At 38.4% G+C, this 72,089-nt stretch overlaps 1 protein-coding gene across 4 annotated transcripts; it reads right to left on the bottom strand.

The window, feature by feature from the left end:
- Positions 1 to 36,108: 36,108 nt before the first annotated feature.
- On the bottom strand, positions 36,109 to 48,330 carry LOC104216169 (methylcrotonoyl-CoA carboxylase subunit alpha, mitochondrial). 4 transcript variants are annotated; one of them, XM_009766171.2, is made up of 16 exons: positions 47,923 to 48,329; positions 46,314 to 46,435; positions 45,115 to 45,262; positions 44,746 to 44,883; positions 44,467 to 44,562; positions 44,335 to 44,394; positions 43,214 to 43,306; positions 43,032 to 43,143; positions 41,699 to 41,803; positions 40,761 to 40,897; positions 40,409 to 40,643; positions 40,163 to 40,320; positions 39,945 to 40,061; positions 37,557 to 37,799; positions 37,352 to 37,447; positions 36,109 to 36,411 (listed from the first exon to the last, which is right to left on the bottom strand). In XM_009766171.2, the coding sequence occupies exons 1-16, from the start codon at positions 48,259 to 48,261 to the stop codon at positions 36,406 to 36,408; spliced, it is 2,205 nt and encodes a 734-aa protein (XP_009764473.1). In that variant the 5' UTR covers positions 48,262 to 48,329; the 3' UTR covers positions 36,109 to 36,405. The 4 variants fall into 4 exon arrangements, 3 of the variants coding, with proteins under 3 accessions (XP_009764473.1, XP_070012699.1, XP_070012701.1); XM_070156598.1 differs by lacking the exon at positions 36,109 to 36,411 and having other exon boundaries at positions 37,199 to 37,447; XM_070156600.1 differs by lacking the exon at positions 36,109 to 36,411 and having other exon boundaries at positions 37,199 to 37,447; positions 46,314 to 46,422; positions 47,923 to 48,060.
- Between the last annotated feature and the right edge of the window lie 23,759 nt (positions 48,331 to 72,089).

Genomic DNA, 72,089 nt, shown 5'->3' with positions numbered 1-72,089 from the left:
ATACAGATGTCTCCATACCAATCCGTGAGACTCTACTAAACCTGCTCATGACTCGTGAGACCTATATAACCTAGGCTCTGATACCAACTTGTCACGACCCTAAACCCAGACACGGTTGTGATGGCGCCTCTCGTGAAAATACAGGCGACACAACATCCAATTCATTTTAAAAATTTAAAATAGCACAATTTAAGTCATTAACATGATTAAATCCCAAAAATAATAGTGAAATAGTACAACATGCAAAACTAACACAGCCCGACATCAGGGTGTCACCAGTCATGAGCATCTAATACAAGTCTAAGAGTATGAAAGAGTTTATACAATCTATTACATAACTAGAACAAGGGAAGTAAAATAGGAGGGAGAAACACTAGGCTACGAACGCCGAGCGGTTACCTAGTGGACTCCAAATGGCCTGCTGGGAGCAATCAACCCTCAGTGGCAGGACCTGAAGCTCCTGAATCTGCACACAGGATGTAAGGAGTAAAGTGTGTACTCCAACTCAGTGAGTAATAACAATAAATGAAGACTGAGCGATAAGAAATCACGTAAAACATAACAACAGGCTATAAGAAGTAATGTAAAACCAACAAAACGCAATAAAACAGTGAAATCTCGTAAAACCCCTTAGTTCAGTATAAGTTTCTTTAAAACACATTTTTAATAGTTAAACAAGTAAATGAAAAGCAGCTAGAAAAGATAAACACATAAAATCTGCCACTCGGGCACAATGTCAATAGAATCAGCCCCTCGGGCAATAACATGGAACAACCTCAGTCTCTCGGGCTATATCACATATCTCACTGGGTACTTACTGGGGGTGTACAGACACGAGAAGGGGCCCCTTATGGCCCAAGCGCAATATCAAGCCCCCTCGTGGCATAATCAATAGGCTCTCGGCCTCATATCAAGCCACCTTGTGGCGTACAACTCAGGCCCTCAGCCTTATAATCATAATCAGTACAACACTACTGCGGCGTGCAGCCCGATGCCATAATAATCCTCACAACACAAGCCCTCGGCCCTACTCAGTTAGAAATCTCTAAAAGCCACTCGGGCACAGTAAAATATGATGTTCAGCCCAAAATATCATTTAAAGTATTAAAACAGAGTAAACATGGTTGAGTTATGATAACAGTATAATATAGCATGAGTTAGTACAGATATAAAATCAAAACAGTAAGGAAATAGTAGTAAAAATCACCTAAGGGTCCAAATAGTTGGCACGAGGCCCGAATATGGCATTCAGCCCAAGACATGATGATAGCAAATAGTTTTCAATCAAATACGCAGTAAAACGGTCATTCGAGATGGACTAAGTCACAATCCCCAATGGTGCACGACCCCACGCTCGTCATCTAGCGTGTGTGTCACATTAATATAGCACAACGATGTGAAATCCGGGATTTCATACCCTCAGGACAATATTTACAATCATTACTCACCTCTATCCGGTCCAAACTCTAGTCTGCGATGCCTTTGCCTCTCGAATCGGCCTTCGGATGCTCCAAATCTAACCAAAATCAGTGCGAAACCATCCAAATATGCAAAGGGAACAAAGCCCACTGGAAAGAAAAAAATTACAACACCAATCCCGAAATCGACCGAACCCGACCCCCAAGCCCACGTCTCGGATTCCAATAAGAATTACATTAATAGACTATTTATCTCTCTGCGAGTTCATTCATATCAAAATCACAAAAATCTAACCACAAATGATATCCCTAATTTTAGGTCTCCAATTACAAGCCCTAGTTCTTCAATATTTAGGCTTAAATTCAACAACTTCCATGATTAATTAGGTAGAAATCACACTAGGATCGAGTATTAAGTCCATAAATCTTACCTCCAAGTGTTCCCCCTTGATTCCCTCTTCAATCCCCTTCAAAAAGCTTCAAAATCACCCAAAAATTGAGGAACTTAGGTTCCAAATCGCAGAAATAGCTCTTTTAAACATTTTTCCCAGACATTTCAATCCTTCTTCACGAACACGGTCGAAGCCTCGCGTTCGCGAAGCACAACCTGACGTTGACCACATTTTCCTTCTTAGTGAACGCGTCTTCCCTCTTGCGAACGCGGAGGTCGGCTCCCCTCTCGTGAACGCGTAGCTCAATGACCCCAGCCCTTCGCGAACGTGGGACCTCCCTCGCGAACGCGAAGGCTAAATCTTCAGCCTCACATGCTAACCCTTCGCGAACGCGAAGGCCAACTGGTCTGCCAACATATCCCATAATGATTCGTTTAACCACCCAAAACTCACCCTCGGCCCTCGGGACCTCAACAAAATATGCCAACATATCCCATAACATCATTCAAACTTGTTCCAACCTTCGGGACGCTCAAAACAACATCAAAATACCAAATTTGCATCGGATTCAAGCCTAAGAATTCCAAAATCATCTAAATTCCGCTTTCAATCAAAAAGTCTATCAAACCACGTCTGAATGACCTAAAATTTTGCACATACATCCCAAATGACACAGCAGACCTACTGCAACTCCCGGAATTCCACTTCGACCCCTATATCAAAATCTCACCTATCAACAGGAAAATGCCAAAATTCCAATTTCGCCAATTCAAGCCTAAATCTACTCCGGACCTCCAAAACACATTCTGATCACGCTCCTAAGTCCCAAATCACCTCCTGAAGCTATCCGAACCATAAGAACCCACATCCGAGCCCTTTAACACATAAGTCAATATCCGGTTGACTTTTCCAACTTAAGCTTACTCAAAAGAGACTAAGTATCTCAAACCTTACCAAAACTTTTCCGAACCCGAGCCAACCAACCCGATAACACAGAATACCGTTGAACAAGGCAATAAGAAGTAGAAATGGGGGAAACAGAGCGGTAACATATGAAACGACCGGCCGAGTCATTATAGGGGAAGTGGCCATAGGTTCTTCTTTAGGCTCCCAAGCTGAAGAGGGTTCAGCTTTACGGTCATCCCCCTCCGGTACTGCCAGCTCTTGGGTACCGTCGGCCAGCTCGTGGGAGAAAAACTCCATGTAATCATCCTCAGGGCAGTCCCGGAGTTGGTAGAGAAAATTAGGGCCCGGGGCCCTTCCACGAGTGCTTTTCTTAGTACTCTTTCTGACCCAGACCACGATCCTCTTCTTCTTGGCATCGGCGGGAGTATTTGAGGAGTCAAAGGACCTTTTCTTCTATCTTGTTTTCTCCTCCTTATTTGCATCAACCTCGGTAGTAGGTTGTATCGAAGCAGAGGGCTTTTCAGATGGGGACGAGAGCACAACCTCGACAATTTCCTAAAGTTCGGTGGTCTTGGGCAAATGTGTAAAAAAAGGGACTTAGTCAAAATGATGATAAAATAAAGATGACTTAGAGGAAAATTCAACTAGGAGAAAAAGGACACTCACCATGGGAATGAGCTTCCCATTTGCCACCGAAATGTTTGCGCCACTTGTGTTCGGAATATGTAAGTTGCTTGCAGATGCCCTCGACCCATTCCTTAAAGCAAGGAACTACATTAGGGACTCGGGCGACAATTGAATATCAGAAAAAGTGAGCATTGGGAAAAGAGAGATAGATTCAAAGGAATGGTAATTTAAAAGGAAAAGAACTTGCGTTTTGAGTTCCACTATAGACAGGTAATTTTTAACCCGCCACGTCTTCAAGCTATATTAGCAGTTTCGCATATTTTATATATTTATTTGAGTTATTTGAATTTTTCTAGGATTTTAATATACTATTTTTATTGTTATTTAGTATTTAAAAAAAATTGAAAACCCAACAATAGTTTCATGTCTATTTAATTTAAGGTTAATTAGTACTTAATGTAGTAATAGTATTTTCACCTATTTTTATTTTTATATAATCTTGAAAAATATCAACAAATAGTTTTACAATATGATATTATTTATTTTAATTAATTAGAGTTAGTTATGTATTTTTATAATATAAATTTTACATTATTTATAGAAAAAGAATTAAGATTTTGGCCAAAATTTGGCCCAATTCGGACCTTAGCCCATAATCCGAAGCCCAATAACCTTAGACCCATCAGATTAGAAGAAACCCTAATAACACTCATCTCCTCCACACCTTAAGCGCACACAGCAGACCCTCACCAAAGAAGACCCCTCTTCTTCTTCTTCACATCCCTATACCATCAGCCGTTTCCTTCCCCTCTTTTAAGGAGCCATTTTTTAGCTCCACCAAGAAGAGCAGCCGAAGACTCCTTGAACTCGAATTCCAGCAGCACCCATCCTTTCTACTCCCCTTCTCCATTTCCTAACAACAGTAATGATCAAATTGGGGGTGGGAAATCTGACTTGAAAAAACAGAAAGCAAAAAAGGAAAAAGATGAGAAATCTGGAAAGGAAGAAGGGACGACCTAGAGCAAAAAAGAAGCAGCAATGCCTCCTCCATCTTCAATAGCAGCACCCCGAGAACGACTCGAAAACCACCCATAAAGAACCTTTAAACCTCCATATAACAGTCTTTTTAATACTAGAAGTTACCACCCAAACCTAGTCCAAGCAACGGGTTTTTTAGTCGAGGTCGCCGGTGAGTTTCGATGCTCCGTCTAACGTCTTGTACCTGGTCAGAAATAAAGGCTCATTTTTCTGTTTTGGAAAACTAAGTCGGTGTGAAGGTTCCCTTTCTTCCTCTTGTCATTATTTAATTTATATTACTTTGGAATATTTGATTTTTCCATAATATGTTGTTGTTGCCATTTGTTTTGGTTAATTTAAATATCCATTTGGATCATACTGTTTTAATGAATATTGTAGATATGATTAATTATTATAATGCGGAGTGGGTATGGCATGTTTGGATTCAGTGAAAATAGTACGCCAAATGGCTTACTATTAACTATAAATGCAAATTCCAGATTCATTTGAATGTAGAGTGTTTAGAATAGATCTAATTTTGTTCTAGATTGCGGGCATATAATTGTAAGCAAGAAAATATATTGAAAACTTTATTAGGTAGTCTAAGCCATAAAATAATGGGATTGCGTTACCCTTAAATTAAACAAAAGACTTATAGAAGATTTGGAGTACGTAATCTTGATTATATTTTGGCTTTCATTCTACTAAATCTAAAATATGTTATCCAAGAATTTCCTCTTCTTTTAAAAGATATATTAGAATTGTTCACACCTTTTCTTCCATCTCTAGATTACATAATTTCCCCCACAGTCATTCTATCCATAATCTGTAGCTTCATATTGATTACTAAATTAGGGAAAGAATAATTCTTAATTCGTTAAATGCTTTAAGCGCACTCCTAAGCAAATCAAATCATCGTAATTATGTACATGTCCACGTGACACGATTACGACTTCTAAAATGAATATTTGTAGAAATGCTCTTAGGCGCGCATTTAATGCATTATCGTGATTGTGTACACGTTCGCGTGACATAATTATGATTTTTTCAAAATAAATCAAGGTATGGGTTCGCGCAACTTTGGCCAAACTTTCTTAATATTAACAAAGCGTGATTAATTGTGTACACGTACACGTGACATGATTCTTGATGTGCCGAACGAAATGAGTACACGTACTCGTGACTCGTTTCAGGTTAGTTTATTAATTTAAAGCGGTAAAAAGAAAAATGTGCATAGGTTCTGAAATACGAAATACAAATAATTTAATAAGCCATTTATATGATTAAAGCGACCGTGCTAAAATCACAAAATCCGAGAATGTCTAACACCTTCTCCCGGGTTAGCAAAATTCCTTACCCGGTCTTCTGTGTTCGCAGACCATAAATAAGAGTCAAACTTTGCTCGATTTGGGATTTGAAATAACCCGGTAACTTGGGACACCATAAATTATCCCAAGTGGTGACTCAAAATTTAAATAAATAATCTCATTTCGATTATTATCACTTTAATTGAAAAAACCCCCTTATGTCCCCTTTCGGGAAAAAGGAGGTGTGACAGCTCTGGCGACTCTGCTGGGGATAAGAACCCAGAATCTCTGGTTTAGAGTTCAAGAATTCGAGCTTGTTATTGTGATTCTTATTTGGCTTTATTAATTATTGATATTATTGTGTTTTGTGGGCCTAATGTGCTAATTGCCGCTTATTTACCACTTTGATATTATTTGAACTGTATTAAAGTGTTTTCTTACGCCCCCTTCTAAGTCTTCTAAAAACATGGTGCACACGTTCACGTGGCCCGCTTTTCTGTTAGAGGTCATACCAAATAGAACGAGGATAGATCAGCCACTAGGCCGGGTAGACTTTCATGTTCCCGTCGCTCCCACCTCGGCTCAAATTATCCGCTTGGTAAGTCAGGTCTAGAACACATCCTCAGGTTTAAAACAAGAATAACATAGCCTCATGCTGGATCCCTAGTAGCAATATTTGTTTGTATCACGTGCATTTGACTTTGGGGACTCAACACATGGGTTGGGTCAGTCTAGGACAGGTGTGCCCGAAATAAAAGACCATCCTGATGCATCTTACATGCTATTTATACATTTATTTGCATCGGCTTGTATGTTGACCGGCTAAGGAAAGAAAAACGACAAAAAAACCAAGAGTAAGGTAGGATAGAGAATTCACCCAATTCTGAAAACCCTGGTATTTAAAAAATGCCTCGAAACTCTGCCAAAATTTTTGAAAAAAAAAAGAGATAGGAAGAGAAAATTTATTTCAAAATGAAAATGAGTCAATGTCATTTTTTTCCAATTATGTCAAAACTGACCAAACTATGTAGGTCTAAGTCTCACCGGATGTGAGATACATAGGCAAACCACATCGGTTCTGGCCCATAATTTTCAAAAAAATTCAAAAATATTTTTCTTTACCTCCTTCCTTATAGAAGTCTTTCTTTGAGACCCCAATTTTAAAATCTAAAAATATTTTCTTTCTACTTTAAAAGCCTTTCTTTTGAAAATTTTCAAAAATAAAAGTCCAAAAATCCAAAAAAATATTTTCTTTCTTCTATAGAAATTTTTCTTTCGAAATTCCAAAAAAAAAGTCAAAATTCAAAAAAATATTTTCTTTCTTCTTTAGAAGTCTTTCTTTTCAAAAATTCTAAAAAAAAATAAAATCAAAATTCAAAAATATTTTCTTTCTTCTTTCTTCTTTATAAGTCTTTATTTTGGGAATTAAAAAATAATTTAAAATAAAAAAAAGAATAGTTTATTTACTTTATCCTGATCTTCCTGAACTACGAAAGATCTGGTTCATGTGGCGTCATGATACATAGGCAACCCACATCAAGTTCGATCGACCGTTTAAAAAATAAAAAAATGAAAAATGGAAAACGAATAAAAAATAATGATGATAGCAATAAGGACCGACTGAGTCCATTCTAACGTGTCTCTTGTTTCGAATTGTGAAGAATGTTTAAGGTGGTTGGTTTATGGTAAGCTGGTAACACAAGATCCAAGGGAAAAATGTCATTGACAACTGACATCGAAGCTAATGCAAATGCTCCAAAGACTCGGGGTTGGAGGGTTCAACAAGAGTCTACTGTGGTTGAGGAAATTATAATACTAAAATAGCAAATGACCGAAATGTGTCAAGTATGGGCCAATGGTCAAGGGCCGCCCTTTTCTATTCATGGTTTCCCAGAGTTCACACCCAACTCGACTACTACCACTCAGGTCTCATTGTCTAATCAATCCTATCCACTTGGGTTCAGTCTTTATCCTAATTGTACGACCACAGCTGGAACTTCTATTGTGCACTCCCAAAGTGCGCCATTGACAATCAATCAGACAACCACTACTGTTATGCCTGTCTTTATCATCCCATAGCTGACAGTGGTGCAGAGGAAAACTCATGAGTCACAAGAGCAGTACCACTCTCCAGAAGACCATTCGTATCTATTTGATCTTCCTGCAAAGGTTGAGAAGCATGTTCAAAAGACGGCATAGGAAGAAATAACTCAAAGAATGAAAAGCTTAGAACAACAATTGAAAAACATGCAAGGGTTGGCATGTCAGAAGAGCATTGCCTTCAAGGATCTATATATGTTCCCCGATATTCGTTTGCCACTTGGTTTCAAGACTCTGAAATTTGAAAAGAATGATGGACATGGAGACCCCATATCCCACCTAAAAAGGTATTGCAATCAACTAAGAGGTGCGGGAGGAAAGGAAGAATTATTGATGGCTTATTTTGGGGAAAGCCTTACGGGTGTAGCCTCTGAATGGTTTATGGATCAAGACACCTCTCACTGTCATGTTTGGGATGACATGGCCCAGGACTTTCTCAGATAGTTCCAATACAGCATCGATATCGCCCCAGACCGCAATTACCTTTCAAACCTGAAGAAGAAACCAACTGAAAGTTTCAGGGAATATGCCATTAAATGGAGAGAGCAAGCTGCTAGAGTTAAGCCACCCATGGATGATCACGAGCTAATCACTGTCTTCTTTCAGGTTCAAGAGCCAAATTATTTTCAAAACATGATGTCTGCAGTTGGCAAATCCTTTTTGGAGGCAATCAAAATGGGAGAAATAGTAGAAAATGGCCATAAGATAGGCAGAATTATAAGTCAAGCAGCTCTCAAAGCTGCAACGCAGGCTGTTCAAATTGAATCAGGTAATTTCAGTGACACGAATGAGAAGGATGAAGAAACTATAATGACAACAGGGCCGAGAAGAGGTCCCAGGAGAACATCTCGAATGTATGAGCAACCTCATCAAGTTTCCCATGACTTCCCTATGCACTGCTATCCACCTCAGAACCTACAATACTCTGTTGCTCCACCTCAGTATGTTGTCCAGCCACCAAGACACCCCAGAAGGCGAGCGCCAGCACCGCAAAATCACCACCAGCCTCCACAAAATTTTCAAGTGCCCTATAACCCACATCCAAGCCAGGGGTATGGAGGGGAACAAAAGTTTAAAGATAATTTTACACCAATAGGAGAGTCTTATGCAAGCTTGTTTGAGAAATTAAAGCATTATGACATGATTGCACCTATTCATCCAAATCATGTGGACCCACGTGCAAGAAGCTTTGACCCTTCTAAAAGATATGAGTACCATTCCAATGCCCAGGGGCATAATGTTGAAAGTTGCCAGGATTTGAAAAGAGAAATAGAAAGGATGATCTAGGAAAACCTGATTGTGATCCAAGACAGTGACACCCAAAATATCGCATAGAATCCTTTACCTGCACATGATGATGCACACTTTGTGGGGATGATGTGTGGTGACGTGGAGTATGAGAATCCTCTCGGGAACTTGTAGACTGAAGTTAATGAGTTTGGAATCGAAAAAGGCCATGGTGATTCTGATGAGCAAATTGGTAGCTAAATGTAAAGCTTTGCAATTGAAAAGTTATTCCCTCCTCACTAGGAAGGAATCTTGGTAGCTTATTTTGATGTTTTTTCTACTATCTGGGTTATTTCAGGGTTGTGATCCAAATTTTATTTGTTTTATTGAGTCAAACCCTTCTATCCATGTATTCTGTTTGTTTGGGTCTTATCCGTTTGTTCTGTTGTTATTTTCATTATTCGGGTTATTTTAGGGTTGTAACTCAGATTTTAGGGTTGTTTGTCTTGTTGTTTACTCAATGAAATATAGTTTGTCTTTTTGTGTCCTTCCATGCTTAGTTCTTTTACCGCTAGTTCTAGTGACATGGCATGCATGCGGAATTTTTGGCCAGATCTTAGAAAATTGATTTAATCTTGAATTAGATAACCGAGGAAAAGACATTTTTAAAGAAGAATCAATTGAAGTTTGTTGGAAGTTTGACATTAAGGGATGTAAGGTGTCTTTCATCCACGACACACCAAGAAGATAGGCATGTTCATTAATGTTGTGATCACAAAAAGATACTATGTTTGGTAATCTCGAGGCCGGGAGGCCCTTTTTTTGTTATCCAAACACTTTATACCCTTCTATCCTTTTTGAGCTTGTATTAGTTTCTTCGACCACCCTCTTTTGAAATCATGTTAAGAGTCAAAAGTCCAAAAAAAATGAAAATAAAAAGAAAAAAAAAGTCCATGCGAGTAAAAACTGGGGCGACTTTTAGAAAGTTCAAATGAAAAAAGAGAGAAGAAAATAGTAGTGGAAGGTCCATGCCCTTAAAAAATAGAAGCTGGGGCAACTTGTTTTGAAAACAAAAGAAGAAGAAGAAGAAGAAGAAGAAGAAGAAGAAGAAGAAGAAGAAGAAGAAGAAGAAGAAGAAGAAGAAGAAGAAGAAGAAGAAGAAGAAGAAGAAGAAGAAGAAGAAGAAGAAGAAAAGAAAAAGACAAAGAAAAAGAAAGAAAGATGAAAAAATAGTTAAGTCAAATGTTTGAACTACGTTTGACCTGATTCCTTTAAAAAAGGATACGTAGGCAGCCTTACACGGTTCGGTCCAACCAAATAAGAATAAAAAAACAAAATCCAAAAATTCCCCAGTATCTGAAACTTGGGCAAAGATTTTATTTTATTTTTGAAAGAGTTGATTCCAAGAGTTGTAAGTATACAACCCATCATTTTGAGTCTAATTTGAGCCTTCATGTCGTCTATTCTTTCCAACCCTCTCCAAAAACCTTCCAAATAAAGACCTCCCGATATGCCTTCAAGAATATCAAGAGAAGCATGCAATGAGCAATGGTTGTCACGCAACATAGAACATTGATAAATTGTTCACACAAGAAAGCAAAAGAAAAAGAAAAAGAAAAAAGAAAAATGAGAGTGTCTTACTAGTGAAAACCCTCACGAGCATTGTAAGACGATGGTAAGTAGAGATAAATAAATAAGAGAGACTCGTTTGTGAAAATCCCTCGGGGCACCACTAGTCGAAAGTGAGTCGTGAAGCTGATGCAAAGGATTGGCACGAACAAGCCCGACTTCAAAGGTCATACAAATGGTAAAAGGAAAGATTGGATTATTTTGATAGATTAGGTCGTTAAGTCCAAAATACATGTCATGATCATTAAGGATAGTTAGCGCAAAATGAAAAACAAATTGTTCCCTCTTTCCTTCCCGACAGGGGCATTTCTTGTTGATATTGTTTCTTTGCATCATTGTGTCCCTTCACTCTGAGTTTGTCCTTGTAAAAACAAGGAAGAAAAGATTTCAAAATCTGCTACCAGTTTTTCAGTTGTACAAAGTAAAATTGGCCAGTACACTCAGTTGTTATTATCAACATGTTGCCCCAAAAGACTCTTGTCAGCCTGCTTGGCGCAAGCAAAGATAACTTGTGATTCTCTCTGATAGATAAATAGCTCAAAAAGCAGAAAGTCATTCAAGATATCAGAAAAAGTCACCTAAGGAAAGATCTCCAGTTGGGATAAGGCTGATTGAGCCACAAATACAAATGGTAATGAGTGTGAAACAATCAGGGTTGATGCAGGGCAAAAGTCTCTTGAGACTGACTCAAGCTGATTGAGCACAAAACCAAGCTGCCAAAGACTCAAGACCACAAACTGACCACCACATTTTAAAACTAACAAAAATTTTCTTTGTTTGAAACAGGAACAAAGCAGTGCAAGGAAAGTGGTTCAAAAAAAAGAAGAAAAAAGAGAAAAGAAAAGAAACGAAGAGAAGAGCCGACAAAGGGAAGTTTCTCAAATCTTTGCCTTTATTTGTCTTGCTAGTGTGATCATGCCATCGCTATTTACATTTTTTCCTCCTAGGATAAACTTAGTCTGATGAATCTTTCTCCTAAGATAACAAAAAAACCTAGTCTGATGAATCTTTCTCCTAGGATAAAACATCTTAGTTTGATGAATCTTTCTCCTAGGATAAGAAAACCTAGTCTGATGAATTTTCTCCTAGGATAAACGTCTTAGTCTGGTGAATCTTTCTCCTAAGATAGTAAATAAAGCCCTAGTCTGATGAATCTTTCTCTTAGGATAAACGTCTTAGTCTGATGAATCTTTCTCCTAGGATAAACGTCTTAGTCTGATAAATTTTTCTCCTAAGATAGAAGACCTAGTCTGATGAACTTTCTCCTAGGATAGAAATCTTAGTCTGATGAATCTTTCTCCTAAGATACCAAAATAAAAGACCTAGTCTGATGAACTTTCTCCTAGGATAAAAATCTTAGTCTGATGAATTTTTCTCCTAAGATAGAAGACCTAGTCTGATGAACTTTCTCCTAGGATAGAAATCTTAGTCGGATGAATTTTCTCCTAAGATAGAAGACCTAGTCTGATGAACTTTCTCCTAGGATAGAAATCTTAGTCTGATGAATTTTTCTCCTAAGATACAAAAAAAAAGACCTTGTCTGATGAATTTTTTTCTCCTAAGATAGAAGGCCAAGTCTGATGAATTTTCTCCTAGGATAGAAATCTTAGTCTAATGAATTTTTCTCCTAAGATTAAAACCTAGTCTGATGAAATTTTCTCCTAGGATAATTTTTTTTAAAAAAAAAAGGGAAGTCTAGATTTGAAGAAAAAAGGTCAATTTTTAGTTTTTTTAAGTTATCAATCTTAGTTTTTTTGAAATCAGGGGTCCCGCCTGGAGAATAAGGTCAGTTTTTACTTTAGTCAAGCTTAGTTTATAGTTTTCCGAAAGCTCAATCTTAAATCTAGGAGACGCACTTCCTAGTCTGGGTCATTCACGTTTTTTTAAGCAGACGCATTTGCAAGTCAAAATTTTCTTGGTTTTACTCACAGGAGACGCACATCCTAGTCGAGTCTTTAATTTTACTCTCATCAATAACATAGGTGATTTATAGTTCTGCTGACAACTCAGAAATATTCCTAGTGCAAACTGGGATAGAAAAGTTTCTTTTGTTTTGTCTGTTTGGTTGTAGTAGCAGGCACCCACCTGGAGAACAAGGGAAATCATTTCAGAATTCAATTCAAGTTAGAAGTAGCAGAAACTCGCAGCAAGAATACGAGTCAATAATCCGAGATGCCCAACAGAAGTAGTCTCATTCCAGAATAAAAGAAAAAAAAAAGAGAAGTGAATCCAAAATGCAGAAGCAGAGAAAGATGTGAACTGCTCAAGAAGTGGCTAAAGTCACGAGCATGGCATGTCCGGTTTTGATCCAAAGAAGCCGTGGAAGAATGAATCAGCACCTGCAGCTAGAAAACATCAAGGTTCAAATCAAAAGTCTGCATGAAGAACCATTCAAGACTCAAGATCAAGCTTCAGAAGACTTATAGATAGGAATCTTGTAACTCATAGCTAATAGGCTTATTTAGTTCTTTTAGATTTTGATTTTTGATGTAATAATAGGACCGCGGACCGGAACCTCGACGGAACAGTATCTCACTTGACTCTCTTATCATCTCCACACACTCCATTACTTCATTCATTTCTGAACTACACGTGGCCTGATTCCTTTGTAGCCAAGGATATGTAGGCAGCTCAGATACCAGAGCTCGGTCACATTATCTTTTCTTTTAGTTTTTGGTCTCTTTAAATAAGGGTTGGGTAAAAAAAACCTATCTTGTCGTTCTTTATCTGAAAACTCTTCGTGTTTCCAGTCAAAGAGGGGCAGCTATAGACATGTAATTTTTGACCCGCCACGTCTTCAAGCTATATTAGCAGTTTCGCATATTTTATATATTTATTTGAGTTATTTAAATTTTTCTAGGATTCTAATATACTATTTTTATTTTTATTTAGTATTTAAAAAAAATCGAAAACGCAACAATAGTTTCAAGTCCATTTAATTTAAGGTTAATTAGTACTTAATGTAGTAATAGTATTTTCACCTATTTTTATTTTTATATAATCTTGAAAAATATCAAAAATAGTTTCACAGTATAATATTATTTATTTTAATTAATTAGATTTATTTATGTATTTTATAGTATAAATTTTACATTATTTGTAGAAAAAGAATTAAGATTTTTGCCAAAATTTGGCCAATTCGGACCTTAGCCCATAATCCCAAGCCCAATAACCTTAGACCCATCAGATTAGAAGAAACCCTAATAACACTCATCTCCTCCATACCTTAAGCGCACACAGTAGACCCTCACCAAAGAGGACCCCTCTTCTTCTTCTTCTTCTTCTTCACATCCCTACACCATCAGCCGTTTCCTTCCCCTCTTTTGATGAGCCATTTTTTAGCTCCACCAAGAAGAGCAACTGAAGACTCTTTGAACTCGAATTCCAGCAGCACCCATCCTTTGTATTCCCCTTCTCCATTTCCTAACAGCATCAATGATCAAATTGGGGGTGGGAAATCTGACTTGAAAAAACAGAAATCAAAAGAGGAAAAAGATGAGAAATCTGGAAAGGAAAGAAGGGACGACCTAGAGAAAAAAAGAAGCAGCAGCTCCTCCTTTATCTTCAATAGCAGCACCCTAAGAACGACTCGAAAACCACCCATAGACAGCCTTTGAACCTCCATATAACAGCCTTTTTAATACTAGAAATTACCACCCAAACCTAGTCAAAGCAACAAGTTTTTTAGTCGAGGTCGCCGGCGAGTTTCGATGCTCTGTCTAACATCTTATCCGTGGTAAAAAATGAAGGCTCTGTCACGACCCTAGTTTTCCCTCCGTGAACGATCGTGACGGCACCTAGTTTCTACGACTAGGTAAGCCTAGCAAATACAGGAAAAGAACAATTGCGGAAAGAAAATAATTAAAAATCAGGATAACAAAATGAAACAGTGTTTAAGATGCCGCTTGGTATATAACAGTACGATAATTTCAACCTAACACTCCCAAAATTCGGAACCCCATGAATCACAAGCTAAGAGATATATAAAAAGTTCTAACTCCAAAAATGTCTATTAAAAGGAAAATACATAAGGGCTATACTAGTACACAAAGATAGAAAGGGACTCCTCGATCTGTGGACGTGGCACATATACCTCGAAGTCTCTAAAAAAGTGCCTCGCCTCAAGGATGATAAGACTGAGTGGAAGTACCGGAACTGTACATGAAAACATGCGCAGAAGGGGCATGAGTACACCACAGCGGTACTCAATAAGTGTCAAGCCTAACCTCGGTCGGGTAGTGACGAGGAAGGTCAGGGCCCTACTAAGGTTAAATAAAACACAAGGTATAACAGTATAGAATAAGACAATATAATTAGGTACAATAGTAAGAAGTAGCATAGGATAGAGAGAACAACAACAACTATAACAAAGACAAATAATTACGGAAAGGAACACAACTCAACACAGAGATAACAACCGGGGATCTCCCAGGATACCGTCCTGTAGTCCCCAAATATAAATATCCAGTGGATCTCCTGGGTGCAGTCCCGTAGTCCAACTTATAATGCGCGGGGATCTACCAGAATTCCAATTCGTAGTCCCAAATGTAAATATCCAGTACAGGGAGAACCTACCGGGTGCAGACCCGTAGTTCCAATATAAATGTGCAGGGGGATCTACCAGAAAATAAATCCGTAGTCCCAAAGTAAACATGCAGGACAAGGGAGTCCTGTAGTTCCAATGTAAATGTGCAGGGGGATCTACCGGAATACAAATCTGTAGTCCCAAAGTAAATATGCAGGGGGGATCTACCGGGATATCGTCCCGTAATCCCAAAGTAAACACACAGCAGCAACACAAAGGATATTCAGTTCAATCCAAATGTCATACCAAGGTAAAAAAAGGTATTTCTAACCTAGCATGTTTCACGGAATTCAAATAAAGCAGTTTGAGCAAGTAAAGCAATTAAGTCAATTAGACATGCTTCCATAAGCTAGTAGTAGGCTTAAATTGCAAGTAGTATAAATATGAAAGAAAAACATTGTTATAGTTACTTAATAAAAATGGATTTTTCAACAAGTACGCACTCGTTACCTCACGTACAAGGCATTTCAAATATTAACAATACCAAATCCTAAGGGGAGTTCCCCCACACAAGGTTAGGCAAGCCTCTTACCTCGAACCGGCTCAAAATCAACCCGAGACCACGTTTTTGCCACGAGTACTCGACTCCAAATAGCTCAACTCTATTCAATTCAATTGCATAATATAAATAATACTTCAAGTAACTGATTCCACAAATAAATTCTGAGCTAATACGCAAAATTAGGGAAAATGACCAAAACGCCCTCTAGGTCCATGTCTTGGAATCGGATAAAATTTACATTTTCAGAATCCTTATACTCTCATGAGTCTAACCATACCAAAATTATCCAAATCCAATGTCGAATTCCAAATCGAAACTCGATATTTAGGTCTAAGAACTTTCTCCAAATTTCCCCCCAATTTTCATCCCAAATCTGAAATTAAATGACAAAACTAAGATGAGATTATAGGACTACAACTAGAAAGGGATTAGGAATCATTACCCACTAATTTACTCTTCAAAATCCTCCCAAAATCACCGTCTCCCGATCTCCAAATCAATTTTCTAACTTTTGAAACTGAACCCTCGAAATTCTTATTTCCTGCCCAACAGATCCGCATCTGCGGTCCAATTTCCGCATCTGCGAGGCCACTTCTGCGGTCAAGGTAACCGCTTCTGCGATTCCCACTTAAATTCCCTTCGTTGCACCTGCGACCCAGAATCCGCATCTGCGGTCACGCAGGTGCGGTACATCTTCCGCTTCTGCGGTTTCAACTCTTCTTCCTCTTGGTCGCTTCTGCAGCTTGATTCTTCATCTGCGGGAGTCATACCTGCGGCCTCTCAACCGCAGATGCGGTTATGACAGCAGCCATTAATTTTAGCTGCAACTCCAATTTCCTAACTTTCCGTCAATCATCCGAAATCATCCCAAGACCCCCGGAACCTCAACCAAAAGCACAAACAAGTCATATACCACTATCCAAACTTATACTTATCCTCAAAACACCTAAAACAACATTGAATCAACCAACTAACATCAGATTCAATCCTAAGAACTTCAAAAACTTTCGAATTACGCTTTCGATCAAAAAGTCTATCAAACCTCGTCTGAATAACCTGAAATTTTGCACACACGTCACATCCAACACTACGAAGCTACTCTAACTTCCGGAATTCCATTCCGACCCCGATATCAAAATCTCACTATCGAGCCGGAAACTTCAAAAATTCAACTTTCGGCATTTCAAACCTAAATTATCTACGGACCTCCAAAACACAATCCGAACACGCCCCTAAGCTCGAAGTCACCCAACAGAGCTAACGGAACTTCACACTGCTCCGACTACGGCCCAAATTCTACAACTTAAACTCTCATTTAGGGACCAAGTATCCCAAAACTCTCCAAAACTCCAAATAAATCGTCCCGGCAACTCACAATATTAGAAACAAACTCGGGGAATACAGTTAATAGGGGATCATGGCGTTAATTCTTAAAATGACCGGGCGGGTCGTTACATCCTCCTACACTTAAATATTCGTTCATCCTCGAACGAGCATAGAGACATACCTGAAGTAGTGAAGAGATGATGGTAACGGCTGCACATATCCTGCTCGATCTCCTAGGTCGCCTCCTCGACCGGCTGACCCCGCCGCTGAACCATTACTGATGCAATGTCCTTTGACCTCAGCTTTCAAACATGCTTGTCCAATATTGCCACTGGCTCCTCAACATAAGGTAGATCCTTGTTCAACTGGACTAAACTAAAATCCAAGATGTGCGACGGATCACCGTGATACCTCCGAAGCATCGAATTATAAAATATCGGATGAACTCCTGCCAAGCTGGGAGGTAAGGCAAGCTCATAAGAAACCTCCCCAACACGCCGCAATATCTCAAAAGGACCAATAAACCTCGGACTCAACTTCCCATTCTTTACAAATCTCATAACGCCCTTCATAGGCGAAACCCGAAGCAGAACCCGCTCTCCAACCATATAGGAAATATCACGAACCTTCTGGTCCGCATAACTCTTCTGTCTGGACTGGGCTGTACGGAGTCTATCCTGAATCACCTTAACCTTCTGTAAAACTTCCTGAACTAAGTTTGTGACCACTAATCTAGCCTCACCCGGCTCAAACCAACCCATTGGGGATATACACCGCTTACCGTATAAAGCCTCATACGGTTCCATCTGAATATTGGACTGAAAGCTGTTGTTGTAGGCAAACTTCTCCAATGGCAAGAACTGATCCCAAGACCTTCCAAACTTAATCACACACACATGGAGCATATCCTCAAGAATCTGAATAGTGCGCTCGGACTGTCCGTCCGTCTGAGGGTGAAATGTTGTACTCAACTCCACCCGAGTACCCAACTCATGCTCTACGGCCCTCCACAACCATGATGTAAAATGAGTTCCTCTATCTGAAATGATGAAAACTGGAATACCATGCAGATGAACAATCTTCCGGATATAAATCTCCGCCAAATGCTCCGAAGAATAGGTAGTACATAGGGGAATGAAATACGTGGACTTGGTCAGCCAATCCACAATCATCCAAATGGTATCGAACTTCCTTAAAGTCTGTGGGAGTCCAACTAAGAAGTCCATGGTGGTCTATTCCCACTTCCACTCTGGAATCTCTATCTGCTGAAGCAACCCACCCGGTCTCTGGTGCTCATACTTCACCTGTTGACAATTGAGGCACCGAGCTACAAACCCAACTATATCTTTCTTCATCCGCCTCTACCAATAGTGCTGCCTTAAATCCTGGTACATCTTCGTGGCACCGGGATAAATGGAATACCGTGAACTGTGGGCCTCCTCCAAAATTAACTCTTGAAGCCCATCAACATTGGGTACACATATCTGACCCTGCATCCTTAATACCCCATCATCACCAATAATCACATCTCTGGCATCACCGTATTGAACCTTGTCCTTAAGAACAAGCAAATGAGGGTCATCAAACTGACGCCCCCCGATACGATCAAATATGGAAGACCGAGAAACCACACAAGCTAGAACCCGACTGGGCTTCGAAAGATCCAATCTCAAAATGTGGCTGGTTAAGGCCTGAACACCCATCGCCATAGGCCTCTCCGCTGCTGGTAAGTAAGTCAAAACCCCCCAAACTCTCTACACGGTGACTCAAAGCATCGGCCACCACATTGGCCTTGCCTGGGTGATAAAAATAGTGATATCATAGTCCTTCAGTAGCTCTAACCATCTCCTCTAACACAAATTAAGGTCCTTTTGCTTGAACAGGTGCGGTGATGCAAGCTCTGATGATCAGTATAAATCTCACAAGGCACACCGTACAAATAATGACGCCAGATCTTCAAGGCATGAACAATGGCAGCTAACTCGAGATTATGGACAAGATAATTCTTCTCATGTACCTTCAACTATCTGGACACGTAGGCAATCACCCTACCGTCCCACATTAATACCGCTCCAAGGCCAATCCTCGAGGAATCACAATAGACAGTATAAGACCCTGAACCTGTAAGCAATATCAAAACTGGGGCTGTAGTCAAAGTTGTTGTGAGTTTCTGAAAGCTTGCCTCACACTCTTCTGTCCACTGAAACGGAGCACCCTTCTGGGTCAGCCTGGTCATAGGGGCTGCAATCGATGAAAACCCCTCAACAAAACGACGGTAGTAACCTGCCAAGCCAAGGAAACTGCGGATCTCTGTAGTTGAGGATGGCCTAGTCCAACTCTCCACTGCTTCTACTTTCTTCGGATCCACTTTTATCCCCTCACTCGATACCACGTAGCCTAAGAACGCCACGGAATCCAACCAAAACTCACATTTCGAGTACTTAGCATATAACTTCTTTTCTCTCAAAGTCTGAAGCACTGTCCTCAGGTGTTGCTCATGATCTTCCCGACTCCGGGAATACACCAGAATATCATCAATAAAAACAATGACGAACGAGTCAAGATATGGCAGGAACACATTGTGCATCAAATGCATGAAGGCTGCTAGGGCATTGGTCAGCCCAAATGACATAACAAGGAACTCGTAATGACCATACCGAGTCTTGAAAGCAGTCTTCAGGGTATCTGGCTCCCGAATCTTCAATTGATGGTAATTTGAGCACAAGTCAATCTTAGAAAACACTCGTGCGCCCTGAAGCTGGTCAAACAAATCATCAATACGGGGCAAAGGATAACGGTTCTTCACTGTAACCTTGTTCAATTGGCGATAATCAATGCACATACGCATAGAACCATCCTTCTTCTTCACAAACAAGACGGGAGCACCCCAAGGTGATACACTGGGCCGAATAGAACCCTTATCAAGCAATTCCTGCAATTGGTCCTTCAACTCTTTCAACTCAGGAGGGGCCATACGATACGGAGGAATAGAAATAGGCTGAGTATATGGCAACAGATCAATGCCAAAATCAATATCTCTATCGGGCGGCATGCCCGGAAGACTAGCTGGAAACATATTAGGAAAACCTCGTACTACTAGGACTGAATGAACTGTAGGGGTATCAATACTGACATCTCTCATATAAGCTAGATATGTGTCACACCCCTTCTCAACCATACGATGAGTCTTAAGGAAAGAAATAACTCTACTAGAAGTATGATCTAAGGTACCCCTTCACTCTACTTGCGGTACACCTGGCATAGCCAGCGTCACAGTTTTGGTGTGATAATCAAAAATAGCATAATGGGGCAAAAACCAGTCCATGCCCAAGATAACATCAAAATCTACCATGCTGAGCAATATTAAATCGGCTCTGGTCTCAAAACCACTAAGAGCAACCACACACGGCCAATAAACGCGATCCATAACAAGAGAATCTCTCACAGGAGTAGAAACATAAATAGGGGAACTCAAAGAATCCCGAGAGACACCCAAATACGGAGCAAAATAAGAAAACACATAAGAATAGGTGGAGCCTGGATTGAATAAACCCGATGCATCTCTATGGCCAACCAGGACAATACCTATGATGATAGAATCGGAGGTGACAACCTCGGTACGGGCAGGAAGGGCAAAATATCTGGCTTGGCCTCCCCCTCTAGGGCGAGCTCTACCTCCCCGACCTCCACCTCTAGTTGGTTGAGCAGGTGGGATAGCAACTAGAGCTGCAAACATAGCCTGAGAACTTTGCGGGGGAAGAATATGGCTAAGAAGTCTATGGAGGTGCACTCCTCCCAAGTCTAGGGCAATACCTCACCATATGGCATGTGTCACCACACTCAAAACAAGCTCTGGGAGGATGTGATAGTGGAAATTGTGTGGTACGGGTACTCTGAGACCCCTGAACACCTGAAACACTATGTGAAATCTGAGACGCAAACTAAGCTAGCTGACCTACAAAACCTCTACCATGCCGTACTCTTCCTCCAAAATAAGGACCAGTGGGTCTCTCCAGTCTACGAGGTCTCCTCGCTTCCCTATACTCTCTCTCTTGACGTCGTTTATCCTCTCTCTCCAGGACCCATCTGTCCTCTACCCGGCTAAAGGTCCTCACCACCCGCTGAAATGGGACCACAGGTGGTGTTGCCATTACACCTGGAATCTGACCAATGAGAACTCGCTACTCTAAAGTGGGGGTGGCGGAAGTCTGGGTCCCTTCCCCGATCTGTGAAGTAGTTGGTACAACTTGAATCAATCCCACTTGAACCAATGTACCAAACATGCTCAAAAACTGTGTTAAGGTCTCCTAAAGTGCTGGAGTAGTAGTAGCAGTAGGCGTATCAGGTGCCTGGACTCTGGATGGGACTATTGGCGACACCTCGGTGGCAGCTCGCGCGGGTGCTCTGGCTGTACCACGTGCGCGTCCTCGGCCTCTACCCCGACCCCGACCTCTAACGGCTCTAGTAGGGGACGTGGGTGCCTGATCATCTCAGGTAGCATGTGTCCTCATCATCTGTGAGAGAATGAAAGACAGAGGTTTAGGATTGTGATGTCAAAAATCTCGCACGACAGGGAAATCAAATGAAGTGGAATTTTCCTAACGGTTACATAGCCTCTCGTGGATAAGTACAAAAGTCTCTGTACCGATCCGCGAGACACTAATAAACCGACTTATGATTCATGACTCCTATGAACCTAGAGCTCTGATACCAACTTGTCACGACCCCAGTTCACCCTCCATGAACTATCGTGACGGCACCTAGTTTCTACGACTAGGTAAGCCTAGCAAATGCGGAAAAAGAACAATTGCGGAAAGAAAATAATTAAAAACCAGGATAACAAAATGAAACAGTGTTTAAAATGCCGCCTGGCATATAACAGTATGAGAATCTCAACCTAACACTCCCAAAATTCAGAACCCCAATCACAAGCTAAGAGATACATAAAAACCTCTAACTCTAGAAATGTCTATTAAAAGGAAAATATAGAAGGGTTATACTAGTACACAAAGATGGAAAGGGACTCCTTGGTTTGCAGATGCGGCAGATATACCTCGAAGTCTCTACAAAAGTGTTTCACCTCAAGGATGATAAGATTGAGTGTAAGTACCTGGATCTGCACATGAAAACATGCGCAGAAGGGGCATGAGTACACCACAGCGGTACTCAGTAAGTGTCAAGCCTAACCTCGGTCGGGTAGTGACGAGGAAGGTCAAGGCCCTACTGAGGTTAAATAAAACACAATGTATAACAGTATAGAATAAGATAGTATAATTAAGTACAACAGTAAAAAGTAGCACAAGATAGAGAGAACAACAACAACTATAACAAAGACAAATTAGTCACAGAAAGGAACACAGCTCAACACAGAGATAACAACCGAGGATATCCCAGGATACCGTCTTGTAGTCCCCAAATATAAATATCCATTGGATCTCCCGGGTGCAGTCCTGTAGTTCAACTCATAGTGCGCGGGGATCTACCGAAATTCCAATCCGTAGTCCCAAATGTAAATATCCAGTATAAGGGGAATCTACCGGGTGCAGTCCCGCAATTCCAATGTAAATGTGTAGGGGGATCTACCAGAATACAAATCCGTTGTCCCAAAGTAAACATGCAGTACAGGGGAAATCTATCGGGTGTAGTCCCGTAGTTCCAATGTAAATATGCAGGGGGGTCTACCGGAATACAAATCCATAGTCCCAAAGTAAATATGCAGGGGGGATCTACTAGGATACCGTCCCGTAGTCCCAAAGTAAACACACAACAACTAGACAATGGATATTCAGTTCAATCCACATGTCATACCAAGGTAAAACAGGTATTTCTAACCTAGCATGCTGCACGGAATTTAAATAAAGCAGTTTGAGCAAGTAAAGCAATTAAGTCAATTAGACATGCTTTCCTAAGCTAATAGTGGGCTTAAATTGCAAGTAGTATAAACATTAAAGGAAAACACAGTTATAGTTACTTAATGAAAATGGATTTTTCAACAATTAGCACAAGTACGCACTCGTCACCTCGCGTATAAGGCATTCTAAATATCAACAATACCAAATCCTAAGGGAAGTTCCCTCACACAAGGTTAGGCAAGCCACTTACCTCGAACCGGCTCAAAATCAACCTGAGACCACGTTCTTGCCACGAGTACTCGACTCCAAATGACACAACTTTATTCAATTCAATTGCATAATATAAATAATACTTCAAGTAACTGATTCCACAAATAAATTCTAAGCTAATACACGAAATTAGGAAAAATGACCAAAATGCCCTCTAGGCCCACGTCTCGGAATCGGGTAAAATTTACATTTTCAGAATCTTTATACTCTCATGAATCTAACCATATAAAAATTATCCAAATCTAATGTCAAATTTTCAATCGAAACTCGAGATTTAGGTCTTAGAACTTTCTCCAAATTTTTTCCCAATTTTCATCCCAAATCCGAAATTAAATGACAAAACTAAGACTAGATTATAGGAATACAACTAGAAAGGGATTAGGAATCGTTACCCGCTGATTTCCTCTTCAAAATCCTCCCAAAATTGCCCTCTCCCGAGCTTCAAATCAATTTTATAACTTTTGAAACTAAATCCTCAAAAATTTTATTTCCTGCCCAGCAAATCCGCATCTGCGGTACAATTTCCGCATCTGCGAGGCCGCTTCTGCGATTCCCACTTAAATTCCCTTCGCCGCACCTGCGACCCAGAATCTGCATCTACTGTCACGCAGGTGTGGTACATCTTTCGCTTTTGTGGTTTCAGCTCTTCTTCCTCTTGGCCGCTTTTGCGGATTGATTTTGCATCTGTGGGAGTCGCACCTGCGGCCTCTCAACCGCAGATGCGGTTATGACAGCAGCCATAAACTTCAGCTGCAACTACAATTTCCTAACTTTTTGTCAATTATCCGAAATCATACTGAGGCCCCTAGGACCTCAACCAAAAGCACAAACAAGTCATATACCACTATCCAAACTTATACCAATCCTCAAAACACCTAAAACAACATCGAATCAACCAATTAACATCGGATTCAAGCCGAAAAACTTCAAAAACTCTCGAATTATGCTTTCGATCAAAAAGTCTATCAAACCTCGTCCGAATGACTTGAAATTTTGCACACACTTCACATTCAACACTACGGAGCTACTCCAACTTTTGGAATTCCAACTTCAAAAATTTAACTTTCGGTATTTCAAGCCTAAATTAGCTACGGACCTAAAAAACATAATCCGAACACGCCCTTAAGCTCGAAATCACCCAACAGAGCTAACGGACCTATCGGAATTCCATTCCGAGTTCGTCTTCACACTGCTCCGACTACGGCACAAATTCTACAACTGAAACTCTCATTTAGGGACTAAGTATCCCAAAACTCTCCGAAACTCCAAATAAATCCTCCCGGCAACTCACAATAGCAGAACAAACTCGGGGAATGCAGTTAATAGGGAATCAGGGCGTTAATTCTTAAAACGACCGGCCAGATCATTATAGGCTCATTTTTTTGTTTTGGAAAACTAAGTCAGTGTGAAGGTTCCCTTTCTTACTCTTGTCATTATTTCTTTTATATTACTTTGGGATATTTTATTTTTCCATAATATGTTGTTGTTTCCATTTGTTTTGGTTAGTTTAAATGTGCATTTGGATCATACTGTTTTAATGAATATTGTAGATATGATTAGTTATTATAATGGGGAGTGGGTATGGCATATTTAAATTCAGTGAAATTGAGATAGTACGGCAAGTCGCTTAATATTAACTATTGAAGCAAATTTCAGATTCATTTGAATGTTGAGTGTTTAGAATAGATCTATTTTTTTTAGATTGCGGGCATATAAGTAGCTGAAAATTGGAAGCAAGAAAATATATTGAGAACTTTATTAGGTAGTCTAAGCCATAAAATAATCGGATTTGTTACCTTTAAATTAAACAAAAGACTTATAGAAGATTTGGAGTACGTAATCTTGATTATATTTTGGCTTCCATTCTACTAATTCTAAAATATATTATCCAAGACTTTCCTCTTCTTTTAAAAGATATATTAGAATTGTTCACAACTTTTATTCTATCTCGTGATTACATAATTTCCCTCACAATCATTTTATCCATAACTCTGTGGCCTCATATTGATTCCTAAATTAGGGAAAGAATAATTCTTAATTCGTCAAATGCTTTAAGCGCACTCCTAAGCAAATCAAATCATTGTAATTGTGTACACATCCGCGTAACACGATTACGACTTCTAAAATGAATATTTGTAGAAATGCTCTTAGGCGCACATTTAATGCATTATTGTGATTGTATACACGTTCGCATGACATAATTATAATTTTTTCAAAATAAATCAAGGTATGCGTTCGTGAAACTTCGGCCAAACTTTCTTAATATTAGCAAAGCGTGATTAATTATGTACACATACGCGTGACGTGATTCTTGACGTGTCGAACGAAATGAGTACACGTACGCATGACTCGTTTCAGGTTAATTTCTTAATTTAAAGCGGTAAAAAGGAAAATGTGCATAGGTTCCGAAATACAAAATTCAAATAATTTAATAAGCCATGTATATGATTAAAGCGACCGTGCTAAAACCACGGAACCTGGGAATGCCTAACACCTTCTCCTAGGTTAACAAAATTCCTTACCTGGTCTTCTGTGTTCACAGACCATAAATAAGAGACAAACGTTTCTCAATTTGGGATTTAAAATAATCCGGTGATTTGGGACACCATAAATTATCCCAAGTGGCGACTCTGAATTTAAATAAATAATCCTATTTCTATTATTGTCACTTTAATTTGAAAAATTCCCTTATGTCCCCTTTCGGGAAAAAGGAGGTGTGACATTCACTTCTCAGGGAACGGTAGGAACTCGGAGGGAATGAGGTCTTCGGTTATCCGAACAAACCTCCCTACCAACCTCGGTCACTGTCCTCATCGATGCTTGAGAAGGGAGCTTTCTTTGCCCATCGGGCAAGCTTGATCAACCACTCTCGGAAGATTCGGGGGCTATAGTAATCGAGCAGATGGTCGATCGTAAACCGGGGCTCCTCCATGTTATTGGAAAAGTGACAGAGGAGGGTCACTATCCTCCAAAAGGATGGGTAGATCTGCCCGAGGTAGACCTCGTTCCTCTTACAAAAGTCAAGGACCACCGTGTCCATCGGACCGAGCGTGAAGAGATAAGTATAAATGCTTAAGTATCCCTCCATATGCGTCATGGTGTCATTATTAGGACCGGGAACAACCACGTCCTTACCCTCCCATTTGGAATCCTCGTGGAACCGCTTAGAGAGTTTCCTCGGTAATGGAGCAGATATACCTCCACGCCTCCTCTCCTCCTCAGCTCGATCTCTTTGTTGCTTTTTCGACCTTAAAGTCGTTATCTATGGAGCAGCCTCCGAATAAACTCTTTGACAGGAAGTTCCGGGACCACTACCAGAATAGTCTCATTGGTGTCTGCGGCCAGGGTAGAGTTTTGAGGCACTGATTTTGAGGTTTTTGCCATCTCGGCCTGAGAATATGAAGGCTTGAAAGTTGGTATGAAGTTTTGAAGGTTGATACGAAGATTTGAAGATCTGGAATGAAGATTTGAAGATTTAAAGATTAAATATGAAGAAATAAATATGTGGAGAACAATTTGTGAAGATTTAAAGGAGTGATGGACAAGTAAAAAATTTGAGGGTAACTCAAGAAGATTCGAATTCATAAAGTAAAAAAGTGAAAAAAGGAAACCGGAGCTTTTATAGGAAAGAATTAATAAATGTGTGACGTTTTGCACTCGGAGCCTACCGAGGATGGTCAACCGGCAGCTGACACGTGTCCGAAGTCAAAATGACGTGACTGCTGGGATGTTTTGACGACTTGTCAACTCGCTTCTGGCGTACGAAGAAAGGAACCAGGCTCAATTAATCACTTCTCGTCGTTTCTACAAATCTACTCTCTTAAAAGTGAGAAAACTATCTGTGTACGGATAAAATCGGGGATAAAGTTACCCCAATTTTTCGATGAAGAAATAGGAGATGACATGGTTCATTGCAGGCTCGGGTACAACCGAGGGTTCCCCAGACCAGAGCTCGGGGATGAATGATGCACCAAAATTCGAACATGGCCGAACATGAAAGGAATCGAGCATGGGCAAAACGAAGAGTCGAGGCTAAAGGAAAGACGGTAAGAAAGGACAAACGAGGGACCGAAATATCCGTCCTCAACCGGATATTACAGCACAAATCTCGGCTGATGTCGACTGTGTATCGTGATTTACTAGAAGAGAAAGATTTTTACCTTATTTAGACCTGTACTAGGATTGAAACTCTCCTACTATATAAATGGGACAATTTGTTCATTTTTCACTCATTGTTGGCACGCATACCAAAGCAATAAAATTAATTTTGGTTCTCTAATTACTGTTCAAAGTGTTCTTCAGCTGCTTATTTATTTAGTTGCAACCGAGCCCGTTTCCGTAGGTTTGATCGGAACCAACTTTCAGTGTTCATCATAAAAACAGGCTTAATTATCCATCGCGTTTGGTTTGATTTTTTTTTTGTTTTCCTTTAATTCAATTACTTGTTGTTCTTAGATTATTTGTGTTAAATTAAATCACATATCCTTTAAACTGCGGATTAATCATCCATTCGTGTTGTGAGAAAAGAAGCCTGCAAGTTACCTCTAGTTGGTACTTGGGCAAAATAAGGAATCAGGGAAGGATTAGTAAATTGAACTCAAAGATAATTAAAATAAGGTCATACTACTCGGTCATGTAGATTACCAAAATAATAATAATAATAATAATAATAATAATAATAATAAAAATTACCACGTCATAGATTTATCGATTATATTCGTAGGAGCTAAAGACGTCCTGATAGCTTTCGGAATCCAATATTTTGCTACGCAGCATTAATTTATTTCCAACTAAATACATGTATTAGTAGGTAGGCGAATCCTATAGTAAGTGAAAAAGGGAAAATGATTACAAGCCTATATTAATACGTTCTAAATTCTTTCTCCACTATAGTGCCAAATGGGAAAAGGATAAAGGAAGAGAAAAAGGTTAACTGTGAAACTAAGAAACCTCATGTAGATGAGTAACGAGGACGTATGGTAAAGCATCTATACTTCCAACATAAGGGTTGAGAGTTCGGTACAATAAGTGGCAAATCACTTTTTATTCGATGGAGAACAATAAAAACCTTTCACTAATAAGAACCATTGTATAAAGAAAAACAAAGAAAACGACAAAGCAAAAATCTAATGTCTAAAGGAAGAAAACGAAAATTAGAAACTTCCCCTTTTGGCAGGTCTAGAGCCGTTTTGACACACATGACATCGGAGTATAACCAGAGGCGGAGCCACGATTTGAGCCTTATGAATTCGTAATTATAATCTTTTAAGTTATTGAGTTCCAAATTAAAATTTTATACATATTCAATGAATTTTTTAGGACTAATATTATATGGGTCAAAACCAAATCAGAGAAATTCGACACGCGGAGACAGTAAGGTCGAGGTCGGACAGTCATCAATAAGGCCGAGGTTGGACAGTCATCAATAAGGCCGAGGTCAGGCAGTAATGAAACAGCTAGTTTGCTTGAAACAGTGATGAAACAGCTAGTTTACAATTCAATCCTCTAATTGTGCTTTTTTAGGATTTTCTATGGATAACCATTATAAATAGGTGAGAAGACTTCCCAAAAGGGGGCTCTCTCTCACCCTCTCCCTCTCTCTAAAATATGTAAATATATCTCTCTAAAGAGATTAGAGGATATGTGATCCCAGACCTTCATCAGATCCAAAAAGGGTCCTAAGGTTCTTTTATTTGTTATCATTCATCTTTATCAAATAAAAGAGAATTCGTTCACTCAAGATTGGGTGAATCTTTTTCTTTATTTATATTTTATTGTCATTTAATGTTATTTAATGCATCTCTCTTTATGCTATTAAATCTGGCCATAATCACTGCCAGCATTTATACTCGGCAATATTTTTCTATTCATATTATTCATTTCGGATCTAGAATTAATTATCCTTAACTAGGATTTACCCTCCATCTTCTTGTTTAATCAGTTTAACAAAAAAGGTCTCATACTTTTTTGCTCAAATAATTTGGCACCGTTTGTGAGGATTTTCTAGTTAAAATTTTAATTTCCTCTAAATCTAAATTCAATTCTAATTCCACTTTCTACTCGTTGTAGCGTCACCCTTTCGTTACAAATGCAAACTTGAAAAATTTATAGACAAGCTCAAGGTTTCTGGCTTCCAACCGACATGCAATTCTCTAATTAGACCAAACACGTTTTGGTAAACAAATGGACATAATCTTAGTGCAGGAACAAAATAATTTTTTGTTAATCTCAATTAGTTGGATCACCCATATAGATCCTTTCTTTCATTTGAGTTCTGTTCTTAGCGACATTAATTTCTAGAGGTTGTATATCTTTTAAATCAAGTTCCTTCAGTTTACATTTAAAAACATAACCGGAAAAGGGAACGTGGTCACTCCTCTACTCGTCGACCGATCAAATCGAGGTAACGAATGCTTTCATTTTGTTTTAACTGACTATTTCTCTAAGTGGAATAGAAGCAGGAATTAAACGAACTGCGACTCACCCAGGAAACACAGAGGTTAAACGAAACTGGGACTCCCCCAGAGGACACCCGAAACTCTCCAAAAAAAAAATCGAGTATGCAAAGATCCGCTCCGATGTCTACAGACAATATGGTAGCCTATGATTCGCCAAAGAGAGGAGTTCGACCTTATTCGAATTACAACAGGTTAACATTTTGATGTCAGCTCGAAATAACACCCCTACGGCCAAGGGCCATCGCCAAAAAGAAGAGTTCGACCTCATTCGAACCACGACGGGTTAACATTTCGACGTCAGCTCGAAATAACACCCATACGGCCAAGGGCCATCACCAAAGAGCAGAGTTCGACCTCGTTCGAACCACGATGGGTTAACATTTCGACTAGCTCGAAATAACACCCCTACGACCAAGGGTTATCTCTAAAAAGAAGAGTTCGACCTCGTTTGAACCACGACGGGTTAACATTTTGACATCAGCTCGAAATAACACCCCTACGGCCATGGGCCAGCGCCAAAGAGAAGAGTTCGACTTCGTTCGAACCATGACGGCTTAACATTTCGACCAGCTCGAAATAACACCCCTACGGCCAAGGGATATCGCCAAGAAGAATAGTTCGACCTCGTTCGAACCACGATGGGTTAACATTTTGATCAGCTCAAAATAATACCCCTACGGCCAAGGGCCAGCTCCAAAGAGATTCGACCTCGTTCGAACCATGATGGGTTAACATTTCGACCAGCTCGAAATAACACCCCTACGGTCAAGGGCCATAGCCAAGAAGAAGAGTTCGACCTCGTTCGAACCACGACAGGTTAACATTTCGACCCGCTTAAAATAACACCCCTACGGCCAAGGGCCATCGCCAAAAAGAAGAATAAACTTAGGCCTCGTCCGAATCAAACTTCGGCCTCGTCCGAATCAAACTTCGGCCTCGTCGAAATCAACCTTCAGCCTCGTCCGAATCAACCTTTGGCCTCGTCTGAATCAACTTCGGCCTCGCCGAAACAACTTCGGCCTCATCCGAATCAACATCGGCCTCGTCCGAATCAACCTTCGACCTCGTCCGAATCAACCTCTGACCTCGCCGAATCAACCTCGGACCTCACCGAATCAACCTCCGGCCTCGTCCAAATCAACTTCGGCCTCGTCCGAATCAACCTTCGGCCTCGCTTGAATCAACCTTCGGCCTCGCCCGAATCAACACTCGGCAGCCTCGCCTGAATCAACATTCTGCGATCTCTCCCGAATTCATATTTGGCGGTCTCTCCCGAATTTACATTCAGTCTCCTCGTCTGAATTCACATTCGGCGACCCCGCCCGAATTCACATTCGGCGACCCCGCCCGAATTCACATTCGGCGACCCCGCCCGAATTCACATTCGGCGACCCCGCCCGAATTCACATTCTGTGATCCCGTCTGAATTCACATTCGGTGACCCTGCCCGAATTTATATTCGACGACCTTACCCGAATCATCATTCGGTCTCCTCTCCCGAATTCAAATTCACATTCGGCGACCCTGCCCGAAATCACATTTATCGACCTCGCCCAAATCAACATTCGGTCTCCTCGCCCGAATTCACATTCGGCGACCGCGCCCGAATCAACATTCGGTATCCTCGCCCGTCCATATCCGAGGACGCGGATAACCTCCTCCGATGATGCCATCCTTGCCGAAGATGCCATCCTGGCCTCGACGGCCTTCTCCAACTCTACCATCTTCTCTATCGATTTATCACTCGAGTCATTGGCCCAGATCGAACTCTGCTCAAGTTTAGCCTGCGGGGATACACTTTGACCTGAAAATCAGCACCCTCAGTTGCGACCCACACTAGTTGACCTCCCCATCCGAATTTCTCGAACTACAATTAATGAAGTCCACTCACCGAGCTTGTAAGGCCCCAGAAAATTTCACTAAGTAATTTAGAATTTCGTAGTGCCAGGTAGGCTAATTATAATATTTTTATGTGCTATTAACATGATGGGTATCAATTGGATTTGGTAAATAAGTGTAAAAGTCTTATGGTAAGTAATTTGGGCTCCAAGGAAGGGCCAAAGTCTAAGTCAAATTGGAAAATTTCACAATAGGCTAAAATTCCAAATGAGTTCGCACAAGTCCCTAATTTGAACGAGCATATCTATATATATATATATATATATATATATATATATATAAGGTTTTATGTGATAAAAAACCTATCAAATAATAGTTCTTCGAGACTAGTTTCCAACGCTTCAAACCATTTGTCATTTGGACATTCCTACACAAAGTTATGATCAAATTACCAAAGGCTGGAAAAATGCGATCCTGTGTCGAATATGCGATCGCAAATATGTCATTTTTTTGCTCTGCGATCGCAGATCTGTCGCAGATTGGGCCAATGTTGTCCAGTTTTGGGCACCTAATTCGCGATGCATTCTACGGCCCACATTCTTGTTTTGCGGTCCATTCTGCGATCGCAGACCCGAATTCGGAGGCTTATTTTTCCTATTTTTATAACCCGAACCCATTTTAATATATAGTCTTTGGGGCTTCATTTGGGGTCATTTTCTACTGATTTTAGAGAGAATTGAGGGCATATGGAGAGAGAAAGAGAGAGAAGGAGCCTAGCTTCATAATCACACATCTCTTGCTCAAGTCTTCAAGAATCAAAGAACCCAATCACATGTTCTTCATCTACGAGATTGGGATTGTTAGAATTTCTGGAACGTTGTAGTGACTTAAGGAAAAGCTCTTTGAGGTATGTATGGCTAAAAACCCCTCTTCTTAGAAATTGAGCTCCGTTGGTGTTTGTGCAAATGCTGAAAGACTAAAATTGGATTGATGTATTGATTGTTATTTCACATGAATTGGTTTTGCAATTAGGTATACGTGAAAGGTGAGCCTCAATGTGATCAATATGATATCCTTGATAATTTTAAGATGTGCGAATAATATGAATCATGTGTTGAAACGCCCAGACTTCAAATCAAGATTTAAAACTAAGATTGTTATGCCAAACTATGTGAAATCCTCTAGGTATAAAGATGTTTGGAATAAATCAAATGAATTTGGGAAATAGAGTGTGGCCAAAGTGTCGAGAACTTGAGTTATAATTGGGCCTGGTGATGCCTATGACATGAGAAAATAAGAAATGGATTATGAAATGAGCCTTGACTCTACTTTTCATAAACGACTTCAATAATAAAGTGCCCTAAAGGCTTTGTACACAATTTATGCCTTTGATGTGTGTTTCTATTGTGGTTTGGTGTGTCCCCTCCTTTTTGGAAGAATCCTTTGTGTTTAAAGTTCCATTGCTAATGAACTTGAGGTGTATGATTTCTGAAATATTGTATATGCCCATGATTCATGATTCCTCTCATGTGTACTTGACATCTTGGATTGAATGGCTTGTTGTTGAAATTGATATTGATGTTAAATAAGGGGAAAAATATCTCGAATTATGAAATGTGGCATAGTGTCAAGCATGATGAGATAATTGTGGCTCCAAGTGCCGATGAACTAATATATGTGAAACAAATATTGAAGTGAGATGGTTAATGGAAAAGGGTAATGTCTTGGCAAGACGGCTTAGCCGATCGAGCCGTGATCGGACGCCATGCTACACACATGGTGGTATTGTGCTGATATTAAAATCGAAGAGTGAGAATAAAATTGTGATTGAGGTAACGTCTTGGTAAGACGGCTTAGTTGATCGGGCCGTGATCGGACACCATGCTACACACATGGTAGTAATGTGTTGATATTGAAGCCGAAAAGTGATAATGAAATAGTGATTGAGGTAAAGTCTCAAATGAGGCGGCTTAGCCGATCGAGCCATGATCGGACTCTACGCAATAAAGCGGTGGTATTGTGAATGATGATGAAAAGTTTTGAAATGTCCCAACCTAGAGGTATGGAAATTATGAGAAAGCTATGTGATTCCTTTTAATTGATGACGTGGTGATTGTTTAAAGCTTTTTTTTGAAAACTTATGATTTCTTTGTTCATGTATGAAAGTTCTTTCTATTGAGATGGTGTTTAGTTATACATACTAATGCTATTCGACGGCACTAATGTCCCTTTTGCCGGGGGCGCTACATCTTTAAATGGATGTAGGTGGTTCCATAGCAGGCAGTGTTGGTCGCAGCTAGGGATGCATCTTCCTTTCAACTGACTTGGTGAGCCCCACTTCATTCTGGGGTCCTGTATCGTTGTTTATCATGTACTTTGTATTTTGAGGTATAGCCGGAGCCTTGTTGCCGGCATTTCCATATTACTCTTCAGTTGTATTTAGAGGCTCCGTAGACAGGTTGTGGGTAGTGTCGGGTATTGGAATTAAAGTAAAAATATTGATGTTTGGCAATGATGTATAAAACTTGTAATATCTTCAAAATTGTGAACGAAGTTGCTAATGGAAATGAAATGGAAATTGTTAATGACATGTTTATAGAATTTGATTAATGGTGTAAATTTCCTTTTTATTCAAAGACGAATTTGGGTAGTATGAAACCTAACAGGCTTGCTCAGTCGGGTGTACTAGGTTGAGCGCCGTTCGCGCTCCTCGGATTTTAGGGCGTGACAAACTTGGTATCAGAGCCTAAGGTTTTAAAGTGTCCGGGGATGTCTCGGAGCCGTGTCTAGTAGAGTCCTTCTTATCGGTGTGTAGTCGACCACATCTATAAGTTTGAGGCTATTCGGATATTTAGGAATTTCACCCTTCTTTGATACTCCAAATCGTGCAGTAGAGCTCAAGATAGGGAGTTAATTTCCAGTCTATGTCTTAATATCAAGATGAGAAATTCATGATTATGGAAGCAGTAAGGAGGGAATGACCCCACCATTGAATCTGGGAGAGGTTGCCCAAGAGTTTGTTAGAAGAATGTATCGAGCCATGGAGAGATTGGTAGAACTTGTTGATAAGGGGAGTACCCTTGTTCCTATTAATGTCTCTGCACCACCAGATCATGTAGTATATCAGTATGTTACCTACGTACGTTATGGATGTAGAGTTGAGGGGTATCGATTAAGCTATTGCCCTATCAACCTAAAGTCATTAAGTGAGTCAAATTAAAATTTCTACTCGTTGTATATGTACATCCATATTGATGAATTCTCATAAACATGGTCTTAACAAGGTGTTGAATAACAAAACATCGCATGTATCGACTCTTTGAGCGAGATGCATTATTCGTGAATCCACTCTATTACAAATCATCTTATTTACATTCTTGTGGAATTAAGTTCTATAATTGTGTCCTTAAATGGAGTTATGACTCTAGGATTAATACTTCCCACTTACTTTTCCTAAATTCTTATCAAGGGACTGTACCTGATGAATTTCTTACAGGATATTTTATTTAAATGGACAACATCTGCCAACTTGTTCCTATGCATGCACCATCGTAAAGTTTACCTATGTGGTGTCAAGTTTCATGTAAAGCATCCCAGTGTTGCGATCCTTCTCGAGTCACTCTTTTTCTCACTGGTGTATATGGTTTCTATGGTTTTAACAGTCACTCTACTCTCTTGCGAGTATCATCATCAAACCTTCTCACTGTCTAGTAACATAAGAGCATACCTTAGCACCTATCATATCAGTGCATGTCAATCAGAATGTTCACCGTGTGCATAAAGTCTCTCAGAAAAAAATTCAGATCCTCGCATCCCCATCATAGGAAGAACTTGTGTCGCCATATTAGTATACTTTCGTGTCCACTTGGGACATCCTGCAGTAAGTAGCTCACTTTGTTCCTAGTATTGTGGTTGCACGTGACGTGGTCGTGTATTGCAGTTGGGAGTTAATATAGCAGAAGCATGTCCAGCTCATAACAAATGTGTATTTTTTCTTTACACCTCCACAACATGTGTTAATTGTGTTCCTTAGTTAGTGAATTCATTGTGCTAGTTTCCCATCACTTGTTCGATAACCATGAGAGAACATATCCTTTTATGTGTCATTGTAACACTTCCCTTCTCATAAGGACCCTTACTAGGCTCTCCGTCAAGACCAAGCGCACCTTTGGAGGTTATCGTAGCACAACGCTTGTTTCTCATGTTTTTCTGTCTTTCATTAGCATCTGGGTATTTCTCAAGTCAAAATCCATAGAGAACTTATTATGAACACCTGCAAACCTTCCATGATTATTTTATACTATCTCATTGGGTTTCGTTGTCCTTACACACTCGACACCAAAATGCACATAGATCAAAGAAATGAAACAGAAAGACGTAGTGCTTAGGAGAATATCCAAAAGTTACAAGGAGAATAAGAATACAAGCTGCATAGATGTGTCTGAATTGGGATAGAACTATTATGATTACATTGTTTGTCAAAAGTGGAGTCTCCAAACAGCAAGACAGCAAAACCACAGTATTCTTCCATGGAATAGTTCCACTAATGAATTCAAAACTAAAGAGGAAATGAACTAAGCATCATAATGACGTAAAATGACAGAAGAGCAGGAGAAAAAAGATGAAGCAAAGCACACCTTTTTCTTGCAATACTCAGAAAATACCTTCGGAACTAATCATAAAGAACAACTTATATCTTAGCAATGAATGAGCAACCATTGATCATCTATCACTAATCCAGACAATTTTTGAGCTGGAAAGATTCTATTTTACAGGTAAGCATATTTGAAGTACAGTAGACGAAACTCCAAGATGTTTACATATCAATGTTGTTATTCCTCTTTCTTATAAACGTCAATGTTTTTCTTCTTATACCTATGTACAGTCCTCATAGGAAGGTCATATATACAGTTTGTCTAGGATGATGTTGTCACCGCCTCTTGATAAATTTTAGTCCTGTCCAAGATTAGAACAACTAATTCAGCATATCCTTTCATCATTATATGCTGATATAGTTATGATATTGAAGTAACATGAAAGAATGTCAATTCTAACAAACATACTTCTTCACAAGAGAGAAAAGACTGCACTAGTCTTAAGATATCTGTTTTGTAAAATCAACAGGGGACCAAAAGGATTAGTAGTGGCCACCAAACAGAGATGCAAGACATCAGTGTTAAGGACAATAATGAGCTTGGTTAACACAAAGAGGTAAAAAACGAGGTGAGACTAACAACAGAAAAGACAATTTGATAAAAGGAGCTAGCTCTGGTAAAATACGAGGTGAGCCTGAAAACAGAAAAGACATTAGGTACAAGGAGCTAGCTCTGGTTGACTCAAATTTTGCAGGTCTTCAAAGTGATGTTTTGACCTTTTTCTGGAGTAATATTATGAATCATAGTATTTGTTGATTGGGCAGAGAAAGGTACGTAAATAGATTAAGAACACTGTTCTCACTTTTGTTGTGTAAAGTAGACAATCCACCTAAACATGCTGAATCATGTGCATGGATATTTTTGGCTAAGCACATCAAGAAAGTGTGTGTGTGTGTATTCGTGCATATATATATATATATATATATATATATATATATACACACACACACACACTTCCCTTTTGCTTTGCCAAAGCCACTTCTTCTGTGGCTTTGTTATGTTACCAGTTATCAGGATAAAAGTATGCAGGTGCTCAATTCTCTTCAAGAAATTCATTCATCAATAAAAATGCAGAATATCTAGCATTTTCTGCATATATATCCTAGTTTTGCTTGATGTCCAGAATGTTGAAAATGCCATAACAGCCTGATGTGTGTTCCCAATGTTTGAGATGATTTATGCAATATTTATGAAATGTAAATGCAAAACCTAGGCCATGAATCTTAAAAGAGAAGACTAACCTTGATAGCCAAGAGTTTAACACCATCTTGGACCGATTGGCCCACTTTAACTTCGAGCCCTCTTACATAACCATTAGATGGTGCCTTCACGACATGCTACTCATAGACAATGTAAAGAGAAGCGGAAGTGATAAATTAAAACCAGCCAAAACAATTAAAGCACTCAGGAGATTCTAATCTTAAGTTGCAGTTGTGATATACAAACCTCCATCTTCATTGCTTCTAATACCAACAAAGGTTGCCCCTCCTGAACCTTCTCCCCATCCTCCACCAAAACTTTAACCAGTAGACCAGCCATGGGTGCAACCACTGTGCCAGAAGGATAAGATGTTGCCATGCGAGCAGGCTTGTCTATTGTTTCATCATCATCACAGATTTCAAGGCCCATCCTTTGTTTGAAGTGATGCTGGCAGTTGCCCTGCCAGATGTGAATATGCTCAATTTGATCCTGCAAAAATGGAAGTTTGGCTAATTCAATATTGATCAAGTTCTTTCAAATAGCAACCACTACACTCTCCATCAAGGGGCATCAAATTCTCATGAACCAAGATAAAATGTGCTAAAGATATTCAAACCCTTTTATCTTTAGTCCAAAATGTATTTAGTGGACTAACTAACATCATATTAACTCTCCCTGGAAAAAAAATCTACACCTGGGATCACTAGAAGGTTAATCCTTATCTCTTCTTTTTCCCTTTTTTATTGGTTAGACTAGATGGGAAGTGGTGTTGAACCCACTCTTTTTAAAAGTGAAAAACCGCAAAAAGGCAACAAGTCCATGGGGCTTGAAGCAAAAAGTAAGAAGTTAAACGCACACTAAAAATAACTAATACAACATTAAAAAATAACTAATACAAATGCAGTACTATAATGATTAAATTTAGCATCTATTAATCCAACTTCTCAGCATTGAGAATCAAAGAACCAACAGCTACTCATTGGGATCACATCATGTGTCACCGTTCAAAGCACACAATTCTATGAAGCATGTGGCTTCGTAAATGAAGTGATAATCCCTCGCTTCACATCGCTTCATCACTCATCGCCTAAAAAGATGGCTTTTAAATAACACACTGGTTAAAACATCTACACTGTTATGGATAACTGGATATTGAGGATCCAAAAATTGTCCAATACTATGTGACTACACATTTGAATGTTTTTCTGCTTCATCAATATGAAATAAATAATGACAGTCATTTTGTTGGTTGTTAAATTACTGCTATTCCTACTAATATTACTAATATGATATAGCACTGGACGATAAATCTGAGAATGATTACAATCCTCAAATGGTCTCTTTATAATTGAGGGGAAAGTGAGAACAAGCAGTTCCGAAAAGTATTTGGAAGGACCACAATATACTTGGAATATAACACGTTGGAATATGCCGGATTAAAATTGAGCTGCACTCATATTTATCTGGAATATTCCTATAAACATTTCAAACTCACCCGCCATCCTATTTAGGTGTTCTACTTTCATATGACATGGCTTCTAAGGCAGATTGTACTTGAATATGGACGGATCATGGGTTAACTTTTCAAATCTGAACCTTTTCTTATTATTTAGATAGATCCCATCATATCGTTTTTGATAAGAAAGTACTGTAAAGTTAATGAAGAGTGCATCCGAAAAGCTTCTCTTCTAGGAAAGTGAACATATTTTTGGGACAGCTCGAAAACAAACTTTAATTTGTGGGGGGGAGAGGAAACATGTTATTGGAAATCTGAACATTTTGAGACGACCTAAAATAGAAAGCATGCCATTTAAGTTAGGAGTACCAGTTAATTCTTGTAAAGCCTATGAATTAACAAATTAAAGTAGTTCAACAGTGAAATGTGTTGCAATCTTGAACCTTGAAACTTCAGAGTTTAAATCTGTTGCAGACTTGCAAGTTATGAGATAAAGAGTAGGTAGGATTAGGAGATTACTTGTTGACCTATCCATACCTTGGCTAACCGGCATTTGTTCATCAAATTAACACAAGCTTTCCATCTTTATCTCAATTCTTTAGCAAGTATGTACTTCTACCACGAAAACAATTACTCCCTCCGTTAAGTTTATGTGAACATATTTCCTTTTTAGTCAGTTCTAAAAAGAATGACCACTTTCTAAATATGAAAATAATTTAACTTAAACTTCCAATTTTGCTCGTATTTATGTACATATGTATGTCTATTTTTTTTGGGGGGGGGGGGGGGGAGGAGAACAAGCTATGTTAGGCGTTCCAACAACTCCAATTTTTATAAGAACTTTCGAGCAAATTTTTCAAATATTATGATAAGCACCTTTTTAATTTTATTTTTGTTCTGTATAATGTTGGCCTGAGATGGAATTAAATGGAGAAACGTGATCAGTGAGGATTCACATAGCCGATCCCAACTTTTGGGACTGAGACATAGTTGTTGTTGCTGTATGATAAGCTCCTTTTTGAGGGAGTAGGATTCTGTCATGCATTCGGAATGATTATTTCTATGCTTGGTAAAGAAGAAAGGTTGGTCAGCCTCAGCCTAACATAGTTCTGCGGCATTTCAATCAGTATGTATGCCAGGACAGCTAGAAAATAAAGACCTAAAATATAAGGTGTTACCTTGGAATAAGCAGCCAAGCAGACATTCAGGCATAGACCATTGACTTCAACTCTATAGTCATTGTTGCTTAGTTGTGTCACTTGGATCTCCAAACCAGGGGAATTGCTTTCTCCTGTCTAAAGATATAGATCATTTTGCGGCACATGGAAAAATTGAAAGGCAAAAAGAAATTCGACTACAATCATTCAATTATATCAAACAGAGAAATTACCATTACCTCAACTAGGTATTTCCCATCTGGCAAATAGGTGATGGAGACTGTCAAAAGATCTGAACCGCTATTATTGTATTGATTTTCCCATTCAAGATCCACTTTTCGCTTAGCAAAATGATGGACTCTGAATGGAGGATTACCATACCACAAATGGAGGCCTCCTGCTTACGAGAACAGATCAATAAAGTTTGCATCAGCAGTAAGGACCAAGCACGCTTTGGCAAAACACAACAAGATTTTAGTATTCACCAAAAGCCTTATCCCTCAATGTTGCAAGTTCCTTTTGGCAAATGCATGCAGCTACAATGGATGCGGCATGTTTGGCAGCACTCTCAGCTTCTTGCGCTGATATCGAAGTGGCACCATCTATGAACAGATCATCCTTGTACCGCTCAATAAAATGAGTTTCTACTTCACCATTTTGAAAAGCCCTATGGCTGGCAAGCTTAATGAGAAAGTCTATATTGGTAGGTAAACCTGCAACCTTCATTAAAAAAAATGAACACGACTAGATCTCAATTACTAGAGTATTCTTGATTATAAACTATTTATCTGAGTCAATACCGGCAAAATAGGTCAGAACAAAAGAAAAAAATCATACTTGAAACTTTGACAAGCAATCTTTCATTTTTATAAGTGCTGCAAGGCGGTCTTGTCCCCATACTACTAGCTTTGCAATCATGGGGTCATAATGCATGCTTACTGTGTCGCCTTCCACAACTCCAGTCTCAACTCTAACTGCATTTTTGTATTAAAGTCATGCGAGTGCAAAATATACAGCTTAACAATACGTAGCAGTTGCATATTCAGAAAGGCAATTAAGCTGATAGATGATGATCAGCAGAGAATCCTAAATGGGCTAGTCTCAGAACTTCATTAAACTATAGCAACTAGCTTTAGTAAATATGTTATGATATCCATCAGCAAATTGAACAAGCTGGCTTGATATTTCAAAGGCCTTGCAGTAATTGACTACTACCTCAAGTTGAAGAGCCTTTGGCTAGGCAGTGTAAAAGGAAATCCAGCTGGGAGAGAGACCCAATGTCAATTCTGAGACAAATGATTCCATATAACAATTTGACATAAAAGGCAGTGATATCGTGGAAAGCCATTGCATACATTTTTCTGAGCGGATGGGATTTCAATATAGCAATTCATGTTTTTTAACATATATATATATATAACACATTTCATAGACAATAAAATCTTCAGAAATTTGAGAATGGTAGCAAGTGGCTGTTACTCCTATTCAACACCAAGGAAGCAGTTATGCATCAGCTTGTAAATTTTGCAACTATGGATCATGCCCTCTAAATGGAAACTTGTTTCACATTTAAGATGCTAGTAGGGTTAGACAAACAATCTACACAAATCAAGGAACAAAGCGCAGTTGATACGATAAGAAGATAAAAACTGCTCAAATATCTAGTTTCCCTCTTGAGAAGTTGAGGGCTCTATCCTGTTCCCTCAGTGACAACCCACTTAAAGAGCCTTATGTAACTTTTCATAAATAAGATGCTCATACTATGGAATCTGCACCTGCTGATGTAACTGTAACAGGACAATAACGATGAAGAACACCAGTTGCTGGAAGAAATCCTTTTGGAACATTTTCAGCATAAATTCGGGCTTCAAAAGCATGACCTGGCATAGAAATGACAAATGTTAACATCTAAGAATTTTCCAGTATGCTTTAGGGTTAACTTTAATTTAAACTCCCATATTTGTTTCTAGTAATAAAAAGAATTTCCCATAGCACTTTACTTCGGAGACAATTCTTCATGAAGAAATTCCACTGGTAAGTAATAACTTATTATATTAAGCTCATATGTGCTAGTCCAAGTTGGAAACAGAAAATTTCCCAGATCATTTCCATCATCGACTACATTAAACAGGAAGAACAACTTTTTGCTATAATCAAACACAGTTTCCTTCTGTCAGTTAAGAACTCGATTTGGATTGTGTTGTTAAAGACTATAGAAATGTCAACACCACCAAAAGTTAAGCTCATCACCAACCATTAGCGGATCTACTTATGTTACAAAGATGATATTATATGAATCAAGGCATTAAGTACTTGATTGGGCTTGTGGTGTTAAAGACAAGAGAAATGTCAACATCACCAAAAGTTAAGCTCATCACTGACCATTAGTGGATCTACTTATGTCACAAAGATGATATTATATTAATCAAGGCATCATTTCCAGTAAACGGTTTCTCAATTCAGATGAGCCTTTGAGTAGCTATCGATATTACGACATAACCATAAATTGCTATTTTATTTTATTCGTAAAAGAATACTGATGTATCAATTAAACCTCTTGCACAGGTGATTGTTGTACTGATTCAAGTATTTATCCTTTTATGCAAGTCAAGAAATTTCATAAGAAAACCCAAGTTGGTGCAAAAAAGAAAAGTACAAGATGTGCATGCGACTTTGCACGAGTCATCCATTGCTTTCCACCAAAGTTTGACCAACTATCAATACGACATGGTATTATCTCTTTAGACCAAAAATACAAGTGAAAGAAAAAAGATCTCTTATTATTTTCTACACCACTCACTATTATGAAACAATCTCCAACTTTAACTTCAGGGTAATGTTAACAAAACTTTTATGCTGTAGTATGTAATGGAATAAAATTGTTCCGAGTCCAAGCAATTTTCAATTTACCATCCAAGAACCACAATTCCTTAAGACATCTTTACATTCCAGGGAAGTAAACAGGCAACTTTATATATTACTGTCATGCTACTTGCTACCTAGTCGTACGCAGTCTTGGTATTTCCAGGTCAAGACTCTACCTGATACTACCACTTTGTAAATAAATTTGGAAAACCATAAAGCAAGCTAACCAGGGTAAACTCTAACCTGAAAATGGCACCTCAGACTGAGTCAAGGGAAGAGGCTCCCCATTTGCAACACGTATTTGCCACTCCACAAGATCTTGACCAACAATCATCTCTGTAACAGGATGCTCAACCTGACAAAGAGTGATTATATCCTCTGCTCCACTGCAACTAGAAAGGAAGGAATAGACAGAACAAAAGTACCTGAAGACGGGTGTTCATCTCCATAAAATAAAATTGTCCAGATACTGTATCAACTATAAACTCAACAGTTCCTGCACTATGGTAATTAACTGCCTTCAAACATAATGGAGGGGCTGTCAGATAGGGAAAACAATTGAGAACAATATAGAAAAAAGATTTGCACAGTTAACACTAAGGAACATAGTATGATATGAGAGGCTTTTCTACAGCAAATCTCTTCCAAACAGAAGGCTAACAACACTAATTGATCAAGAATTAACTTTACCGTAACAGAATCTGTATAGGAACTCATCGCGTTACACATAAGAGAGAGAGAGAGAGAGAGAGAGTCAGAGAGGGAAAATATATGATAGAGAGGAAAAATTGAGAAATTTTCGTCTTATTGGTCATCTGGTGGCAACATAGTAGGATGCTTTTCCAAGTAAAAAGTAAAAAACAAAATAAAGATTACAAAACTATTTAGCAAAGAAAAAAAAGAAACTAGTTATTAATCAAGGATGCAGGTTAATCTTGCAGTAAATTGAGCTCTTAATTCCCTACTATAATATCAAGCTTCAACCATGTTTTAGACAAAGACTGCAACTATCATGTAACACGATGCTGAGTTAGCATAATCCCATCCGAAGTGTAGTGATATGAGCTTTAACAGTCTGTATTTCAAGTCAATAAAGCCATCAACCATTTCTTCCCCTGCTAGCCTTAAAATACATTGCTTTAATTTGTAAAAAAATGAGTTATTTGCATATGGCCCTCAATCACAAAAAACTTTATCTTCACCTGCCCATCAAAAAGAAACATACACACAAAAATGCCCTTCGTCTGTTACCGCCTAAACATACTCTAGCCTTCTGTTACCAACTGATATGAAGCCCTCTCGGTAATATCACCTCCTACTCCTAGCTTTAATATTTCCAAAGTTTGCCACAAGATGCAGTGTCATGTTCTAAGTAATTGAGATTCGTGCACATGTATTAATGCATAAGCAGACAATTTTCTGGATTTCAGATAATTCCGTTTCAGTCAATAAAAAGTAAATGCATGTAAAAGTTAGCAGCCAATAAGCTAGACAACATTGATAAGACCACTTAATTTGCACAGCGAAATAGACAAATTCATCTCACCTTAGCTGCAGATACAGCTGCTTGACCCAGGTGGGAGCGGAAGTCAGAGCTCACATTAGGCTGCGGATAACAAAGTCTTGTCAACCTTTTAGGACACTTCAAGAGAAATTAAGAAAATAACAAAAGTCTTACAGCTGGAGCTTCTTCTATTATCTTCTGGTGTCTTCGCTGCACACTGCAATCTCTCTCATAGAGATGTATAATATTACCTTGTTTATCCCCAAATATCTAACATATAAATGAAAGCAAACTGGAATTATAATGATAAAGTAAAAGGGCAAGACAGGAAAATACAACAACTACTGCTAATATGCCTCAATCTAAAGCTAGTTGGGGTTCGCTTTTAATCTCACTAACAAGAAAAAAAAAATTGAAATATCAAGCAGTCGATAAAACATAACAAAGAGCTACCTGGACTTCTATGTGTCTTGGTTTAGTAATATATTTCTCCAGTAGGATCGTACTTATACCAAATGATGCAGCTGCCTCACGTTGGGCCCCCAAGAATGAATCCGCAAATTCATTCGAACTCTGAACAATCCTCATACCCTGAAATTAAACAGGTTAGCAGACAGTAACTTTCTACTATGGAATAAGATAAACAAGATCCTTTTTTCAGACATACTTTAGCTATCTCGTTGCCATTATAAGATTTCTTCTTATGTTAAATTCTTTAATAGTAATGGCGTACACAATAAGATTGGATCGCACAACTCAGAAGCTTGAACTTAAGTTTGCACTCCTTAAGCAAAAAAAGTAGCATGTTAACAGAAGGCAGACCTTCCCTCCACCTCCATGGGTTGGCTTAATTAAAATAGGATACCCAATCTTGTCTGCTTCCAACTTCATAAAGTCAATATCTTGCTCATCACCATGATATCCAGGCACAAGTGGAACCCCAGCTGCACCCATAATTCTCTTTGAAGCACTGAAGGAAATATCCAGAGAAAGAAGGGAAACAAGCATGAGTTGTCAGCAGCCAAATGCAGCTGGACACTGCTAAAGTACAACTTCATGGAAAGGCTGGCAGTTGGCAGTGCTATTAAGGCTATAAACTTATCAATTTAAAGTAATGCTGTCAAACCCCAGCCAAATAAGAACTCACAGACAAGACACATATGACAAATCATTTCATAGAGCTGCATGCCAAAACGCTAGTTGGTCGATGCAATGTGATTTAACCTTGTCATATAGACACCCTCTAAGCCAATTGCTTAATCAATAATGGGAAAAGCTGAACTTATTATTCACATGCAGGTGATATAGGACTAGAATTTACTCATAAGTCTTGCCAGAATTATTGTCATGTTCCATGTTAGTATAGTGCACACGTGACCTTTGCAAATGTGGTGCTTCCCCCATAAACACGCTTAAGGCTGGATCAATTTTAAAAACCAATTATCTGTGCATAGACAATCACTAAGGCTTGCTGCTAAGCATAAACGAACATTGCAGTCCCGCACAAACACTAACAGCAATCATGTTAATCCAAATGTCACAGTTAGAAGCTTTAAATAGCCAAAATGCTTGCCGTAGATGCAAATTTGAGTCTGGTGCAAACAGTTACTACCCATCTATTCAAGTATTAATTAATGCAGCCAGTTTACATCGCGAGCTCCTTCAAAAATTTAAATCAACCATATCAGTACAAAAACAGAAAGCAAGATGAAACATGATTGTCCAAATCCAAAAGTGGGAAAAAGTTGAAAATTCATAAACAAAAGAATGAGATAAACAAACACAGATCTTCTGTTCTTCCCATTACACAAGACTTTTTACCCAGTTCCTTCTCCTGCTAAAATTGAAAAGGGCATGAGCAACTTCCTAAGATGAATCATAATCCTAATTCAAAGTTATGCCTTTGAATCTCCCTCAAACATTAGAACTAGCAATTTGAATGAGTAAACTGTTGTAGCATGAATTAACTTGATAAAAATATAGGCACAACATGAAAACAAGTGGAATGCAGTGAATTCTACCTTTTATCACCCATGTCGCGGATTGCAGAGGCAGGAGGTCCTATAAACGAGAGACCCTCATCCTCACAAAGTCGAGCAAAGTCAGCACTTTCAGATAAGAAACCATAACCTGGGTGGATAGCCTAATTATAAAATAAACAGAAATATAAACAAGATATCCTCTCTGAATGGTTACGTGTTGGAAAATATTAACCACCGAAAGTTTAATTTAGAAGTACGACAAGTTTAAATATGTGAACCACAGGGAACATGGAATTATCATGAGTCGAACAAGGAAAGAAAAGGTCTACAGAAATCATAGAAATGAGTATGTTTATTGTATTAACTAGATTTTTTGAAATCTTGCCAAGAAAGGCCATGTTTTCTAGTTAAGAAATAACATAAGGCCATGTTTTCTAGTTAAGAAATAACATATTTGAGGACTATGTTACGCAGACTCTCCAAAAATGCTGCTGCACCCGTGTCGGATCCTCAAAAAATGCACTACTTTTGGAGGATCCGGTACACATCCAAGGACATTTTTGGAGAGTCCAAGCAACAGAGTTTGTGGATGCCATAGCATGACAAAGCCTAGCATCTAGTCCCATTCAACGTTAACACAAGTCATAGCTGGATCTGGAACACTTACTGAGCAAGTACAATGTGGTGTACGTGTCAAATATTTTCATAAGTTGTATAGCTAGGTAAAATAATCATGGAATTGTCCCTATATCTCTTAAAAAAGAACAGTAAGTCAGTGGTTTCTAGAGATGTATATTGGTAAGTACAATAATGACTTGTAACGCTGTATATCTCCACCATTAAAGTTTAAAAAATGTGCATTGCTTTCATATCCGATATTTTAACCAGGTTTATGTGTTACCAATCCCCAAAAGTTATAAGAAATGAGAAGCATATATATTACACACTGACATCCCATATAAACAATAGTATACTAATGTATCAAGTTCTTGCTTGAAGAATACAGTTCTGGAACAACCAAAAAGTTATAAGAAATGAGAAGCATATATATTACACTGACATCCCATATAAACAATAGTATACTAATGTATCGAGTTCTTGCTTGAAGAATAAAGTTCTGGAACAACCAAATGAACAGATCACCTAGAAATTAGCATGTACATTTTTAACGAGTTTAACTTTTATACACTCAAATCACCCACAAAATACTCCCTCTGTCCCAATTTATATAGCGGTGTTTGACTGGGCTCGGAGTTTAAGAAAGAAACAACTTTGAAACTTGTGGTCTATAATAAGCCATAGACATTTGTGTATGAATCATCTAACTTAAGTGTAAAATTGTAAATTCAGAGTTAAATTGTTTCCATATGAGGAAATATGACATTCTTTTGGGGACAGGCTAAACAAAAGTATGCCACATAAATTGGGACAAAGTAAGGAACATGTAACAACCTCTTATTAGCAACCTGTAAACTAGAGTCTAGACATGTTAAATAACATTGAAGGTGTAAAAAAAATCACATCAAGTTTAAGAATCATTTTAACTATATATAATTCAATGCGAAGACAGTGATCATGTCCTCACACACTCAACTGATAAGGTACATAATCAAGGAAGAGAATCAGAGATATATGTTGAGGCATATACCTGAGAGCCTGATCGATTAGCAGCTTCGATAATAGCAGAAGAATTCAAATAGCTCAAACGTGCAGGGGGAGGACCAATTCGAAAAGCCTCATCGGCGGACTTCACGTGCAAGCTATCTCTATCGGCATCACTGTAAACTGCGACGGTACGAATCCCTAATCTTTTAGCGGTTTTGATAATTCTACAAGCAATTTCGCCTCTATTTGCTATCAGTATTTTCTCAATTCGTTGATTATTGGAACTCTTTATTGATGGTGCCGTGGAGTAGAGTAATGTTTGATGAAAAATGTGGGGTTTTGTGTGTATTTTCCGCCGGAGTAGAAAAGCCATTAACGACATTGCTATGAGGAATAGTTGTGTGGTGTGGTCCAATGGAGTACTGAAAGAGAGCTTAAAGAAGAAATTGCTACTACTCCTAAATTTATAGCTGCTCTTCCCGTTTTAGAGATAGCTACTTCTAAAATGTTTGGTAACTATTTTATTTTATTTTTTTACATTTTTTAAAATTTAAATTCCATGGGTGACTTCAAACATTATTTTCATATTTTATTTCATTAAGCAATAATTATCCTCTCTTTACCTGTTTGTTGTAAAAAATAATATATTTTATGTTCGAAAGTGATTAAATATTAAACTGTTTGTTTCACCGTTAACGAGAAACTTTACAATCATAAAATATAGTAATAATTATGTAATACTGTAACTTTAAATATTTATAGTCATATAATTATGCATATTTAAAATCATATACTTTAAAAAATTTAAATAGTACCTTTTCTTCTTAAACTTGATGCTTAATTTATCTATATTTATTTATATTATATTAAAAGCACGAATGCCCTTAGCGAAATGTCGTTTGTCTTTTTTACTCTTTTAAAATAGAGTCCACGTTAAATAAAATAGTCATTCGATTATCTCCCTAATATTTAGAAATAATCATTTAATTATTTTTCTAATATTTAGGAATAGAGATTTAGTTAATTTCCTACTATTTGGGAATAGTAATTTAATTAATTCCCTACTATTTTGGAATACACATTTAATTATTTTTTAATATTTAGAACTTTTACTTTTTAATTCCTTTCGACTCTAAAATCAAGTACATTCGATGTACACTAGGAAAGTTTTTTTCATTTTCAACTCCATTCATATTAGAGTATTAAATAAATTTCTCCTTTTAGGTTTATAAGGGTCTTTTTTAGTTAACAAAATTTTGACATCTTAATTCACACTACAGAAGTTTCGTTCAATTTCATCATCTTGTACTCCTTTTAGGTTTAGTAAAAAAGGCATACTTTCAACTTCTTTTTGACTTAGGAGTATTTATGTTTTTAATAAGATTTTATTTGTCTATTAGAACTATACTCAATTAAACCTTATATAAATCATTTCCTATTTGAATATATACGCGACTACTTCTATAAAAGAAGGTATAATTTCATATTTTTATCATCAAAATTTTACGTTGTTCGAGCAGCAACTACACAATTAAGTGTTTCCAAGTTCTAATTTGTTGAGCAAAAAAAATTTCTATTAGTGGTTGAATTTTAAATTTATATATTTGTATTAGTAGTTGAATTTTGCATTCACAGAATAGTTTAAATTTTAAATTCACGTATATTAGTTATGTTACTTTTTAAAAATTTGTTCTTATTAATACGCGGGACACGCGCAATTCACTTACACTAAAACGAATTAAATTATATTCAAGGAATGGAGTATATAAATTGAAATGTGTCGATCAAATACTGACGTAAAATCAAACGAAAACTGTATAAAAAAAGGATAGGATCCAAAAGGACAATGTGACGTGGAGATGCTGTGGCGTGCTTGTCTAAAATTCAGTGTGGTGGCGATAAGATCACGTTGTTTTAGTATTACACTTCAGTTATAGTTTGGCTTTGGTAAGTTTTGGAAAGTAATGAAAAGGATATTCATTCTCCTTCTCTGAAAGTAATAGTTCTAGATCCGTTGATTCTTTTATGTTACGTGTGTTAGAACAATTAATTTTTATTGCAATATATATTTTCTTACTATCTTATGCTTTCTTTTATTTTTAAACGGAAATCAGATAATTTTTTTAATATATGGATACAGTTGTGTGTATTTCTTCTAGAATACATGTATTAGGAAATTATGTCGATGATTAAGATTTAAATATAATATTATATGTATATATATATATATATATATATATATATATATATATATATATATATATATATATATATATATATATGGGGAGAAGATTGATGTTATTGGTTCGGTCGAACCCAATAACTTTGACCCAAACATTGTATTAATATTAAAAATTTATTAAATATGTACAAAATGTTAATTTAAAATGAAGTAACTTAAAAGAATTCCAATCTTGAACCCATAAGTTTCTGATGTTTTGAACGTCAATACTACACAAGAGGGGGGTGATTTGTGTGGTACCCAATTTTTCGATCTAGAAGAACCTGGTTCTTCTAGGTATTGTAACTGCTACTGTTGCGGAATTAAAAGTACAGAAAATAAAGAACACAGAGATTTTTACGTGGAAAACACCTGGCTCAAAAGGTGAAAAAACTACGACCTACTACTCAGTAGGATTTTCCCAAACATCCACTAAAATCACTGAGCCAAAACAGCATTTACAAAACTCTTTGTAAACCTAAGGATTAACTCTAATCCCTGTGTAGCACACAGCCTCAACTGTTGCGACACCTTCAAGTTAGCCTATAACTTGAACACTCAAAGTACCTATTACAAATGCTTCTATGAAAGCTGAAAAGGTACAACTTTAAACCACCTACTACAATTGAACTAGAATAAGAATAAACACAACGGAACTGGTTCTTCTATCTCGTTCAAGTAGCTTCAGGTTTGCACACTTGAATTACACACGAACTGCTTGCAAAAAGCGTTGCTATTTTGCTCCCTATTCACGTTTAACTTCGGCGTATGTGCAACACCTGTAAAAGAGAACAATCACTGTTATTTAATGAGTTAGTAATCAGAGTTTGATTGAGACTCAATTGTTGATCTTCCATCGAAGTTGAGTCCTTGTTCAATACAAACTCCAACCATGTCATTTATCCAGATTGTGTGATTGTGTCCTCTTCCCATAAGGAGACTTTCTCTCCTCATCCAATATGCAACCTTTTCGATCAGTTCAGGAGATATTGCTGCTTGATTACTGAGACCTATCTCCTTCACGTGTATCTCACATGTCTAGGTTGATAAATAATATGCCTCACATGATGAACCTGGTCCATGACTGAGTTTATTTGTCATTCTTCAAAACTTCACCTGAACTTGGGCCAACAGTTTCAAATTTTCACGATGCCTTTACTTTTATGATTTGCTTATTTTGAAATTTAGACTCCAATCTCTTGTAGTTATCATTTCATTTATTAGACTATTAGATGACTCTTGTCCGCGCTTACGGGCCCAGCGATTTTGATTCTAATGTAGCTTTACTTTACATTACAACTAAGAAACAAGACCACTTCATGAGATGTACAGTTAAAATTTCCTATGCCAAAAGAACACAGACAAAATTAGACATAAAAATCCTACGATGGTAAATATGCAAATCGGCTGATATCTCCAAATTATGAAAAAGTCACCTTCAATTTTATGGTTTCTTGAAAAATCACTCAATATGGGTGTGTTAGCCATGAACTTAATTAAAGAAAAAAGTCGCCTTCAATCACCTCTTGTGCAATTGTATGTTGTAGCCAAGGTAATATGTTTCACTCTATAAACTTCTAGAGTTCCCTTTTTTCCCTTCTACATTTATACCTGTTGAAATTAACTCTCTTCTCTTTCTATTAATGCGGCTTGCGGGTATGAAATCAAGTACTAACATTTTAACCATGCATAATTATAATTTATGCCTGCACCCTTGACTCGACATGTATGTATTGCAAACTGACAAGATCTTCACGATATACCTCCTCTCTCTAAAGCTTTCAAGCTCAAGAGTCAAGAAGAAACATAATGACAATACTTGCTTCAATTAGATCCATGAACAAGTTCCACCAAGGTAATGGTGAACCTTGCAATTTTGAAAGATTGGAACTTTAAGAAAAGGGGATTATGTAGGATATTTTACATTTGCAGGAAACTTTTTTCCTAAAAAATGATTCAAAATTACTTAGCAGAAAAATATACTCTTTACATCAAAGCAATATACACAAGTAGAACCTGAGCACCACTCAGTGTTCCAGGCCTTGCTTGCCCAGTTCCCTTCTGCCTCCACGATTTTATACCAGTCCCAGTAACTTCACTAATGGTTTTAGTTGAATGGGTTCCCTGCAACATTCATAAAGAGTAGGTCAACAACACCATTTGAATCCTCTACTGCCTTGGCAAGTAACTATAATTTACAAAGCTTGTAGAATCAGGGGAACAAGCATAAAGATAGTAAACAGGTAGGAGAAAAAGAGGCCCTGATTGATTTAAACGATCCGCCTTAGATCATTTTTTGATTGCAACAATTTTCTTTAGCAAGGCAGTTTTTTTCCCAAAGGCATATGAGTTTCTGTGGTCTTCATATGCCTCAAAATGATCATCCTGATTCTCTCTTTTTTTTCCAATATGTCTCTTTGTTACCTAGAGAAGCAATTGATAGTAAGATGAGAAATGGAAAATGATAAATGGCTCTTAGGCACGGAAAACACAGAGTAAAACAGAAATAGCTCGCCAATATGTATGATCTATAACTCAAAATTTGGGATTCAAAAGAATCGTGCACATAGCTGCTATTATTTTGCTAGTTGTCATCTCACAACGCGATGAATAATATCCTTCCTAATTGGCACATCAAAAACATCCCTAGCCAAACACACAAAACCCTTGTCTTCATTATGAAAATTCGTTACTGGAACGGTCAGGTCCTGATGGAGCCCTGCCATATACAGTAATCAAAATGGTAGTTACATAAAATCAGATGATATAGATTCATCTACTGGAGTAATTTTTCAGTATAAATGAGGCAAGGAATTATATGGGGCAACATTATAATAAAATATGAGGCAATTATCCTTACAAAGGATCTAGGAAGTGTTCCCTCATAGTAGGTGAAATGTAAGGCAAGCAAGAAACAGTTTCAACTATTACTTCTTCGTTACTTCTAAAGCTAAAGGGGGAAAAATAGCAGATTGTACTTAAACCAACAACGTGGCAATCAAGGAAAAAATATTTCCATGAAGCATGATAGATAGCTGTGTTTTCATTATAATCCTATAGCTTCTAAGTTAGTCATGGGAATATGAGGAACTATAATTCCATTAATCAATACTCAAGAATCTTTTTGTGCCAAATAGCTGACCTCAACATGCTTGGTATTGCGGATAGTAGTTGTTTTTTTTTGTGCCAAATATGTAAAAGTACACAAGCCTCATTCTCTAGAAAGCTAAGGAGCAAAAGGGAAACTTACCCCCAAAAAATGCAGTCGATGCCAAAGATACTTGTTCTGCAAGATGTGATATCCAATAACGTACTACTTTATGCTATTCTTTATCAACTGAAGGGGCTCGCTAAAAAAATACTGGTAGGTCCTACACAATACGAGTATCTATAGAATCTTATTTTCATTCTAACCTACATGACATACATAAACATGCCATTTCATTTTAAAATATTGCTGGTAAAGAATCTCCCAACCTCTAATATAACCAAAACAGATACAGGTGACTCATCCAAATGAAATGGAACTCTTTGATGATCCTCTATGACTAAAAGATCATGTTTGGTTATTAATTTTCACAAACATGTCCAAACTATTTCAGAAACTTCTTTTACATTATATGTAAAAGCATTAGAATCTTAAAGGCATATAAAGTTTAACTGAGGGCTTCAAAAAGTAAAAGACATGACAAACAACTTACCGAAAAGGGTGAATCTTTAGAATGAAATTCAATCGTATATTTTGGTTCTTTAGAACTTAGACATAAGGTTTCACCTGATATAAAGCGGCAAGAATCAAGAAGGAGCGCCAGTAACAATAAGTAATCCCTGAGGAAATACTTCAAAAATGGATTATTACAAAACAATAAAACAAAAGGAAAGAGCTACCAAAGCAATTCAAGAACCTCACTTTGATAATTTAGATGCAATTAAATAGTTGTCAAAGTGTTAAGGAGAAAATAATTCGATAAACCCCTCTCTTCCCTGTAAATTTCTGGAACAGATGAAAAAACACACACAAACAAAAATTTCGAAAATAAATATAATTCAAAAGCTCCCAGAGAAAAAGAAAATCATAATTAAACCCCAAAACACAATTGCAAGATAAAATTCTCAAACATACAGAAGCAAATAAATGGATATTCCAAATGAAAATAAGGGAAATAGAAGTGGGCACATGAGTTTTAAGCTAATACGACAAGAATGACAAAAGGGCATCATTATGGAGAAACCTTATTCAAGAACTATAAAAATTATATAATTAATAAATGGGCAATTGGAACTCAACTGGAACTACAACTAAAAGGGCATGAATCCCGTCATCAATTGCCATCCAATTAAGAAGATGAAGAGATTCGAGCAAAAAATTGGAGGAGCATTTCTTTGTGAAAAGAGATGAAAGAGCCGATGTTTCTAGAGCTACCGTCAAACCTGGAGTGAGCAAGCAGTGGACACATAAAACATTTTATATTTATCCATCTTACCAATTTAACCTTGCATATTGATGTAATTACAATTCTGTCATTGGTCGATCAGACTTGGCTTTTCTATATAATAGATAGAAATTAGCCGCACCCTTAATGCTTGTTGGTAAACCTCTAAGTTAAGAGAAGTTCCAATATTTCTTGTAAACTAGTCTTAGGGTACGCGTTTTGCGCGTGTACCTATATTGACGAATATAAAAATTATTTAAATATTAGTATAAAATAATATATCTTTGTCATGCAATTAACATATCATTTCGACAATATTTATAGAATTTGATGATGTGCTAAAGATTATAATAACAACTATTAGAAATTTATATCTATTATAACATTTATTTAAATATGTATTTATATTTTTGTATGTAAATTTTAGCTAATCATTTATATTTGAAAGTGGCTTGTGGTTTTGATTTTAAACTCATTTGTGTATAATCACTCGTTTAGCTAATCATTGAGAGGCAAAATCTATTCATTCCTCGAGAAGAAAGCAAATTGTATTCCTAAATAAGTACTAAATATTAGTGATGAGAAACGAAGTTTTTAAATGGTATTGTTGAAGCTTCCTAGTTTAATTATAGTAAAGATTAATATTTCCTACCTAGTAAAATAAGGAAGGAATTATATAAGTAAATTTATATAAGCAAAAGATTAAATTCCTAAATATTAGGGATTTCTATATAAATGACTATTTCTAAATATTTAGAAAAATAATAAAATGACTATTTTGTCCAGTATAAACTTAATTTTAAAAGGGTAAAAAGGCGAACGACATTTCGCTAAGGGCCTTCGTATTTTTAATATAGTATAGATAATTACTCTAAATCCAAATTTGAGCATTGTATGATTTATGATTGATGAAAACTTTGTTATCATAGCAAGGGCTGCACCAAAAGGTTAAATCAAATACCAAGCGAACAATATGATAAAATCATAATTTAACGAGCTTTTACGATAATCTAACGGTCTAAATTATTTGATGAGGTTATTTTTGAACAATCATTTGATATTTCGACCTTATCACCTTAGTCTTCGAAGCTATATAATTGATAAGTATTTTTTGTTTCTGATAAATATATATTATGCATGTTTTAGGTATATATTATATTAAATAAAGTAATATTTATTTATGAATATAACTTTTTGTTCTATATTTATATAAATTATTAATAAATTTTGCAGGAAAAAAAAAGAGAAGAAAGAAAGGTGTTCAAGGAGAGACAGCAAAAACGCCAAGGGCGGCATCCCCAATCCAAGGATGTCATCCTCAATTCTAAAGATATCATACGTTGAAAGAGGCATGTGGAAGAAATTGATTCAAGAGCTAGGGATGTCATCCCTAATCCAAGAATGACATCCTTGAGAATTTTACGGGTATAATTTCTTATAAATAGGCATGACTTTTCAATGGAAGAAGGAACAATCATGTTCAGAGAAAATCAACTTTTATATTGGCTTTGTTTTAGTTTTAAAAGTTATTTCTTTTTTTTGAGCAAATAGAATATATATATATATATATATATATTAAAGGTTAAGGAACATGCATTACATGTGATTCGTAGTTAGTGTCACATAGGACACTTTGATTACCTAAGCTTGCTAAAGTATTACAAGCATCATAGGATAAAAGTTTTTCAAAAACATATTGTTCTAGTACATCATGTTCTACTAGGATTTTAACATCTGCTGGAGGATCAACAAAAACTTTCTTCTTCTTCTTCATGGCATTAGCAATTCTCATCTGTGCCAGTTGGTGAGCTATCTTATTCCCTTGCCGGAACTTGTGCTGGAGGATGACCTGCTTTTGTTGGTGCATTAACAACCTGCATTTATTGATAGTGTTAGCATACAAATTATTTCCTTGTTGGATTGACATGATTGCCTCCGTGGAATCTGTTTCAATTTGTAGTGGAAACAACCCCCAACCAAGGGATGTTTTTAGTCCTTCTAGTAGGGCTTTGATCTCAGCTTGTAGACTACCGTTTGCATGTGCAGATTTGTTATAGCCCACAATCCAGTGGCCCTTAGCATTCCTGATTACGCCACCTAGACCACAAATTTGCATGTTTTTGTGGAAACTAGCATCGATGTTTAATTTAAACCATCCCATTTGGAGGTTTATGCCATCTAACCTTGATATGGAGCTTTGGAGACGGAATCACATTTTTCAGTTAAGAGGCGAAATTCAATAGCTCTATCCATGATGAGATTAATGTTTATAGGAAAATTAGTATTGTTCCGGTTGTTGCTATACCTATTAATCCAAATATGTCAAATAACAAAAGGAAAGAAGAGATTCCAATTTAAAAAAAAAAATTGTTGAGGGGGTAGTTAAAATTCTTTAATTGGATTAACCAGTGATCACCATCGTCTTTATAAAAATTTTGTCATCCAAGGGTGTCCCAAAGATGTTTGCTTGCTTGGAACTTAAAGAAGATATGAGTTATAGATTCATCTATATGATTTCTACATATAAGACAGTGAGGGTCTATATTAAGACCAATTTTGCCAGATATTATCTACAATGAATTCTATTGTGAAGACATTGCCAAAGGAAGAATTTAATTTTTTTAGGGCACGTCAAGTCCCAAATCCAATTAAAATCAATATCCTTGCCCTCATTAGTGTTAATTAAAGAATAGCAAGTTTTGCTTGTAAAGAAGCCTTTTGTATTTAGGGACCAAATAGGGATATCACTATTAGAACTTTTAACAGGGATTTTGACCTTTGATATGGAGTCCTTGATATCATCCGGGAGATTGAGGGATATATTGGCAAAGTGCCAATTCTTGCCATCAAAGATGTCTCTTATTTTTAGAGAATAGTCATATTTTAATAAAGGGCCTTCTATTGTATTTCTAAGGCTTCCCAAGTTAGGGATCCAATTGGTCTCCCAAATATTCATGTTTGAATGGTGATGAAGTTGCCAAGTGATACCTTTGGAACATAGTTCCCATCTCTTTTGAATACTATTCCATATAAAAGAAGTATTTCTAGTGTTATAGTTGTTGGCATAGGCAGTAATCATGAGATAAGCCCAAGGGTGGTAGGTTTTGTAATGACTCTTCAGGCCAGGTTAGCAAGGTTACAAATATTTTTATCCTTGGCTTTATGGAGTCCCAGACCTCCAATGCTTTTAGGTTTGCAAATGGTCGACCAATTAATGAGGTGAATTTTTCGCTTCTCATTAGTAGTACCCCATATGAAATCCCTTTCAACTTTGTCAATTTTATTAAGAATGTTCATAGGGAGGAGGGTAAATTGCATGTAGTGGTTAGGAGTTGAGTTTAGACAGGAAAGAGAGAGAGTTGTCCGGCCTGCTATATTTAAAAATTTTATTTTCCAAGCCGTTAATTTGACTCTCATTTTGTCAATAATGAATTGATAATCTTTTGGTCTAGAGTGCTTGTTTAGGATAGAAAAGTCTAGATAAGTACCAAAGAAATCACGTTTTTTAATATTCAGAATATTGGTAATTTCATTAATAAAATTTTGAGGACAATTTGTGGAGAAGATAATTTTTGACTTGGAGGTGTTAATACATTGCCCTGAGAGATTACAAAAGAGGTCTAAGCCTTTTTGAATTGTATGGCTTGATTTTATATTGGATCTGGCCATTAATGTGAGATCGTCAGCAAAGAAAAGATGAAAGAATTTGGGGCCTTTTTTCCTATGGTAATTGGATCCCAATTCCTAACATTTACTTGATGATTTATATAACGTGACAACATTTCTAGGCAGAGAATGAAGGCATATGGTGATATAGGATCACCTTGCATGATTCCTTGGCTAGGTTTAAAAAAGGTAGTAATAGAGCCATTTACTAGAACAACTATAGAACTAGTTGAGATGCAATTTAAGAGGAGTTTCTTAAATTTTGGAGGGAAATTGAAGTAGGTTAATGTATGATGTACAAAAGACCACTCTAAACGATCAAAAGCTTTTTCAAGGTCAATTTTTAGGAGCATATGACCTTGTTTCCCTTTTAACTTATGGATTTTTGAAACAAGTTCCTGTATGATAATAGCATTATCCGAAGCCTTTCTATTTTTTATAAAGCTAGCTTGGCAAGGGCTAATAAGTTGGTCAAGGAAAGGTTTGAGGCGGTTTGCAAGGATTTTTGTGATTACTTTATATATGGTGTTGCAAAGGCCAATAGGTCTAAAATTTTTGATGTTATTGGCATTTGGTATTTTTGGAATTAGGCAAAGGTAAGTTTTGTTAAGTTCAGGGGGGATCTCTTGGGTTCTAAAAATGTCATGGAACAAGTTTGTTACAGAGGATCCTATTATATCCCAATACCTTTGAAAAAAGAACTGATGGAGGTCATCTGGTCCAGGCGCTTTAAAAGGTTTAAAAGAGAAAATGGCCTTTTTGATCTCAATACTAAGTAAGGGATTATCTAGACCATTGAGGTTTAAGGAGTTTTGAGAGTTATTTTTTAATGGGCTAACCCTACTAGAATTTTTGTGAGTAGTGGTAAAAATAGTAGTGAAATAGTTACAAACATGAGAGGTGACTAGATGAGGATCGTTAATCCAATTTCCTGCTTCGTCTTTCAAGAAATTGATCTTATTCCTTCTTTTTCTATCGGTGGCCGAAATGTGGAAAAATTTGGTATTTGCATCTCCCTCGTTTAGCCACATAACCCTTGACCTTAATTTCCAATAGTCCTCTTCTATTTTTAGAAGATCATTGTAGTCTTTTTTTAGGTTTGTTTTTAGGGTTTGGAGGAAATTACTATAAGGGTAATGTTTGGAATTTTGAATACCTTGAAGCCGGGCTAGAATTTTCCTTTTTTTCCCCACTATATCCCCAAAAGTTTGATGCTTCCAAACCTTGACTTTTTCTATGAACATATTGCTAGCCCTATTATAGTTATTGTTTGTCCAATTATCTTGGACTAGGGTCTTGAAACCAGGATATTTACACCAGTAGGTCTCAAGTCGAAAAAGGAGGCTTGTATTGAAAATTATTTTTAGGGATTAATTCTACTAAAATGGGGTTGTGATCCGAATGAGTTTTAGGCAGGTGTATAATAGAACTCTTAGGAAATAGATTAATCCACTCCTCATTTCCTAACACTTTATCCAACCTTTCCATAATCAAACCCCTATTCTTATGCCTATGGTTCGACCATGTATATTTACACCCTTTATATCCTAAATCAATTAAGTTACAATTGTTAACCTTGGACCAAAGATATTTCGCCCTACTGTCCTTTATACTATTGCCACCAAATTTTTCGTTTGAGCAGAAAACATCATTGAAATCTCCCCCTAATAACCAAGGACCATTGTAATTTTTGCTAATGCTCTCAATATTATCCCACATCTTATTCCTATTGAGCATGTCTGTACTAGCATAAATAGCACTAAAAAGCCAGTTTTTACTTATAGGAGTTACTTCAATCGTAGTATGAATCTCTTGATCCCTTCGAACAAAGTTTTGAATAGTGACAACTTCATGATTGTACAAGAGCACTATCCCACCTGCCTGCCTTCAGCTGGCACTTCTATAAACTCAGTAAAGCCATAATCATCCAGCAGCTCCATGTAATTCCCCATCCTAGTTTCTAACAAAGCCACCATGCAGGGTCTATGTGTGTCTACTATTTTCCTGAAGTTCCTCCTAAAGTTGTCATTGTTCCCTCCCCTTATGTTCCAAATGATAATATTAGTAGGTCGATTCATGGAGATATTAAGGTTTGAGTTGGCCGGATTCCCATTCTCCCTCACTTCCCCTGGTACTGGGTCTCTCCTCAATGATGGAACTAGGATCATGGCTCTGTTTCCCACAGTTGGATCCTGTGGAGGTCTTATGTCCATCGAGCATTTGTATAATGCTAGTGGGAAACTGAGAACACGCCTCTTCTCTTGCCTCTCCGTAGAGAAACACTTTTACTCCATCGAGACTTGAGATTTCTCGGACTCTTTCTAAGATTAGGTTTATGAGTTCCTCCTCCTCTTCCATTTCTGCCTCTATTGGATCTGGTGCATGTACTTGATTGTGGAGAGGAGAGGGAGGTTGTTGATGAGGTTGTGGTACTTGTGGCTCTTAGACTGGTTGAGGTTGTTCCCATGGAAGGAATATGGTATTCAGTTGAGATAAATTCTCTGGCATGAAGAAAGGCATGTCTAGGAGTGCATTTTGTGGGTAAATCGAATTGAAATGTGGAGGAAGGTTCCACTGGTTTCTCATTGCATGAACCAGTTGGGATTCACTGATGGTGCTAAGGATTGAAGGATGTTGTTGAGTCATGCCTGATTGAGGTAGTTGTTCATGGCCAACCTCATGCCTTCTGTCACTAACTGGGCTAGGTACTGAGTGTCGTAAAGGATGATGATCGAGTCCTGGCCATTTATCGGACGTTGAACGAGCATGCATGGCCCATCAAGCCCATCTCCATCCATGACACAGGTTGATAGTTTTGAGCTTGTGGTGGTTGAACATAAATTATTTGAGGATTTGCTGGTTGAGGGTGTAAAGGTGGAAGGTTTTCCATGGTAATTCTATTTTGGCAAAGTATTTGGAGAAGTCTTTGTCTCCTCCTTAGAGATGATGGTATGCTGGGCATTGTTACCCGTGTTCTGTGAACTTAAGTACTCTAACTTAGGCGTGAGGGAGGGGCTATTGGGTATATGGGAGGGATTGGTTGATAGGGTAATGATTGGGGAGTCTTTTTGCATGTCGTTTGAGTCCCCAAGAGTGAATTTTATAGGTTGATTTCCTATATCCTTTGCATGCTTTGGGTTGACAGACATTTGGCTTGTTTTTTTCTTTTTCTTTTGCCACTTGGATGACATGCTTAGGCCGTTGGGGATAATCAGATCCTGGTGAAGGATCTTGCTTGAGGTTTTGGGTAATAGTAGGATTATTACTAATTTGCATATTAGGAAGGTTAGTAATAGAAGCATCCTTGTGATTTTTAATAGGGGCATTAAAGTCATTTTGGTGGTAATCTTGCATGGCCACCTTATCAAAGTGATTAGTAGGATTAGTAAGGGAAGACACGTTCATGTCCAGCATGTCAATGTCTTTGTTTGTTAGTGACATTTGTTCAATTGCATGGCAATCATTAGAATTTTCTTTTTGATTTTTTTCTCTTTTGGTGGTTTCTTCCAAAACCAGTGGCTCTTCAGTTAGGAGAGAAAAGTTATTTTTTATTGTCAAATTATTTTGATCACCAACCATAGTGGTCGAAGATTGAGGATTGTGAGTGTGTGATGAAGGAGTAGCATTTTTGTGGTCTTTAGATTTGTATTGTAAAATTTGAGTATCTAAATACTTACCGGTGTTGGCATTGAATAATTTGACAGAGATACCTGGGCCATTTGATTTTTTGATCGGATTAGCATTGAGGTGCTTTTGAGTACCTTTTGCACCTTGTTGTCTTCCTTTGGAAAAGGAAACTGTTTTCCATTCTTCTTGTTCCTCTGCATTTGTAATTGGTGATATCTCCCTGCTTGGTTCTTCATTGTCCCTACTTTTGTGAATAATAAAGGAGCATTATTTTGTTATGTGACCCAGTCGTCCACAATTTTTGCAAAGAAAATTTTCACCTTTATAGTGTATTACTTGTTTGTGGTGGCCAACATAGATGAAAGGTTGGACTGGGACTTCCAACGGGAGTTCCATACATAATCTTGCATAACGACCTCTCAAGGTGGTTGATGTACAAACATCTATTTTTAATAGCCGGCCAATTGCATTACCAATTTTTTCTAGAATTTTTCCATCGTAAAATTCTGTAGGCAATTGGGGAAGTCTAATCCATACTACTGAATTTGTGACTTTCTCTTGGTGGAAACAAAGTTTGGCTTCCATCTTATGATGGAGAGAAAGTGTCCGTTAATGAACCAAGGGCCTTGATGTATTGCTTTATCCCTATTTTTCTTTTTCTTGAATTTAATGATGTAGTAGTCTTCTCCGAGGACGATCAATTAAAAACCTTCCGTTGGTCTCCATAATTCTTGAATTTTTTTCTTTAGATAGTAGTGTAACATTCGTTTGCCCACTAGCTTCACAATGATGGAATTTATCCATGGCTCATAAATCTTACCTTCTCTTCCTCAGAGAGTGATGAACTTGATGCCCTTTGAATGCATTAACGTTGATTGATCAACTATTTGTTCTTTTGAGTCCATACTTTGGAAGTCCATGTTTGGTTGATTTTCAATTGGAGTGAAGAGTAAAGGGTTTGAAGTGATTAGCATTTCTTTGAAGCTTGGTTTGATCATGTCTTGATCAATGTCTGGGAGTTTGGATGGTATTGTATGTTGTTGCGCATATGGTTCGGGATCCATTTCCCAGAGAGAAACTCCTACCTAAATGAGGAATCAAAGTTTTTTCTTTTATTGTAGGATAGTTTTTTTCTAATCTTTTCTCCATAATGGTTGGGATACTAGATGAAGCTATAAAAGTATTATAACAATTATTTAATTTTATTATCTTCTTATGTTGAGATTTTCTCTTTATCATCTTTATACAATAAGGTATTTAATGTAGATTATATCTATTATTTGATATAATTATAACCACTTACCAAAATCTTTATCTTGTTATTTCATTTCTTATTCGGGAGAAAAGAAAGATTAGACAAGTTTATTGATTTAGCAAAGTCTAATCGAAAGAGGTTTTCTCACTTGGTACACTCAACTAAGATAATTCATGTTTGAAGCTATTACTTTAAATAATTAGCTATACTAATTGAAAGAGGTGTTATTAGTCAATATTGTTTAATGTCACTAACTATCAATATATTGATAACACTAAGCGCGAATGATACTATATATATATATATATATATATATATATATATGTGTGTGTGTGTGTGTGTGTGTGTGTGTGTGTGTGTGTGTGGAGTTATTGTCTTAGAAATAAAAAATCATTCTTTAAACAAGGTCTCTGTTTAACTATTAATCAATTAAATAAACTAATCGAAAGATGTGTTATTAATTGGATACTTGTATGTGATTTGGTTGAATTAGAAATAAGCGATCATTTAATTACACAGATAATACAAATTTGTCGCCTAGGTGATTTCAATTTTGTGGGACGATATGTTAAGCTTTACTATAATTTGATAAAGTATGAGCATAAAATAATATACATTTAAAGCTCGTCGGTTTTTATTTAAACTATCAAGAATAAATGTGTGATTCACAATATTCATCCAAATATCTTTGAGGGAGTAATTCAATATTTCATATTTTTAGAATGTAGTAGTGCAACAACTAATTTTTAGTGGCTTGACCTTGTTATAACATTTCACCTGTGTATATAAATGCATGCCTCTCCAATAATGGGTCTGAAATATATAGAAAAAAGATATTAGGGTAACTTCTAATCATTCGTCTATCTGTATATTTGTGCATATTTTAATATTTTTCAATTAAGATTAGATTGCTCCAATTTTAGTCCAGCATACGTTAACATCGACAATAATTTGGACTATCTTGTCTTAAATTAAATTAAGTTATGTGCTTCTCTTGATAGGTATCTTCTTCTTTTTTTCTTTTTCTTTTTTGTAATTTTTTTAAGTACTACAACCCCCATCCATTTTAAATTTCATTTTACTAAAACTATAGATGATAAAAAATATCAACGATACTGTTTGACTCAAAAGATATTGAAATCATTTTGAACAAATCAATCAAAGATGAAGGGGTAAATCCTAGTCAAACTTAGTTAAATCCAGATCGAAAGGTTTAATAATGATGATTGCATGAGCGACGAAGGAAATATCGATAATCTTATTAAGATTTAACATCACTTGATGAGAAGAGAGAATTCCAATTGTTTTTTTCCTCTTAGGATATAGGAGCGGAGCTTTTTTTCTGATTTCCCTTCTCCGGGAATTCTCCCCCCCCCCCTATTGAGAGCCTTCCATGGCTATATATAGTCGAAATCCATTTACCCTCAATGTGACTTGCCGTGTTTTGGTCAATGGTGCATTCTGGTCGTAGCTTTAGGCGTTGCTCTTTTCGATTTGTCGGGTATCTCGGAGGAGAAATGGAATGGACTCTGTTGACTTTCACTACCTGATTGCTAAAAATGGGGTCGTGGGCAACCTGGTCGTGGTGGTCAGATTTTGACCAATACAGTTAGTCCCTCCATCTGTCGAGGTCATCCTTTGTCGGGCTCGACAGACGGATCATGTTTGTAGCGAAGTCGATAGAAATTTGACCTCCAACTTCCCATTCCTTAGTCTCATTATGTGGATTTTTTTTGACGGAGTGGAGGTGTTCTTTCGATACTCATGGACCGTTGCGATGGTTTCGGAATCGAAATGCCGGTTGGCACTGCAGCATTGGTTCGTGGTTGCCACCATTATGGCACACGTTTCTGGGAAACTGAAACGTTTCGTGCCCTATCATATTCAAATGGCGACTCATGGGTTTCGTGCTCGGGGAATTTATGTCCCTTATAAATAGGGGAACTTGTCATTTGATTGATTCACTTCAACATTTTTGTGAGAGAATTCTTCAGATATTGCTTTTTCTGATACCTTGAATTTTTGCTTACCTTCTTGCTCTCTAAAACTTTTCGTCTCTTCTTCTTATTACTTCTCTTGGCGAGTTTTCTGCTAAAAATGGCCAGCGATTCTTCTTGCGATGATCTTCCTGCCGCTAATCCGGTACCAGAGGGCCCTGTTCAGATCACCGGAGAGGCGGATGCGGTGGAGGATGAGGAGGTTCCTCGGTGGATGAGATTCTGCCTCACCCCGGGAGGGATTCGACTGACTTTAGTTTCAGTGGTGGAGCGGAGTGGGAACCCGTCGCTTCCATTGTTAGAGAAAGTGGGATTGTAGATTTGAGGGAATGGAATCCCTAATTATGTCGAGATACGGCCGACGGAGAGGGATGACAGAGTTCACTTTGACTGTCTCGGGTATTGCGTGTTCTACGCCTACCCCTTCATTGTAGGGTACACACTTCCTCTTCCCATGTTGGTGGTAGATTTTTGCCGTTACTACGAAGTATGCCCCACTCAGCTTTCGCCTTATTTATACAAGTTGTTTCTTATGATGCTCAAGTATACGGAACTTGCCGATCGTGAGGTCACTTTGGGCCATATGCTTAGCATTTTTGCTCCTCAACTAATTCGAGGTACGATGATTCACGCACGTCCTCGGGAGTCGAGGGGTCTGGTGGTGAAGATGGATGACAGAACCAATCGTCGTTTTTATGAGAATTACTTTTATGTGCAGACCGAGCAAATTGTGGCAGACCCGATGGGATTACCCGAGAGATGGAACTTCGCACGTAAGTTTGCGTCTTTAATTAATGAAATGTTTGACCATTTTCTGCGGATGCTAAACCGTCTCGTCTTTTGCAGCTGAGAGATTGCCCTTGCCGCCTGTCAAAGGGATTCGTGAATGGGTAGGGGCCATTCTTCCCCATACAGTGGGAGTTCACACATGGTCGACCTTTCACGAGAGGTTCCGACGCATGCCTCTTATAGGTGAGATGACGCCTTCATCTACAGTTCTTTCTTTTTTCTTTGTTGTTTAGTCTCTTATATATCGTTTGTCGTTACCAGGGAGGGTGCGGAGAGCAAGGTCCCCTCAGCTAGCTTTTCGTCAGTCGGCCGCATCCGCTCGCCTTGTCGCCGTATCCACCGTACGCCCTTCGTCAAGGGCTATTTTGGTTGAGTCTGCGGCCTTGGTTACTCCAGCAAGGGCCGCTTTTCAGGACGAGGTCCTGACCAATGTTGTCCGTCGACTGGAGAGGAAGAGGGGCCGTCGAAAAGATGAAGAGTGGAGTTCGAAACGGCGCCCCCAATAGTGATTCGCCTGGATGACTCTCCCTCGACGGGCTCTAGAGAAGGTGCTATTGCGGCTCCTCCCACAGAGGCAGAGCAAATTGTTGAAGTTGTTAGCGCCCGTGACCAGCGATCAGAAACTCCAGCCGTCGTCTTGGCTCAACCAGAAATCCCTGTTGTTATTAATTATCAACATCTTGCAGTGGTAGAGAACCAGACCCCTAGCGCCGCTGCTGTGACTTCGGACGTGCCTTCATCTTCTGCAGCGGGTCGTGCTCCTCCTTCGGCAGCGGAAAGGGGAAAGGGCGTGATGGTTGACGAGTATGAATCCGAGTTAGACCTGGATCCCGATGATGTCAGGATGTTTGAGGAGGGCCTTACTCACTCGTTAGTTAATGCGGAGGGCTCGACCCGTATTCTTCAGATCCCTTCAGGCGTTAACCTTTTGGCGGAACGGGAGGATCCATAACCTTTTGGCGGAAGGGGAGGATTCAGTGCTGCAATTCAGCCTGTTATGCTCAGAAGCTGAGAATGAGTTCCTTCAGGATGTCCCCGATGCTGAGTTGAGGGACGAGGTGGCTGTCATGGGCTTAAGGGTATGTTGAGTTTTGTTTTTGCTTTACGCTTTCCCTCTTTTCGAAAGCACTAGTTTAACCATGTCTTTATGATTTCCAGACATACATGGTGGAAGTGGAAAGCATTCGCAGGGCTAACATTCGGGCAAGGTTTTTATTGAAGATGCTGGAGAAATACTGTCGTTACCGTGACAGATGTTGCGAGATGCATGAGCGGTTGAGGACGGATCCCCGTAATCGGGCTCTTGTTGGAGAAAAGGGACCAGGAGTTGATGAAGACAATCCGTAGCAAGAGCGAACTCGAGGAGCAACTACGCATTAAGGACGAGAATCTCGAGTTGGGTAGAGGGATCGCGGCGGAGTGTGAGCATTTGCAGGGCAAGTTGAGGTCAATGCGATCGGAGATGGACCAGAACTTGGTCAAGGTCGAAGCGATAAGCACGGAGTGGATAAGAAAATTGACCGTGATGGAGAGCAAAGTCATTGGTTTGGAGAACATCGAGAGAGCTTGATCTGAGGCTCTAGCGAGGGCAGCGGCCTTGGAGGACACCATCCGCGTACTCCAATCTGAACAGGAGTCGGAGAGAGCGATGGCTACCTTTAGGGAGGCGAGGCTCGAGGAGCGCATTGGAACGATTGATCAGGAGGCGTCGATTCTGGGAAATCAGGTCGCGGCCTTGGAGGGGAAAAATGCACGACTACAGGCCCAGGTTGAGTCGTCCTCTGCTGTTGTTCCTCACCAGATGCATGAGCTCTGGGTTTATGCTGAAGCCTAGCAGGACATATATAAGAGTTTGTGGGAAGCGGGCACCGTGGCCGAGGCTGCTTACGAATGGCGCGGGCAAAGAATCGTGAGACTGCATCAACTATGAATACGACGCGGCGATGCCCGAAGCCAATGGGGGTATGGATGATGATAATGGTGAACCTCGCGGAGACGGTGATGATTGTGGAGATGATGACGGAGGTGATGACGCCGAATGAAGAATGTTGTCCTTTGTTTTTATTTTTATTTCGTTTGTTGATTGTCGTATGTTCGTTCCTTATTCTTTTTTTTATTGGTTGGCCTGGGCCATTGTAAGGGTGATAGACTGCGTTGTGACATTGCATAAATAAAAAATTTCTTCTTCGCTATTTGCCTCGTACTTCACTTTTTATTCCAACTGTTCATGGCTTTGGTACAAGATAGAGGCTCGCCCGACGAGTCCCGATTTTTCTTTTCTTCCAGTGGTTGTCGACCCTTAACGATGTCATTTCGAATTTATCGAAATGTCAGCCTATGGCCGTTCGATCGGGGCTAAAACCCTTCTTTTATGACGAAGGCCCTTGGCCTTAAAGGGTATTATTTCGAACTTATCGAAATAATAGCTCGTCGTCGTTCGAGCAAGGTCGAACCTTTCTTTTGTTTGATGGCGAAGGCCCTTGGACTTAAAGGGTGTTATTTTGGACTTATCGAAATAACAGTCTGTCATCGTTCGAGCGAGGTTGAACCTTTCTTCTGTTTGATGGCGAAGGCCTTTGGCCTTAAAGGGTGTTATTTCGAACTTATTGAAATAACAACCCGTCATTGTTCGAGCGAGGTCGAACATTTCTTTTATTTGATGGCAAAGGCCATTGACCTTAAAGGGTGTTATTTTGAACTTATCGAAATAATAGCTCGTCGTCGTTCGAGCAAGGTCGAACCTTTCTTTTATTTAATGGCGAAGGCCCTTGGCCTTAAAGGGTGTTATTTCGACCTTATCGAAATAACAGCCCGTCCGAGCGAGGTCGAACCTTTCTTTTATTTGATGGAAAAGGCCCCTGGCCTTAAAGGGTGTTATTTCGAACTTATCGAAATAATAGCCCGTCGTTGTTCGAGCGAGGTCGAACTTTCTTTTATTTGATGGCGAAGGTCCTTGGCCTTAAAGGGTGTTATTTCGAACTTATCGAAATAACAGACCGTTGTTGTTCGAGCGAGGTCAAACTTTCTTTTATTTGATGGCGAAGGCCCTTGGCCTTAAAGGGTGTTATTTCGAACTTATCGAAATAACAGCCCATCGTTGTTCGAGCGAGTTCGAACCTTTCTTTTGTTTGATAGCGAAGGTCCTTGGCCTTAAAGGGTGTTGTTTCAAACTTATCGAAATAACAGCCTGTCGTTGTTCGAGCGAGATCGAACCTTTCTTTTATTTGATGGCGAAGGCCCTTGGCCTTAAAGGGTGTTATTTCAAACTTATCAAAATAACAACCCGTTGTTGTTCGAGCAAGGTCAAACCTTTCTTTTATTTGATGGCAAAGGCCCTTGGCCTTAAAGGGTGTTATTTCGAACTTATCGAAATAATAGCCCTTAGAGCGAGGTCGAATCTTTCTTTTATTTGATGGCGAAGGCCCTTGGACTTAAAGGGTGTTATTTCGAACTTATCGAAATAACAGCCCATCATTGTCCGAGCGAGGTCGAACCTTTCTTTTATTTGATGGCGAAGGCCCTGGGCCTTAAAGAGTGTTATTTCGAACTTATCGAAATAACAGACCGTTGTTGTTCGAGCGAGGTCGAACTTTCTTTTATTTGATGGCGAAGGCCCTTGGCCTTAAAGGGTGTTATTTCGAACTTATCGAAATAACAGCCCATCGTTGTTCGAGCGAGGTCAAACCTTTCTTTTATTTGATGGCGAAGGCCATTGGCCTCAAAGGATGTTATTTTGAACTTATCGAAATAACAGCCCGTCATCGTTCGAGCAAGGTCGAACCTTTCTTTTATTTGATGGCGAAGGTCATTGGCCTTAAAGGGTGTTATTTCGAACTTATTGAAATAACAACCCATCGTTGCTCGAGCGAGGTCGAACCTTTCTTTTATTTGATGGCGAATGCCCTTGGCCTTAAAGGGTATTTTTTCGAACTTATCGAAATAACAGCCCGTTGTTGTTCGAGCGAGGTCAGACCTCTCTTTTATTTGATGGCGAAGCCCTTGGCCTTAAAGGGTGTTATTTCGAACTTATTGAAATAATAGCCCTTCGTTGTTTGAGCGAGGTCGAACCTTTCTTTTATTTGATGGAGAAGGCCCTTGGCCTTAAAAGGTGTTATTTTGAACTTATCAAAATAATAGCCCGTCGTTGTCCGAGCGAGGTCGAATCTTTCTTTTGTTTGATGGCAAAGGCCCTTGGCCTCAAAGGGTGTTATTTCGAACTTATCGAAATAACAGTCTGTCGTTGTTCGAGCGAGGTCGAACCTTTCTTTTATTTGATGGCGAAGGCCCTTGGTCTTAAAGGGTGTTATTTCGAACTTATCGAAATAACAACCTGTTGTTGTTCGAGCGAGGTCGAACCTTTCTTTTATTTTATGGTGAAGGCCCTTGGCCTTAAAGGGTGTTATTTCGAACTTATCGAAATAATAGCCCTTCGTTGTTTGAGCAAGGTCGAACCTTTCTTTTATTTGATGGCGAAGGCCCTTGGCCGTAAAGGGTGTTATTTCGAACTTATCGAAATAACAACCCGTCGTTGTCCGAGCGAGATCGAACCTTTCCTTTATTTGATGGCGAAAGCCCTTTGCCTTAAAGGGTGCTATTTCGAACTTATCGAAATAACAGCCCGTCGTTGTTCGAGCGAGGTCGAACCTTTCTTTTATTTGATGGCGAAGGCCCTTGGCCTTAAAGGATGTTATTTCGGACTCATCGAAATAACAGCCCATCGTTGTTCCTAGTTTCTAGAGAGTTAGGCATCTTCCGTGGGAGTCCCAGTTTGTTTGGTATTGCTTGCACCAGATGGTTCAATGCCGGTGGACGCGCGGCATCAACGTTTCGCGCAAGCTCGCGCTGTGCGCGCATTGTGGTTTTCTTGTCTGACTCCGGCCATTCAGATTGGAGAAGCTACCGGCAGGGAGAGTTTAAGCTGCGTCGAAGTAGTTTTTGCTCTTCAATCTAGATGTCTTTGCGTGCGTTCGTCCACACAGATCTTATGTGCTTGCCCTGACGAAGTGTGGGAGGTGAGGGTGAGATGTTCTTCGCTCTCTTCCGGTGGTTTGGTGGGGGAGATCCGTATTGTAGCACCGTTTGCCCTGTTTAGGATATTTGCATATGATGGGGTGAGGAATTCCGGGTTTCGTAAATCCGCTCGGCTCTCCTTCCCTTATCGCCCTGTTCCCATGTCTCGCGTGAGTTAGATTCTCCCTTCATGTTTCTTTCGGTGAATGATTGTGTTCTTCAGCTTTGATCTGGGAAAGACTAGGAGTTTTCACTAGGAAATCACCACAGACGGCGTCACATTGTTTGACTCAAAAGATATTGAAATCCTTTTGAACAAATCAATCAAAGATGAAGGGTAAATCCTAGTCAAACTTAGTTAATTCCAGATCGAAAGGATTAATAATGATGATCGCATGAGTGACGAAGGAAATATCGATAATCTTATTAAGATTTAACATCACTTTATGAGAAGAGAGAATTCCAATTGTTTTATTTGCTCTTAGGATATAGGAGCGGAGCTTTTCTTCTGATTTCCCTTCTCCGGGAATCCCCCCCCCCATCGAGAGCCTTCCTTGGCTATATATAGTCAAAATCCCTTTACCCTGAATGTGACTTGACGCGTTTTGGTCAATGGTGCATTCTGGTCGTAGATTTAGGCATTGCTCTTTTCGATTTGTCGGGTATTTCGGAGGAGAAATGGAGTAGATTCTGTTGACTTTCACTAGCCGATTGCTGAAAAGGGGGACTTGGACAACCTGGTTGTGGTGGTCAGATTTTGACCAATACAGATACTTTCTTATGCATTAACATGTTCATTCAGATTTCCCAACTAACTTCTCTAATTTCCGATAAATGTATAAAAATAAAAATAATAATAATACAAGATAAATAATAAAAGACAGACTTGTCATCCGTCACCCTTATCCGATTGTTTTTCCTTGTTTATTTTATGTAAATTTATTCTTATTTTTTTCATGTTTCTGCATTAGTAAAATATGGATATGACACATGGTTAGCAAGGAGAATGACACGTGGCGAGAATTCTTCCGTCAGTGTCATGTCATTAACGATTACTTTTACCAAAGATGAAGATATGGAGGGTTACTAAATCCAAAAAGTTAGCGCTGAAGTTGCATAGCGTGAAGCAGATCGAGGACGATCCAGAATCAACTTTCCGAGTGAAGATAAGCATCTAGACGCATGTCCACCACGAACCAACATTTCCCGAGG

This window comes from Nicotiana sylvestris, chromosome 9 (assembly GCF_000393655.2).
Source record: "Nicotiana sylvestris chromosome 9, ASM39365v2, whole genome shotgun sequence".
NCBI classification, from domain to species: Eukaryota; Viridiplantae; Streptophyta; class Magnoliopsida; order Solanales; family Solanaceae; genus Nicotiana; species Nicotiana sylvestris.
The sequence above is the reverse complement of the archived record's forward strand: the minus strand, read 5'-3'. Positions and strand labels throughout refer to the sequence as shown.

Bases quoted from the DNA above. Each gene is read 5' to 3' on its own strand.
- LOC104216169 (XM_070156598.1), bottom strand. From the start codon at position 48,261: ATGTCGTTAATGGCTTTTCTACTCCGGCGGAAAATACACACAAAACCC. The intron at 46,436-47,922 runs GTATATGCCTCA...TTTTATAATTAG, and splicing joins CTAATCGATCAGGCTCTCAG to GCTATCCACCCAGGTTATGG. The intron at 40,898-41,698 runs GTGCAGATTCCA...ACAAAAATGCAG, and splicing joins TGTTACAGTTACATCAGCAG to TTAGAGTTGAGACTGGAGTT.